Here is a 72,089-nt window from a genome sequence, read left to right as displayed (position 1 = left end):
GTAAACTGACATGGCACTGGTGGATGTGTCTTATGGAGAGGCTCTTTGGCCTCTTCCCTATTTCAGCTAGTACTCAATCTGACCTGGAGTTCGAATCCTTACCTCTGGAGCCAAGTTCCATCTCCTACTTCAAAATATTCTTCCAACTGGGGTAGCAACCCCTTACTAAGTCAATTTAGTGGCTTGTTATTAGAATATTTCTAAAGGAATAGACTAGACAATGCTAGAATAGGAAACAGCAAAGGTATAAAGGCAATATTGTTTCATGAAACTTTATTATAGGTTGTACTGGATTTCGTGGTAAATGTATTTCTTTTTTTTTTTTAATTTATTTATTATTATTATACTTTAAGTTGTAGGGTACATGTGCATAACGTGCAGGTTTGTTACATATGTATACTTGTGCCATGTTGGTGTGCTGCACCCTTCACAGTAAAGTTTAAAATCAACTGGCTGAGCACAATATTTCAACCATTTGCAGGAATCTCCTGTACAAGGAGATATAACTCCTAGTCCCGGCTTCAACACTTCCAACAACTTTCCTTAATCAGGATATTAGAAATAAGCACTCTACAGATTATTACTGAAGTTAGCTATAACTATCATCATCTCTTTGATTGCTGTAATTCTCTTGTCATTGTGTCTAGCAGAGTATTGTGTATGGAGCTCAATACATATTGGTTGAATTAAAGTTAATCTTGGCTGGGCATGGCTCACGCCTGTAATTCCAGCACTTTGGGAGGCCGAGGCAGGTGGATCACAAGGTCAAGAGATTGAGACCATCCTGGTCAATGTGGTGAAACCCCATCTCTACTAAAAATACAAAAATTAGCCGGGCGTGGTGGCTAGTGCCTGTAACCCCAGCTACTTCAGAGGCTGAGGCAGAAGAATCACTTGAACCTGGGAGGCGGGGGTTGTAGTGAGCCGAGATCATGCCACTACGCTCCAGCCTAGCCACAGACCAAGACTCTGTCTCAAATAAAATAAAATAAAATAAAATAAAATAATAGTTAATCTCATCTTTGTACACCATTAATTGAAAGTCCCATTTTGTGGTAAGCCTAAATCTGTCTCTCTAACAATGCTCCTCCATTGATGCTAGTTTTAACCTCTAAGGGGAAAAGTGGAGAAAATGGAATCCTTTCTTCAAGTCTGCCATCCAACATTTTAGCTGCTCCTCCTATATTTTTTTCACCTGCAGGTCTAATATGTTTGCCTTTCATGCTTCTATTTAAGTCAGAATATTTAACATGACAGGTCCAGACACTCAACTAAAGACATTGCCTATGCTGACATTTATTTCTTAGCTAATTAATTCATCCTTACATAGAATGTGACTGTCTAACCAGCTAAGAATCCATCAAACTGAATTCTATAATTATGTCTTTCTTAACCCTTAGCCTGAGCCACCTATGCACCACATACCCAGTTACATAAAGAGCAAACTGGTATTATCCATTAATGTTTTGTTTTCATTTTGCTTTGTTTGTAATCATTCTGAAGTTCATCTTTTGTGCCAACTTCAGATCTCATTCTAACCTGGTGTCAACCTACCACCCACATTTCAGCTTTTTAAACCTGTAACTCCATTTCTTCCTTTGGTTCCTTTTGATCCTTACGCCTTGTTTCTCTAATACCAGCTTCTCCAAATGATTTATCTCAACTGCCTTTTCAGGACCTAGTGTACTGGGTTGTCTTGGATAGGAATTCCCCTTTGTAGCTTAGGCCTGTGAAACCCAGTCACAATCCATCTGGCTTATTTTGCACCCACTCCCTGTCCAGTGATGGGGAAAGATTGGACAAGATAACCTAGAAAGAGAAAGAGTAGGCTAGGCAAGTGGAGGCGATCTGAGAAAACAGAATGAACAATAATTTAGGTGTATTCTGGATCCCAAATTTGCTCCTTCTTGGAAAATTGAGACAAATTCTCTTTCTTTCTTCCATATACCATCTTTCTCCAAGTATTTCTGACAGTTTATCCTTAGTCATATAAGCAAATCCAGTAATAACCTTTATCATTTTTGCAACCATTTAAATAAGCTTATGATATCTCTTATGTGGTCTCCCTCAACTAAGATGTCAACTTCTTGTTAACCACATTATCTCTACCATTTCTAATGGAAAAACCCTTTTCCTCAACAGAAAAAAAGACACAGAGTAAGAGGTAGAAAATACTGCTTTGTCTCTATTATCTGTTAATGTCTTACCATCTGCCCAAGCTCTGGTCTTGTCACTTCATCCTTCTTACTCTAAGCCTGGTTCAAATCGTCCTTTTTCTCCTTTTCTTTTTCTTTCTTTTTTTTTTTTTTTTTGTTTGTTTTGTTTTTTTGAGACGGAATTTTGCTCTTGTCACCCAGGTTGCAGTGCAATGGTGCGAGCTCGGCTCACTGAAACCTCCGCCTCCCGGGTTTAAGCGATTCTCCTCCCTCAGCCTCCTGAGTAGCTGGGATTACAGCTAATTTTTTGTATTTTTAGTAGAGATGGGGTTTCACCATGTTGGCCAGGCTGGTCTTGAGCTCCTGACCTCAGGTGATCCACCTGCCTCGGCCTCCCAAAGTTCTGGGATTACTATTGCCCAGCCCAAATAGTCCTTTTCTGTTGCTCTCTATTTTTTATTTCACAACAACTTTCACACATTCTGTACTTCAGTCCTTCTGCCACTGTTGTCACAGTTTTGTGCTGCCCTATTGTATTCAAAATTTGGCTATATACCCACCTTCCATCTTCTTCCACACCGAAATCTACAGTGTAGTTAAGCAGAGTCTCATTTCTTCCTCATGAGGATCATTCATGCCTGCGCTGTCAGGATTTTATGTTTTAGGACTTCTTTTCTCTCTCAAATCATTATTATTTTCTAGAGTCATTCAGTCAAAGGACTTTATCTACTTTTCCTCAAAAAAAAAAAAAATGCAATCTGTCTCTTGAAGTCTAGAATGCATAAAAGTCTTCTTAGGATCCCATATTTAGACAGCTTAATCTCCAGCACCACAGCCAGATCAGTCTTGGTCTGGTGTAAGTGTCCCTGCCCTCATCACCCACCAAGTCCCAGGCACCCCTGTAATATCCAAGTGACATTTTTTGAGTCCAAGGTAATGCTATCATCAGCGACTGAAGTGAAAAGGACCAAGGGGGCAAAATCAGGCTTCGTCAGTTGCCTGCCACTTCTTTCCAATTGGAGATGTTCTTTCGGATGCTCAAACGTTGTGCTGTGCTTTGTTTTAATAAGGAAATTGTTCATTCCTGTTTCCATGTTCTCTCTTCCAAAGTTGTGATTTCAACTGGAAGAAATGGAGAACACCTGCGTCGGAAACCTATATTCCTAAGTTCTTCCATTTCCATAACAAAGTAAAGGTTAAGCGACTTGAATAAAGAGATCCTCCAGCCCCAAATACAAGATCTTAAACCAGTAGGAAATTTCTTTCTTTCTCATGTCACAGTTCCGAGTAGATGCATATTCCAGGAAAGACCCATGGCTCTGCTAGATGGCATAATCCGTAGTTCCACAACGTTTAATGGACAAGTCAAAGGTGACATCCTAATATCTTCTCTTGCTGTCCTTGGGGCAAGACACAAAGTTATTCTGCTATATTGCTTACTGCAGCTAAGTCCAAACTCATCCTTTTACACAGAACTTTATTAATGAATATATGTATAGTATTATGAATAGCAAACTCTACTGGCTTAATTTTTATTTCTAAGGACAGCTCCTAACTTTGGTCATTATTATTCTAAACAATAATCTATAGGGCACATAACTTGTTTATATTTGTTCTGTCCTGTAGCTTTAACTGAAGCTTTCTCTTTTAGCAAAAAAAAAAAAAAAAAAAAAAAAAATAGAGTGAGCATTCTTGCACTTGAAACACATCTCTAGCCTCCATCGTACCAAAGGGACCATTTTGGCAATATAGTCTCACCTTTGCTGTGGAAATCATGAAGCATAAGTTTCAGTCAGCACTATGCCACTTTGTAGTTTATGGTTTTTTTCTGGGCAAATCATTTTCATGTCCTAAGCCTCAAGTCTCCCTGTCAATAAAATGAGTATGGCAGTTTCAAAATACGACTGCTAATTCTTTGACACCACTCCCATTGAGAAATGAACTCTATGTCCACTCCACTTGAATATGGCCAGGCTTGTGACTGCCTCAACCAATATAAAGTAGTAAAGTTGTCACTATGTGACTTCTGAGGCCAGATCATTAAAAAAAAAAGAAGAAAAAAAAAGATGCAGCTTCTGCCTTGTGCACTAAAACACTCACTCTTGGAACCCTGAACCAGCAGGTAAGAAGTCCAACCACCTCGAGGCTATCATGCTGGACAGCACATCAGTCAACAGACACTGCTGAGTCCAGCCTTCCAGACATCCCTATCTAGACATCACATGTGTGAATGAAGTCTGTTGGATCGCCTAGGCCAGCCCATCCACCCATCCGAATACCACTGAGTGACTTACATTGATGCCATGTGGAAAGAAAGAATCAACTCACTCTGCCTGAATTTCTGACCTACAGAACTGTGTGATTGAGTAAAATGGTTGTCGTAAGCTACTACGTTTTGGGTAGTTTGCTACACAGCAACAAATAACCAGAACAATGAGGAACTAAATAACCTCAATGGTCACCTTTGGCTCTGACATCCTAGGAATTTACGAGAGAGACATGGAAGCCTACCTACCTTATTTTCACCACCACAGAATCTTCTCCATGTCTCTTACACTTCTCTATGCAGATCCTTACCTTTATTACATAATTAGCTAACTCTCAATCAATAAAGTAATTGCTCTCTATCAAAAGGATAACTTCTGGAATTACATGAAAAATAATACATAGTTATTGGTTGTGAAGGAAACGTTTTATACAGTCTCAGAACTTTCTGAAGGCATCTGAGACTACCTTATAACCAGAAGCATCTACAAGCCAGTGGAGAGCTACCAATGTCAGTGCCCATACAATGACCTCCAGGGAACTATTTGGAGGTGGGGGGCAGCCCTTAGCTACCAGACGTTTAGTTACCTTCAAGTGAATTGACAGACACCATTAACACTGGAAATATAAGCAGGAAGAAGGCATCACTCCTATATTCTAAGAATTTGAAATCCTATGGGATGACACATGCAAGGTCATTTCAGTGCATATGGGTAATACTGGACGCATGTACTGGGACCTATGGGAGACAAAGGAGGAGCACAGAGCTCCCTCCGGGATCCAGGTAAGGTTTCATGGATGCACTGACCCTTGAGCTGAGTGTAAGTCCTAGAGGATGCACTTAATATCTCAAAGAAGTGACCAGGAGGATGGCATGAGTAAAATGCAAGGAGGCCAGAAACAGCATGGAGTGTGGGAGGAACCACATGCTGCTCAAATGGTGGCCACGCCTACACCTTTCTTCCATCCGCCCAAGAAAATACGCACCAACTGTGCATGCTGGCCTCTTGCCCCCAGATGAGGTTCTAAGAAGACATGGTGATCGTTTTTTCACTGCTTCCTTTTGCTTTGATCAGTAGGCCCTGAGGCCAGTCCACACTCAGCAATGCAGCAGCCTGTCTGAAGGATATTTGGTAATTCCTGCCAAGACCTGCATCTGACAGACCCTGGAGCTCTTCCAAGTGTTTTCATGTGTGGACCTCTCCTTCTGCTGTTCCTCCTTCCCTCTGCTGGTGACCCTCTCCCTTGGCTTTAGATAAACTTCTGTTTTATCCTAAATATGAGGAATTGAAAGCCTTAGGGTGACAAAGTCCATATCAAAATTGCACTTCTGAAGTCATCCTAGTGAAGAAACAACAGAAAACAAATTATTCTGTTGAATAAAGCCACTCCCTGTTATTCTGTTATTTTTCACCTAAGTAGTTTCTCTTTTTTTTTTTTTGAAATTTTACAGCTGGGCCTCTGGGGGTGCCATCACATATTGGTAGGACCGTGATGGCGACCCCTAAAGAACCTTTGTGGGACTGGGCATGGTGGCTTATGCGTGTAATTCCAGCCCTCTGGGAGATAGAGGTGAGTGGATAGCTTGAGTCTCGGAGTTTGAAACCAGCCAAGGCAACACTGCAAAACTCCGTCTCTCCAAAAAAAAAAAAAAAAAAAAAATTAGCCCGTTGTTGTGGCGCCTGCCTGTAGTCCCAGAGGCTGAAGTGGGAGAATCGCTTGAGCCTGGGAGGGGCAGGTTGCAGTGAACTGAGATCGCATCTCTGAACTACTCCAGCCTGGGTAAAAGAGTGACACATCCCCTCTCTCTCTCAAAAAAAAAAAAAAAGAAAAGAAAAAAGGAAAAAGAAAAGGAAAAAAAAATACCTCCGTGATCAATTGACTGACCTCATGTCTTGTAATAAAAATACCTCTTTTCTGTTTAGAAGCCCTAGAGATTCCGCAAGCCCTGTTTCTTTGCAAATACAGAAACTGCACCTTTGGCCTTCTCCCTGCTGCTCTTCAAAAGTTTCAATAGACCTTCTCTACCACATGGCAGACATCTTCTGTGCATGGGCAAAGATTTCTTATGGATTAAGGAGAAGGTGCTGGAAATGAGAGAAGCCCTCCCGTCTACTGTTTCCTCTTAGCCTCTCAAGTGACATACATAGAATAGAAAAATCTGTCCCCAAATATAATTCAGCTTCTGAGGGCAGGAGCTGCTCCTATAGCTAATTCTGTGTTTCCAGTAGTCCAGAATATTTCTAACAACCTTAAAAGACTATTATCAGATCCTCAAAATACAACTTTAAAAAATCAATTCTTTGTAACCTAAATTTGAAAAAACGTGTCACTCAGTATATTTTGGATTGGGAGGGGACATCCTGAGAGCACTGCCAGTGGTCTCACAACCCCAAAGTTATCAAAAATTATCAGCCACTGCCTCTGGTTCTAAATCTCCAGTGTCCTTTGGATTCTGTTCTCGAAATAAATGAATAAATATTATTCAAAGAAATATCACAAGGTTGTTTATGGAACAAAGCCATAGTGTGGTGCTGGGTTACCAACTTGCCTTTCTGTGCCTGCAAATCTACATTTAACAAACAGGGAAATGTTATCAAACTTCTATCTCACGAGGCTCTTGGGTGACTAATTAGATACTGCCTTTGAATGTCTGCAACTTTAAGTCTGAAACATTCTTTTTTCTTTTTCCTTCGAGATGGAGTCGCACTCTGTCATCCAGGCTGGAGTGCACTGCCGGGATCTTGCCTTACTGCAACCTCCACCTCCCTCCCGCCTCAGCCTCCGAAGTAGCTGAGACTATGGGAATGCACCACCACGCTTGGTTAATTTTTGTAATTTTAGTATATGAGGCTTTACCACGTTGGCCAGGCTGGTCATGAAATCCTGACCTCAAGTGATCTGCCTGCCTTGGCCTCCCAAAGTACTGGGATTACAGGCATGAGACACTACCCAGCCCCGAAACTTTCTCCATGTGAAGGATGTTGCCTCCCAAAAATGGTTGTATTACCTTTATTAACCTCATTTTGTAAGTGAAGAAAGACATACAATGAAGGTTTAATATCACTTCAACAAGGATTGAAAGTGTCACTTTACCCCATGTTTTTTAGTATGGAAGGAATGATAGCCAACTCAGATGCTACCTCTGTGCCTATAAAAGGGACTGCCCTGTAGCTGGTCATCAGGAAAAGTGGCAAGGCACAGAGTGACCTCACCTTGCCCCAGGAGCAGCAGCAGTCTTTTAGTCTCCATTTCTTTGGTGTTTTGACACAATTTTAGGGTTGGCCATAAGGACCAAATTACCTCCGTACTGCGAGGACTACGTTGGGTGTCTAAGTCAAGAATGCCAAAGAGATTCTTGTTAAGTTAGCCTTTCCTCTTCCTCCTCCTTTTCATCCTGGGATATGATATTTTTCTTTGCAGAAATGAGAGTGTTCTAGTGTAACTGATTTTCAGTGGCTACCAGAAAAAGACAAAGAGAGAGAGAGAGCAAGAGTCTCTTTCACTCTTCTTTTTAATATCTAACTATCAGTTGAATTCTGTCTATATGCTTGCCAGAATATGGCATGGGACTTTGTATCAAAAAGAAAATTTCCTGGCCATACTGCCCAAGGTAATTTATAGATTCAATGCCATCCCCATTAAGCTACCAATGATTTTCATCACAGAATTGGAAAAAACTACTTTAAAGTTCATATGGAACCAAAAAAGAGCCCACATTGCCAAGACAATCCTAAGCCAAAAGAACAAAGCTAAAGGCATCACGCTACCTGACTTCAAACTATACTACAAGGCTACAGTAAACAAAACAGCATGGTACTGGTACCAAAACAGAGATATAGACCAATGGAACAGAACAGAACCCTCAAAAATAATACTACACATCTACAACCATCTTTGACAAACCTGACAAAAACAAGAAATGGGGAAAGGATTCCCTATTTAATAAATGGTAGTGGGAAAACTGGCTAGCCATATGTAGAAAGCTGAAACTGGATCCTTTCCTTACACCTTATACGAAAATTAATTCAAGAGGGATTAAAGACTTAAATGTTAGACCTAAAACCGTAAAAACCCTAGAAGAAAACCTAGGCAATACCATTCAGGACAGGAATGGGCAAGGACTTCATGTCTAAAACACCAAAAGCAATGGCAACAAAAGCCAAAATTGACAAATGGGATCTAATTAAACTAAAGAGCTTCTGCACAGCAAAAGAAACTACCATCAGAGTGAACAGGCAACCTACAGAATGGGAGAACATTTTTGCAATCTACTCATCTGACAAAGGGCTAATATCAAGAACCTATAAAGAACTCAAACAAATTTACAAGAAAAAAACAAACAACCCCACCAAAAAGTGGGTGAAGGATATGAACAGACACTTCTCAAAAGAAGACATTTATGCAGCCAACAGATACATGAAAAAATGCTCATCATCACTAGCCATCAGAGAAATGCAAATCAAAACCACAGTGAGCTACCATCTCACACCAGTTAGAATGGCAATCATTAAAAAGTCAGGAAACAACAGGTGCTGGAGAGGATGTGGAGAAATAGGAACACTTTTACACTGTTGGTGGGACTGTAAACTAGTTCAATCATTGTGGAAGACAGTGTGGTGATTCCTCAAGGATCTAGAACTAGAAATACCATTTGACCCAGCCATCACATTACTGGATATATACCCAAAGGATTATAAATCCTGCTGCTATAAAGACACATGCACACCTATGTTTATTGCGGCACTATTCACAATAGCAAAGACTTGGAACCAACCCAAATGTCCATCAATGACAGACTGGATTAAGAAAATGTACAACATATACAACATGGAATACTATGCAGCCATAAAAAGGATGAGTTCATGTCCTTTGTAGGGACATGGATGCAGCTGGAAACCATTATTCTCAGCAAACTATTGCAAGAGATAACCAAACACTGCATGTTCTCACTCATAGGTGGGAATCGAACAATGAGAACACTTGGACACAGAAAGGGGAACATCACACACCGGGGCCTGTCATGGGGTGGGGGGAGGGATACATTAGGACATATATCTGATGTAAATGATGAATTAATAAGTGCAGCACACCAACATGGCAGATGTATACATATGTAACAAACCTGTGCTTTGTGCACATGTACCCTATAACTTAAAGTATAATAAAAAAGAAAATAAATAAAATTTCCCATTTTATTAGTTTCATAAGAAATACTATAAAGAGGTTATCATAGCCTAGCTCAAGACTTGCTCCATCCAAGGACCTGGGCCCATTGCCTACCTCCCCTCTAGAACATACAGTGTCTAGATTTCCTTCTGCATTCCCTGTATCTGCCAGGGTCTTTGCTCTATCTAGATGAGAGCTGAAACACACACGTGAGACTCCAGCCTACATGTATTTAACACAGAGACTCAAGACTGAGCAGAGCCAAGTTCTAAACAAAGCAAAACAAAACTCAAAAACACTTGCATGTATTTTTCCATCTCTTTTCTTCCCTCATCACTCTTCTTGATTACTGTTTATTTTTCAATATTTCTCAGCAACACAAGCAGTTTTGTTTCCGCTCTGTTTCCTATCACTTCTCTCCAGACAGCCAAAGGCAGTGAAGCAGAAGTAAGACTGCCATCTTGTGCTCAAGACGGTTATCATGTTATTATTTTCTCAAATCAAATCAAATCAAAAATGATTTGTGGAGTTCGAGAGAAGAAGGCTTTGGAGCCCAAGTCCGACGTGCCCTGACCTGGGTTTTCCCAGAAGCTTTTGAACTCTCCCACCGTTTGGCATTGCTCTTTCTTGGCCTTCATGCTCCAGGATGCCATGAGTCATCCTTAGTCAAAAGCCAACTTGGTTTTTTTAATGACTTTAAGTGTGACTTAGAATAATTATAGTTCAGATACCATCACTTATGCTTTTATGACTGAGCTCAGCGGCCCAATTCAGAAGAGCGGGCACTCAACTTAAGGACTAAAGCATGACATGTTATTCGAAATCACAGATCTAGTGGGTATTCTCTGCACCCTACCACCACTTCTGTGTTGGAAGCCCACCACTCACAAACGGCATGCTGCATGCTAGGCCTTCAAAATGACTGCAAGTCCTGTAGGATCAGGATGTTACAGGGCCTAGGAACACCCAGTGATAGGCCACTCTCAGGTGACACTTTACTACCAATCAACAATCAATGGGCTTAAATAAATAATCAAAGAAAGACAGAGAGAGAGAGAGGAGAAATGGAAGGAAAGAAAGAACGACGGGCCAAGAAGAGAAACCTAAGGAGGTCACAAATGTGAGGATTTAAAGGGAATAATAAGAGCACCATATAGAAACAAGCATTGGACAACTAAAGCAATAATGCTAGGAAAACAATAATGAGAGGTGACACTGAAAAGGGCTCTCTGTGTTGGGGGGTCAGCAAGGACTGGTGGAGACTGTAGTGAACTGGAGAGAGCATGTCTTATCTAAAGAAGCAAGCAGCTCCATGCAATGACACGGTTGCCAGGCAGGAATGTGGAGCTACTATCACTGAATCTTCTGATTTTTAAAAAGAATTTGTAGCTCTACATTTGCATACTAAATCTTCAAATTTGTTTTAAGTCAGCTCAAGATTTTTTTTTAGAACACTGTGTGGGACAAACATGTCTGTAGGATTATTTGGCCTTTGGCTATTTGTTTAAAGACCTTTCCCTATGCAGACGCAAAATTTTATTGACAGGTAGGCACATAAATAGATACCATAGCTGTAGCTCCATGCCGTCTTCCTGTCTCCCATTCAAGAAAATTTACAAAAACACAAGTAAGGGAGCATCACGAATGGTACAACTGACTGCCGTCATTTCTTTACAAAAAGGATTCACACAATTGTATGTTCATAAGCAAAAATAATAATAATAATCTCAACCTACACTTTACTGCTCATACAAAAATTTACCCCAAATGGAACACGGACTTAAATGTAAAATTATAGAATATTTAGAAAGAAAACCATGGAAGAAAATGTTTGGGACCTAGGGCTAGGTAAAGAGTTCTTAGATTTGACACAAAAAAGTATAATCCACAGGAAAAAATTAATAAACTACACTTCATCAAAATTAAAAATGTCTGTTCTAAGAAAGATCTGTTGAGAAGATTAAAAATCAAATGACAATGTGGAAGAATATTATTTGCAAACCACATAACTAAAAAAGGAACTTGTATCTTGAAGCTGTGTCTCTACAAGGAACTCTCAAATCTCAACATAAAAGACAAACAAACAATTCAATTAAAAAATGGACTTAGACATGAGCAGTTATTTCATTGAAAAGGAAATAAGTAGATAGTAAATAAGCACACAGAGAAGTGTTCAACATCACTAATCATTAGCGAAAATTAAAACAACAATGGCAATATTACAACATACCTCTGAGAATGGCTAAAGTGAAAATTATATTAACATTAAATGTTGGCAGTGATGCGGAGAAACTGGACCACTCATACATTGTTGGTGGACGTGTAAAATGATACAGCCACTTTGAAGAACAGTTTGATAGTTTTCTCTAAAACTAAAAATACACTTGCCATGTAGCCCAGCAATTGAGCTTTTGAACATTCATCCCAGATAAAAATTAAAAGCTACATTCACACAAAAACTTACACATGAATGGTCATAGCAGCATTATTCATTATAGCCCAAAATTGGGAGAATTCCTAATTTTGTCAGCGTAGAATGGTTAGACAAACCACAGTACATCCATACAATGGAATACTATTTAGTAATATTTAAAAAATGAACTATTGATATACAGAACAACTTCGATGTAACTCAAGGGAATTATGCTAGGTGATAAAAGTTGATCTCAAAAGGTCAACTACTACATGATTCCATTTATGTAATATTCTGATAATCAGCTAATTCAGGGACTACCAGACAAAGCTACAAAAACATTAAATAAAATACTTAGGAATAAGTTTAAACAAGGTGGTGAAAGATCTGTGTACTGAAAACTATAAAACATTGACAAAAGAAATTGAAGAAGATGGTCAGGTGCAGTGGCTCATGCCTGTAATTCTAGCACTTTGGGAGGCCAAGGCAGGTGGATCACTTGAGGTCAGGAGTTCAAGACCAGCCTGGCCAATATGGTGAAACCTCATTTCTACTAAAAGTTCAAAAATTAGGTAGGCATGGTGGCTGGTGCCTGTAATCCCAGCTACTTGGGAGGCTGAGGCACGAGAATTGCTTGAACCCAAGAGGCGGAGGTTGCAGTGAGCAAACATCATATGCCACTGCACTCCAACCTGGGTGACAGAGTAAGACTCTGAAAAGAAAGAGAGAAAGAGAGAGAGAAAGAGAGAGAGAGAGAGAGAGAGAAAGCGAGAGAGCAAGAGAGGAAGGAAGGAAGGAAGGAAGGAAGGAAGGAAGGAAGGAAGGAAGGAAGGAAGGAAGGAGGGAAGGAGGGAAGGAGGGAAGGAGGGAAGGAGGGAAGGAGGGAAGGAGGGAAGGAGGGAGGGAGGGGGAGGGAGGGAGGGAGGGAGGGAGGGAGGGAGGGAGGGAAGGGAAGGGAAGGAAGGAAGGAAGGAAGGAAGGAAGGAAGGAAGGAAGGAAGGAAGGAAGGAAGGAAGGAAGGAAGGAAGGAAATTTAACAAGACACAAATAATTAGAAAACTATACTGTGTTCATGGAATAGAAGTACTAATATTGTTCAAATACCCATAGTACCCAACATAATCTACAGATTCAGTGCAACCCCCATCACAGTTCTAATGACATTTTCTCATAGAAATAGAGAAAAAAATTCTAAACTTTTCATGGAAACACAAAAGACCCTGTATAACCAAAGCAACCTTGGGCAAAAAGAACAAAGCTAGAAGCGCCACACTACCTGATTTCAAAATCTACTACAGAGCTGTAGTAATTAAAAGAGCATGGTGCTGACATAAAAACAGACACATAGACCAATTGAGCAAACAGAAAACCCAGAAATTATTTAATTTAATTTAATTATTAAATTACTTCTGGATTTTTAAATAATTTGATTTATTCATTATCAAAAAGAAAAAACATTACAAATGTTGGCAAGGATGCAGAGAAAACGGAACTCTTTTACACTGTTCATGGGAATATAAACTAGTACAGCCATTAGGGAAAAGAGTATAGAAGTTCCTCAAGAAACTGTAAGTAGAACTGCCATATTATCCAGCAATCCCAATGCTTGGAATTTGTCCAAAGGAAAGGAAATCATTATAGTGAAGAGACATCGACACCTCCTTGCTAAGAAAATGGGATATATACATATATATACACACACAATGGAATACCATTCAGCCATAAACAAAGAATGAAATCATGTCATTCACAGCAACGTGCATAGAACTGGAGGACATTATGTTCAGTGAAATAAGCCAGCAACAGGAAGTTAAACACTGCCTGGTCTCACTCATATGTGAAAGCTCAAAAAAGTTGATCTCATAGAAGTAAAAAGTAGAACAAGGATATTAGAGGCTGGGAAGGAAAGGAAAGGGGAGGATAGGAATAGGGAGAAGTTTGTTAAAGAACACAAAATTACAACTAGATTAAAGAACACAAAATTACAACTAGATAGAATGAATGAGTTCCAGTGTTCCATGCCACTGCAGAATGACCATCCTTAGCAATAATAGATGATACAGTTTAAAATAGCTAGAAGGAGGATATTGAACCTTCCCAACACAACAAAATAAATGCTTGAGATTGTGGATATGCTAATTACCTGGATCAGATCACTATACTATATATTATATGTATCAAAACATCACTATGTACCCCAGGAATGTGAATAATTATTTGCCAATTAAAAAAATAAAATTAACCCAAAAATGTGGTATATATACATACAATGAAATACTACTCAGCCTTTAGAAAGAAGAAAATTCTATCATTTTTGCCACAACACGGAGGAATCTGAAGGACATTATGTTAAATAAGCCAGGCACAGAAACGCAGATACCACAGGATCTCACTTGTATGTGGAATTTAAAAGAGACGGAGTCACAGAAGCAGAGAGTAGAATGGTGGTTATAAAAGGCTGGAAGTTGGGGTGGGGCACAGAGATTGGGGAGATGTTGGTCAAAGGTTACAAAATTTCAGTTAGACAAGAGGAATAAATTCAAGAGCGTGGCAACTATAGTTAATAACGATGTATTGTATACTTGAAAATTGGTAAGAGAATAGATTTTAAGTATTCTCACCACAAAAAAATGTTAAGCATGTGGTAATAGATACGTTAATTGGCATGATTTAGCCATTCTGCAATGTACACATTTATCAAAACATCTTGTTGTATACTATAAACATATACAATTTTTATTTCTCATTTAAAATGAATTTTTAAAAATCAGGTATCTCCTACTTCGGTGAAACTTCTAGGGGTCCAGTGATATGGGGCATGTCAAGCTAACCCGTTGACGGTGAAAGACGAGTTGTTGCATCGGGCCTTTCCTACAACCAAGAAAGAGGAATAATGCCTAGTGAACTTCTTCAGACATTGGAGACACATTTCTCATTTGGGTGTGTTACTCTGACCCATTTACTCTGTGGGACCTGAAAAACTGCTAGTTTTGAGTAGGACCCAAAACAAGAGAAAGCTCTGCAAAACGTCCCGGCTTCTGTGTGGGCTACTCTGCTACTTAAGCCATAAGATCCAGCAGATCTAATGGTGCTTTCAGGGTCAGTGACAGATAGAGATGCTATTTGGAGCCTTTGGCAGGCTCCTATAGATGAACTGCTGCACAGTCTTTTAGGATTTTGGAGCAAGGCCCTACCATAATCTGCTGATAACTATTCTCCTTTTGATAAACAGCTCTTAACCTACTACCAGGCCTTAGTGGAGACTGAACAGCTGAGCATGGGCTATCAAATTACCACACTACCTGAGCTGCCCATCATGGACTGGGTATTATCAGACCCACCAAGCCGTGGCATTGGGCATGCACAGCAGCACTCCATTGTCAAATGGAAGCAATATGATTAGGCTGGGCATGCAATGAAGTCACAAGTCAGCTACACGAAGAAGTGGCCCAAATGCCCACAGTCCCCACTCCTGCTACACTGCCTTATCTCTCCCTGCCTGCATCTTTGGCTGCATATGGAGTTCCCTATGATCAGCTGACAAATTAAAAAAGAAAAAAAAAAAAAAAACTTGAGCCTGGCGTGGAGATGGTTCTGCCCAATATGCAGGCATCAACCATAAGCGAAGAGCTATAGTACTGTAACCCCTTTCTAGGGCATCCCTTAAGGACAGTGGCGAAGGGATATCCTCCTGGGGGGCAGAACCTTGAGCAGTGCACCTGGTTGTGTACTCTTCTTGAAAACAGAAATGGTCAGATGTGCAATTATATATCAATTCATGAGCTAAGTCAGTGGTTTGGCTGGATAGTCAGGGACTTGGAAGAAACATGATTGGAAATTGGTGATAAAGAAATCTGGAAAAGAGGTATGTGGATAGAACTCTCAGAATTCTCAGAATGAGCAAAAAAAAGCACAAAGATATTTGTGTTCCATGTGAATGCTCACCCAAAAGTGACCTTAGCAAAGGATAATTTTAATAATCAGATGGATAGAATGACCCACTCTTGGATAAAAGTAAGCCTCCTTCCCCAGCCACCCATGTCATTGCCCCATGGACTGATGAACACAGTAGCCCTGGTGGCAAGGATCATTAGGCCCTGCCTGACAGCACTGACAGACGGCCACCCCAGTCATCGCCCCATGGGCTCGTGAACACAGTGGCCCTGGTGGCAAGGTTATTCATAGGCTAAACAACATGGACTTCCACTCACCAAAGCTGAGTGGCTACGGCCACTGCTGAGGGCTAATATGGCACAAGCAGAGACCAACGATGAGCACCCTGATATGGCACAATTCCCTGAAAAGTTCAACCAGCTACCTAGTCACAGGATGATTACATTGGACCACTTCTATTATGAAAGAGGCCTTGCTTTTGTTCTCACTGGAATAGACACTTACTGTGAATATGGATTTACCTTCCCTGAATGCAATTCTTCTACCAAAACTACCCTCTGTGGACTTATAGAATGACTTATTTACTGTCATGATATTCCATATAGCATTGCTTCTGACCAAGGAATTTACTTCACAGCTGAAGAAGTGTGGCAATGGGCTCATGCTTATGGGATTCACTGCTCCTACCATGTTCCCCACCGTTCTAAAGCATTTGACTGATAGAACCGTGGAAAGGCCTTGTGAAGACTTAGCTACATACAGCATCAACTAGGTGGCAAAACCTTGCCGGGCTGTGACAAGGCCCTCCAGAAGGCAGTATGTGCTCTGAATCAGTATCCAGTATATGACACTGTTTCTTCTATAGCCAGGATTCACTGGTCCAGGAATCAACAGGTAAAAACAAGAGTGGTCTCACTTATGATTACCTCTAGTGATCCACTAGCAAAATGTTTGCTTCCTGTTCCCAAGACTTAATGTTCTGCATGCAGGTCTACAGGTCCAGAGGAAGGAATGCTTTCTTCAGGAGACACAACAGTGAGTGATTCCTTGACTTAGAAGTTACCTGGCCACTGGGTTCCTCATGTGTCTGAGTCAAAAGACCAGGAAGGGAACTATGATGTGGTCTGGAGTGATTTACCTTCACTACCAAGGGAAAATTGGACTACTGCTCCACAGTGGAGGTAAAGAAGAGCATGTCTGGAGTAAAGGCAAGCCCTTAGGGCATCTCTTAGTATTACCATGCCCTGTGATTAAGGTCAATAGAAACTAGAACAACCTAATCCACGCAGGAATGCTAATGGCCCAGACCCTTCAGGAACAAAGGTTTGGGTCACCCCATCGAGTAAAGAACCATGACCACTGAGGTGCTTGCTAAAGGCAAAGAGAATACTGAATGGGTGGTAGAAAAATGTGATTATAAATACCAGCTGTGGCCACATGGCCAATCACAGAAATGAAGACAGTAATTGTCATGAGTATCTTCTCCTTATTTTGTTATGAATATGGTTGTGTGTATGTGTGTAGATGCATTAAGCAAATACCTTTGTTTTCTTTCTTCTCTTATTCCCTTATCAAGTTACATAAAATGTATTGACTTTATATCAGTACCTAAGTACGGTTAACTTTACATTATAGTATTTAAATGATGAGATGTCAGGAGAAGAGTAAACATTACTCAAGGATTTTTACCTCCTCTTCTGATTAGTGCATTTTTAGTTGCATGCAGGATAGTTGAATCCTGTTAGGCAGAATTATGACCTTGTTATTTTCTTTATTTGGTAATTAAGCATAGTTTAAGGAGATGCATATGGGTGCCAAGTTGACAAGGGTGGACTCATGATGGTTAATTTTATGTATCAACTTGACTAGGCTAAGTAATGCCCATATAGCTGGGAAAACATTATTTCTGGGTATGTGAGGATGAGTCCACAACAGATTGGCATTTGAATTGTAGACTGAGTAAAGAATAGCCATTCTCATCAATGTTGGTGGGCATTATCAAATCTATTGAGAGCCTGAATAGAATAAAAAGGTGGAGGAAGAGTGAATTTGCTCTCTGTCTGCTTGAGCTGGGACATCCATCCTCTCCTTGCCCTCAGTCATTGGCAGTCCCAGTTTTTAGGCGTTCAGACTTGGACTGGGGCTTACACCATCCATTCCCTGGTTCTCAGGCCTTCAGACAGACTCAGACTGGGGCCTACACCATTGGCTTCTGTGGTTCTTGGACCATGGGTTTAGACTAGAACTACACCACCAGTTTTCTGGTTTCCCATTTGCAGATCACAGATTGTAGGACTTTTCAGCTTCCATAATCATGTAAGCCGGTCCTTCATGATAAATTTCCTTCCTATATAACCTATTGGTTCTGTTTCTCTGAAGAACCCTGACGAATATAGACCTCAAGGGAATTATGCTGAGTGGCGGAAGTCCATTTCAAAAGGTCAATACTATATGATTCTGTTTACATAATATTTTCAAAATCACAAGATTATAGAGATGGAGAACAAATGAGAGTTAGGAAATGGGAATGCAGGCATGGCTGTGAAGGGCATGGTTATGAAGGCATGGCTGTGAAGTGTTAGCATGAAGCAGTCTTGTGATGATGGCACAGTTCTGCATCTTGATTGTGAATGGTAGTTACATGAGCTACACATGTGATACAATTGCATACAATTACACACACACACATTCAGTGCATGAATAAGTGGTGAAATCTAAGTCAGTTCTATAGATTGTACCAAGGTCAATTTCCTGGTTTCATAGTGTTCTATATTTATACAAGATATCAGTACTGGAGAAGGCCAGGGTAAGAGGTCCATGGAACCTCCTTACATATTTTTTTTGTAATTTCTTCTGAGTCTGTAATTATTTTAAAATAAAAAGTTTTAAAAATTCAGAAACTTCAGCACATTAACCATTATTAATAATTCTTTATGCTATACCTTGCAACAGAACACAACACAGTGTGCACCATTGCACCTGAAGTGAAAACCTAAGCTACCCCATCGCCTTCCCTTCAAAATAGATTGCACTTAAACAATCTCCTACAGTGGCTTTCACAATTACTGACTAATCCAATGGCCCCTGAAGAAGCTAATTCAAACATTGCCAGAACAAAAGGGCCTTTGTGATTCTAACAATCCCATAGTTTTAGGACTTTTCCTCATGTTAAGTGAACTGTGAGTCACCTGCATTAATGATGAACTGATGAATAATGAATGTTCACAAACACAGATGAGTGAGCTGCTCAATGTATTAGTCGGGATAAACTAATTGTTCTAAGAAACAACCCCAAATTCCAAGTGTCCTAACACAATGAAAGTTTATTTCTCACTATGCAAAGTTCAAAGCACATATTTCTGATTGGGTGCGTCTCCTCCCACAGTGACTCAGGGATCAGGGCTCCTTTCATGTAATGTCTACTCCATCTTCAATACAAATTTGCTCTTGTATCACCCACCTACAAAGAGTGGGGAAGAGAGGGAATATATTGAACAGGACACGATGCTTTCTGGGTCAGCCCTAGAGTGGCTACGTCATTTCCTCTGGCATTCTTCACACAGCTCCACCTAGAAGCAGGTGGACTGGGAAAGGCAGTCTAGTTGAGTGGCCAGGAAGAGGAAATGGGTTTGGTGAGCATCAGCAAATCTCTGCCACACTAACATTTCTAGGCACACTTTTCCTGAAAGTGGAAGTGTATTAGTCTGTTTTCACGCTGCTGATAAAGACATATCTAAGACTGAGTAATTTATAAGGAAAAAAAGATTTAATGGACTTATAGTTCCACGTGGCTGGGGAGGCCTCACAATCATGGCAGATGGCGAAAGACACATCTTACATGGCGGCAGACAAGAGAGAATGAAAGCCAAGCGAAAGGGGTTTCCCCTTATAAAACCATCAGATCTCGTGAGACTTATTCACGACCAGGAGAACAGTATGGGGGAAACCGCCCCCATGATTCAGTTGTCTCCAACCGCGTCCCTGCCACAACACATGAGAATTATGGGAACTACAATTCAAGGTGAGATTTGGATGGGGACACAGCCTAATGATATCTGGAAGTTAGCTGCTAAACAATTGAAGAAGAGATTAGGTAAGCAACAAGGGATTAAAGTAACTGGAGGATGGGACACAGAAGGTTCTATGTGGGAGCTTTATTTTCAGAGCCAATCAGAAAACCATAACTTGTTGATATTCAAAACGATCTTGAAATTTATAGAAGGCTGAGAACTGCTCTCACAGCTACTGTGATGTGATCCCATATGTTTTGCCAGTTGTTTTTCTCGTTACTTACTCTAATACTGTCCTGATAATCATTCACTGTGTGTAACCAGTATTCACTGTTAATTACTCAGACCTCAATTCTCCCCTTCCATTTATTGAATGTGAAATAACTCACCAAATAGAGCCGAAAAGGAGGAAAATTCTCCCACTAACTCTCCCCCTCACTCCAATATGAAGCTAGAGCTGAGTGAGAGCATAGAATGTCCACAGCTTCCAGAACACATACTCTTCTAATCATCTTTCCCAGTAGTACAGAAAATGGCCAGAATTTGCAAACAAGAAATTCAGTTGAATTATGGAAAGAATAGACCCAGTAACATACCTTTTCCTTGGCCAAATCTCCAGCTGGGCCAAATTTGGCCTCTCAGTGGCACAGATGGGTTATAAAAAGACTTAGTCATGATGAGAATGATGAAGGAAACAGGAAGGAACCCTTCTAAATATTTGACAGTCCCTTTTCCAACCCAAGATGGGAACATGGTTTGTTCCATCCAATACTGCCCCCAAATGCCCTCAATTTATCTAATGTCTTTCTGAAAAGGAAGAAAGTATCCTTGCTTACGGGTGAGAAACAAGGGTCTTACAAACAGTAGGATGTCCAGGCATTTTGCTTATTTTTTAATATGTGTGTTACATGGCCTTTCCTGTTCACTAACTCTTTAACTGCAGGTAAGAATGCTCTCAATAGGAGTAATATGTCACTTCATGAAATTGGTGGAATTTGTAAAAAATTACACGATGGATGTGCCAAGTCTACACATACATAAGTGATCAGTCACAGCCATATCTTACTCCAAAAATGAAGGGAAGGGATGTAGTTTTTAATAATTTAGCAGAAGCAAATGGAGATTGATACTCTGGTTGAAATTGTTTTGGAAAAACAACACTGTTACTCAAGACAGCCATGAAAAATGAGATTAGCAAGCCCAACATTGTAAGTCAACGACACACAATCTTTTGTCCTCTTTTGGTACTTTGATGACAGTCACCCAATTGACTTTGTTACTTCTAGCATCCTATTGTAAAGAGGCTGTCAGAATCACTGTTAACTTGTCATGTGACCCAGTGAACAAATGAGATAATTTTGGCTTGGAAAATCATACAAAAATCTGTTAAAAAGATAGTCCCAGTTATGTGTAAACATCAAATCTAGGGGATTCTTGTATAAAAACATAATTAGAACTCTAAATTTCTCAACTTGATTTTCCAAAGTTGCAAGAATGGCATGCCTTTTGTTTTATTTTGATTTTGTTTGTGTGTGCATGTGTGTATTCTTGGCACACTGACCTCACCAATATAAAATATAAAAATATAAAAATTCACCAACATTATTTCATAAAATCACTACTCAGTATTAATTTCAATGAGGTTTTACAAGCCTATACAATGGGGTTATAGATCAGAAGTCTGCAAAGTTTCTCTGTAAAGGGCCAAATAGCAAATACTTGGGGCTTTGTGAGTCAAATGATTTCTGTGGCTCTATGTAACTCTGCCATTGTAGCCTGAAATCAGGCATAGACAGTACATATACGAATGAACATGTCTATGTTCCAAGAAATTTTACTTACATGTGGCAAGTAGGATTTAACTCACAGGCTATAGTTTGCTGCCTCCTCTTATAGATTTATCTCCTATAAAAGTTACAGCTCTCTGCAGCTGTTCAGTTTTCCCCTTAGATAAAAATGTTTTTTCATTTTCAAGACACTAATGTTAATAGCAATTACTTTATGACAATTTCCTTATATAAGACACAAAAGATATGACCTCTAATTACCTCTCTAAAGGATCTGTCACATTTCATGAATTACCAGGAGGACTGATATTGTCATTGGCTCATTCAACCTCCATTCAAAACCCTCTAGCATGCCTTTCAGCACTGCAGATGATGGGGCGTGAACTATATTTACTAGACTCTCTTGCAGCTAGAGTTCCAGAGGTAAATATGCTATTTCCTGACTGATAAAGGTGGCAGTTAGCTTGGAAGTCTAGGTATGTGTGGAACTGAGGGAGTTATTCTTGTAGGTTCAAGTAATAACCTGTTTATCAGCCTCCCAATGATACTATAAGCTAGATAGATTCATCAAATATCACTTTTTGCCTAAACTGGGAGACTGAATTCTGTCCTCTGTTGTTAATAACCATGACTAATACTAGGGATGGTTATGTTAGAAAGTTAATAACAAGCATCTCCAAAATTATGTATATATTTGCATTTTATATGTTTGTATATTTATACATTTTATGTATCAATTTTAGTTTATTGTCATTAAAATATCCTGTTACATATGGTAAAATAGAAATATGTATTTAATATTTATATATAAACACTATTTCACCACATGTAACAGGATACATTAATGATAAAAAATTTCCAAGATATAACACTTTGATAATGTAGTCAAATTAAAATCAAAAAGTTATACATTTCTAAGATACTTTTCAAATTGTATATAACTTGACATGTGCTTCCTGGAAAGGAATTTCTTTAAAGCAAGTTTACCTGCAGCAAATTTTCAAAAAATGATGTTTATCACTATGACCTCACCCCTTTTCTTACACGAAGACTCCATTACATATAGCAAGATGACTAAAGAGTCAGATGGTGAGTTTAAAAAAAATATCTGAGCAACTAGATGTAGTGGGTTGTGTGGCTGAATTCTTGGTCTGATTGGTCCAGGGATCCAGTACTGTTGTTAATAAAGAAGTCTCCTATTGGGAACATGTTAACGATTAAAGAAACAGATACAGTATCACGTAAAGTAATCATTTTTTACTTTCAAGGCTAATCAAAATGGTTCCAGAGACATATATAGGGCAATTATATTTGCCCAGTCTGACACAAGATCTACTAAAAAGAGAAAATATCTACCTATTGATGCATAACTTAAATTTATCCTCTTATAAATATAGTTATATGATTTTAATGCTATATCTATACCCAGCCATGATGACTCTGTGTAGAATACACTAGAACATGCCAGAACCTTCTGTTTGCCTCTATCAATTCCCCACTTTGCTCATGGACATGTTCCAGGCAAGGGAACATGATTCTACGACATCAGTAGTCTGTTTTTATTCCTTTAATTAACCCAAAGCTTCACAACCCAAATATCTATTCCCAATGTATCAGCCTCATCATCTTTTTTAACTCGTCCTAACAGCAAGTTTCCTATTTTCAGAAACTTCTTACCAAAATGTCAGGAAAATTATTTCAGTGGACTTTAAAATGTTTATGTTTTAATTTTCTGGTTTATGAAATATTAAACATCTTGAGTATTAAGTCTGAGGAAACATGAGAAACAATCAGATGAGGATCCTCTCCGAACCCAAGATAGATATTATAACCAGCAATCACCCAGCACTTACAAGAAGCCATTTGTTGTCTCATTTAATTCTGATACCAACTTAAATTACAGATATTATTATAATTCCCATTTGACAAATAAAGAAATTGAGGCTCAGAGATGCTCAGTAACATGCTAAAGCCATACAAGTGGAAAATGACAGAGCCAGCACTCAACTCCAGGTCTGTCCACTCCAGTTACTGCCCTTGATTACCATGTCAGGGTCGCCTAAATGCTAGGCAGTGACAATGTTTTCGACAGTCAGCAGTGCCAGCAAAGAAAAATGTATTCAATTTCTTGAAATTGGGAGATTGCATGCTTCTTACTTATTTTGATTTTAAATCACCCTTCTTTTTATTAAATAGTGGTTTACTACATAATTAGTAGTAGCTATTCTCTGACATTACAGTCCATTGTGGGACAGGTAGGTAGTCCTCCTAGGGAGATCACCTCCAAGTAGTGACTCAGGAATCCAGGCAACATCTATTGTGAGGATTCACTACCTTGGAGTTCTTCACTTCAACCAGGGACACAAGGAAAGGGAGAAAGAGTGAAGAAAAAACTCTGGTTCTAATTGCCTTGGCCTGAAATTGAGCCAAGTTATATCTGTTTATATTCCATTGGCCATAACTCAATTGCATGGCCCTATCTAAATAGAAAAAAGACTGGCAAATATAGTCTTCCCGTGTACCCTAGAAGGAGAGGAGAACCTAACACTGGTGAACACTAGCAATGACTACAAGAATTCTGTATCAATAATCAATGTCCTTACATAGCAAAATCAGCTGCTGATGACTCTATTTTGAAATATTATTATTATTGTCTTACCTTACTGGTGCATAAATCCAAAACTCTCTACTGAATCCTAATCAATATGGTACATGGAGGAAAAACATGTTCAGACTAATTAATTTTAAAATAACTAGACTGCGGCAAATTAGGGGGACAAAGAATTGGACTTAAACTGAGCAAAAATAAGTTTTTATATCAATATTGTTAAAAAGACAGACTGTTACTAATTTCTACTAACACTTCTTTCTCATCACGCATTCTGTACAACATAGTCCCCAGTGTATCTCAGATCCTATGTAAAGAATAATATGCAGTATTTAAAAGAGTGATTTGATTATTAATAGGTTATCACGATTAATAAGTAAATATATAAATCTCCTCTGTTTATAATAAAACATATCCAGTAGAACCTTCAATCCAAAACTCAAAAACTTACATTTTTTAGAACTTATATATTCAATTTATGGAATTAAAAGAATTAGTATAATTATTTTCTTAAAAGAGGTAATTCAATGTCCTCTTAAGAATATATTATATACATTGGGTAGTAGCCACACTGATTCAAGGTGGTTCACAAGACAAGGAGCAGGAAGGAAACAACAAAATATTCACAATCTTAAAGGAAAACATTGGCACACACCTATAGTCCCAGCTACTCAGGAGGCTGAGGTGGGAGGATTGCACTGAAGCCCTGGAGGCTGAGGTTGTAGTGAGCCATGATTGCACCACTGCACTCCCACCTGGGTGACAGAGCAAGACACTATTAAAAAAGAAAAAAAGGAAAGGGAAGGGAAGGGAAGGAAAGGGAGAGAGAAAGAAAGAAAGAGAAAAAAAGAAGAAAGAAAGGACAAAGAAAGGAAGAAAAGAAAGAAAGGAAGAAGAGAAAGAAAGAAAGAAAGAAAGAAAGAAAGAAAGAAAGAAAGAAAGAAAGAAAGAAAGAAAGAAAGAAAGAAAGAAAGAAAGAAAGAAAGAAAGAAAGAAAGAAAGAAGAAAAGAAAAGAAAGAGGAAGAGGAGAAGAAGAAGGAAGAGGAGGAGAAAGGGAGGGAGTGAGGAAGGGAGGAAGGGAAAAAGGGAGGAAATCCAAATATCTAAAATTACAATGGTATTTCCAAAGCATTGTCCAAAGTTTCAGCTTTTGGATTGACTGCCAATTTCTCAATTTTAACAGTGAGTTCTGGAGGAAATTTAAAAATATTTTATGTGACTGATGAATAAAAAGTGGGAAAGACATGGTGGCTTCTTGCTGCATGCATATAAACACGAATGTTTGATGCTTCTCATCTCTGATGCTGTGGAATTGCCCTCTGGTCACCCTCCACTTAAGTTCAGAACAAAAGTAGGCCAAGAGGTAAATCACTGAATATTTTAAATAATCTTCCAGAGAGAGTATTTGTTCAACTGGAAAACTCTGAGGGCTGAGAACTTTGACAGTAATCTGCAAATCCACTAAACTCATCTGGTTTTGATTCCCTCATTCATCTGAGTTATCACAAGAGTCTGAGATGATGTCATATGTGCCCAAAGTGATTTTTCAAACAATTATCTTTAAAGCTTGATTTGTTAACATTCAGCAACCTTTACACATTGGCGAAGTAAAATCACTACTGAAAGGTTCAAATAAACTTCTAACTCAAAGAATTTTAAACAGATCTACTTGGGGGCAAAAATCCTCTAATTTCTAGCTTATATCTACAGACTTTTTAAAAAGCTCCACAAATAAAGTCCCCCATCTGAAACTTTTTAATTGCTGAGCTCCTTATTAATCCTACTTGATGTCCCATAAATTACATATAATGGGACCATTTTGATAAGGCGCTAATAAGATCTTCTAAGCTCCACAGTTCAATATGCCAATGAACTATGTGGAACATGGGTCTCTCATCAGCACCTCAAATTCAACACAACCAAAACTGCATTTGTTGTTTCCATAAAACTGACTTTCTGCTCAGTTGTAACTCCATTCACTCAAGCCACTCAAGGTCAGAATCTTTAAGTCATCTTGGACATTTTTTCTCTTCTCTCACCACACCTGAAAAGTTGCCAATTCCATTAGTTATTTCTTTGAAATAGCTCTTGAATTTGCCTCTTTATTTCCAGGCTACTGTCATTACTTCAGTTCAAGTATTTTTTACTTCAAGTCTAGACCACCAAAAGAACTTTCTTACTGGTTTGTCAATCGCTTTTTTCCCATCTATCTATGGACAGATTCTGTTCTTATCTGCCACTCACCTATTTTAAAAATATTTTCTTGGGTTCATATTCCTATTCCCAAACTTAATCTCACCTAAAGACTCTCAAGAGTTTCTGGGGCTAACATCTTTATAGCACTATTTCCACCCTAGTTCTGTGCACACCCTGACATAAAATCCAGAGAAAGTACACTGCTGGTTTCCCAAATACAGCTTGCAAGGTGTCCCTCCCCAGCTTTGCTCCTGTCTCTCCTGCTCACCTGGTGTGTCCTTCTCCCCATCTCCTCTCCTCCATCTGCTACCACTTATCAAACCTGGATCCTTAGAAGTTCAGCTAACCCTGTGATATTTAATGGAAGTTATTTCTCCCTTCTCTTACCTACTATCATTTCTTGTTTGTTGCACTCCATATACATTGATCTTATTTTGCCTCATATTCTTTCAAATATCTTTATTCCTCACTAGGTCTTAAATCCCCAATTCCTATTCATCCTTTTACCTTCCACAGCTCTTCTCGCTGTATTTAAGAACTCCCTTCTTTGCTGAGCAAATGCCTACGTATCTTTCAAGACCTATCTCATCTATCATGTCCTTAGAGAAGCCTTTTGTGACTTTCCAAAGAGTTACTTTATGCAGAGTTTTCATGCCTCATTTCTGGCTCTGATTCCCAACATTGTAATTTTTTGCTTACATATTATTTACTCTTTTGGAAAATAAAATGATCATGTCTTATTCAGTCTTTTTGATCTGTGTGTTATCTCAAGCCCACTACAGGACCTGTGTGATACATAGTATCCAGGAACTGTATAGTAAGCTTGCCTATATTAAGATAAATTTTTACAAAGTGGCCCCATTAACCTGGTTTCACCCTCAATGGTCTAATAGATAGGATCCACCTGGAATTATTAATCATAGTAAAAAATTGGCAACAACTTGAATATTCCAAGTTGAGGATGGTTAAGCGGGCTATACCATCTCCACATGATACACTGTTATGCAGCCATTAAAATTATTATTAAACACTAAACTACACAGAAATTTAGATGCTGTATTGTTCGGTCAACAAATCTTTACTATTAGCATAAAAATTAAAATGTGAAATACAGATATATATATGATGACCATACTTACATAAAATAAATGAACAGAAATAAGAACTATCGCCAAGAGAAAAACTAAAATACCCCCCAACTCTTAATAATGGTGTATAGGTAGTAGAAAAGTCTTTTCCTCTTCTTCTACTCTTCTTTTTTTCCATGTCTTCTACAATTCATATGTATTTGTTATAACCTAAACAACACAATATATTTTTGAAGCCTATATCAACTATCATTCCCAGACCAGTTTTTAGGGTAAATGTTTGTATTTCAGATTTTGATTTTGATTAAATTTTTATATTTCAGCTTTTTGTGTGAATGTTTTTCCTATATTCTCTTTACCTCTACCCCCCCGTTAATAGCAAAGTTGTCTGTACTTTAGGTCTGCAAGCTCAGTTAGCATTACTCAAAATGAATTAACAGCTGCTCTGTCAGAGAAAAGGATATTTGTCAGAGGGCAAGCAATGAGGCCAGCAAACTCTGCTGTGAGCTGCTTTCCACCCCTGTAGGACTAGCCCAAGATTCACCAATAAGGTAGAAAATGCCACTCTTCCCTTAGAGTAACATTCCTTTTAGCATCTTTTGGACCAAAAGGAAAAACATCTCAGTTTCTTTCCCTCTCTCCCTGTTATTCTGCCCCACTTTCTTCTTTCTCCTACTCTCTTTTCCAAAAATAAACTGCAAAGCACTTAGAGTTTTTTAGAGTTAGGCATAAGGTATAAATGGCTACTCTTTGGTTTTCCAGATTAATGTGAAAGTTTTTACTGTTTGCCTTCCAAATTTTTCCTGTGGGTACATTTTCCCATTTGAGATGCCTGTGAGAGCACATCAAACCATTCCAACAAGGCCATTTCTTCACTGAGATTCACAGCAGAGTAATTTAATTTTGCGAATACAGAATTATTTTTCTTAGGACAATGAATATCTGCTTTTTCTTTTCCCTGGTTTTCTTCTTCTCCTTCTTCTTCTTGCCATATATGTTAGTGGCTTGGGGTTGTATCATATGCTGCTATTCAAGCACAAGGGTGATGATACAGACTTTCACTGAAATGATTTTTAATGCAATCAATCTCAGACTTGTGATTATGACAGACCTGCTTCCTTGCCTGTCCTTTCCTATTAAAAATTAGTTCCCAAACGTGCGTCTGCAACGCCCTGATGATTTGACTAACGAACCAACAGATACATGTAAAGTCAATTAAATCCATGACAGTTTATTTTTTGAATGATGGGCTAGGCAGTTAGATGATAAACTGAATTGTGAAAAGGGAAAATATGTTATTGTGTGGAACGTTATCAGACACTGCAATCCACTTGTCTCTGAGCCAAGAAAGCATTGCAGCAAAGATACTCTCTTTAAACCTTTTAGAAAAAGAGAACATTTTCTACTCCAGTAAAGGATGACTTTGGGAAAGAACTGGTTAGCATGATATCAAGATTCAGGAAAATTCCAATCACTGATGGAGAATGAGCAACACATTTTCCCAACGTTTGTTGAAATTATTAAATAAGAAAGTTGCAATTCAAAGTAGGTGTTTACTAGAAAATGGGGAGCAAGGGATCAAAGAGGATGAGGAGATGTTGTCATGGAAACAGCCTTTTCCTAACATTTGCCTTTCAAGGACTTTTGAGGCTTTCATGTACATTGAATTTTTAATAATTTTCTAGATAAGTGACCCTATTTATGAACACTGTTCATAATTGAAGAAAGAGTGCTGTGTAGAATTTGGATTTCAATAACTGTAATTATAACTCTCAGTAATTTTCTTTGAAACAGAATTTTTGCTTCAATACTACTTAGGGATTGAGGAAAAAGGCAAATCTTTGAAGAAGATAGTTTATCAGCCATACCTTCATTTCAGAGAACAATAGCAAAGGGAGATGAGGAGGGCTGTGGAAACAATGTGGAACTGTGAAGATTTTTGTGGCAATTCCAAGAGATTCTCAGGCCCCATGAATGAGCAGGCAGAAAGAAATGTTTCTCACCTGATTTTACAGCAAGAGTCATCCTTTTATGTTCCAAGGGGAATGGTTAGATACGTTCTCACAGGCATCTCAGATAGGAAGATGTACCCACAGGAAAAATTTGGAACACAGTGAAAACTTTCGCATTAGTCAAGAAAACCCAAGAATGGCCATTTGGAGGCAAACTCCATTTGGAGGCAGCTAATTAAAGTTTCTCTGTGTCCAATAGGAGGAGTCCACCATATGGCGGTTAGAGCACTGATCTCCAGGACCAGCCTATGTAGGGCCTGCTCCATCCCCATCTGCAGCTGAGGCCTGCCAGCTCATTGCCTCGGTATCCTTCGGGCCCCCTGTCTTCATGGCCATTCTTACCTAATGTACAGATGCTTCATTTTCTTCTGCACATGCTGTCACCTGCAACTTGTGGTGAACATGCTCAGTTTACAGAAGAGGCAGTTGATTGTGGTATTTACAAATATGCACTCCGAAGTCACACTCCCTGGGTTCAAATCCTGACTCTACCTGTTACTAAATGACTTGGAGAAGTCACTTAACCACTTTGTGCTTTAGTTTCCTCATCTGTAAAACAGGAATAATAGCAACTTCTTCAAAGGGCTGTTGTGAGGAAGAAATGTGAATAAATATAAAGTTGTCTGTATATTTAATTGTTTGCCATTGATATTTTTCCAGCATCTTCTCAGAAATTATTTGGAGTTCACAAAAGTGTTCTGACATGTATTTATGTATTCTGACTAACACAAATAACTTTATCCTTTATAACTTTCACATACAATAAGCCACTTCTTAAACATTGTTTTCATAATACAGCTGAAGTAGAATTGACATGATCAGAAAGTGTCGTGGACAGAAAAAAAGAATCACGTAGGGAAAAGTAGAGATTTCACCCCAAACCATCTTTACCATAAATAAAGCCTAAACTTGTACACAGAGAAATGAAAAAAGGACCGCAGCAGAAGTAGAAAAGCGCAGCTAAGCCCATTCAGGAAAAGACTTGCCCTGCCGCTTGGAGGGGACTGGTGAGCTGACAGCCTTCAAGTGTCACCTCTGTCAGTGCTTGCTTCAGCATTCAGTCTAGGCCATGCTCTTCTCGGGGGACCCTTAGATGACTGAACAAGAAAGTGATACAGGGCTCAGTACAAGGGCCCAGCCCGGGTCTATTGGGCCTCTGGGCTCCAGTGCTTCCCCGGGGCTTGGGAGAGTCAGGTCTGCAGCAGGTGTGATGGCTTCCTCCATGGAGCACTGCTTCCGCCCTTCACGGGTGTGACAGCCCATAAACCTTCTGCACTCCTGACTGTCCCAGTGCCTGCTTCACTGAAAACCCAAATTAGAACCGCATTGTCCAACCTCTTCATTCGACTGCATTATAAGACACCTCAACTAGCCTAGCCCATGTGGAAAAATCCCCTAGAAGGAAATTTCCAGCATTTCATTTTTTAACACCTAAAATTTGCTCTGATTAAGAAAATAATTGTGTTTGTTACAGGAAATTCAAACATAAGGGAAATTAATAAGGTAGAAAGCGAATATCTCCTGTGGTCCCAAATCTCTTAACCACTAGGTGCATAGCCCTCTAGGTTTTCTGCATACCCATATGCTAACATGTCTGGTTGTTATTACTTTGCAAAACAGCATCTACAAATAGTTCTGATTAACGGTTCAACTTCTGAACTTTTTACTTCAACAGTGTGAAAGTGATATGCATTCAGTATGCTCTTTATCTCCTTGACTTCCATCCAGATGCACTTTTGACTTACAATATTTTCAAATTACGATGGGTTTATTGGGACATAACATGAAGGTAAGTCAAGGAGCGTCTGTATAGCCTTTCACAATCTACACTGGTTGGGGACTAGGGGAGGGATAGCATTAGAAGAAATACCTGATGTAGATGACGGGTTGATGGGTGCAGCAAACCACCCTGGCACATGTATATCTATGTAACGAACCAGCACGTTCTGCACAGCTATCCCAGAACTTAAAGTATAATAAAAAATATATATACACTAGGTATTATTATCTATGTCCACACAGGTAGATATACTTCATTTAATTACCATTTCCATAGAGTTTCATTCTATAAAAATTCTATAAATCTTTCCACACAAATGGGCTTTCATATTCCCAGTTTTCCATGATCACAACAGAATTTTTACACTGTTTAGCTTTACATAACTAAAGGTTTGTGAAGGTGCATTATTTGAGTTTCATTTTAAATTATTTGCATTATCTATTGAGTATTTTGGGGAAAGGGTTATAAAATGGGATTCCGGGGACTGAACCTAGAATTTTATACCTTAGGTATTAAGGGTTTGAGTCATTTTCTGCTAAGTAGGGCTTTGCCCAAAGTGGCAAGGAGTACATAAGCTCTATTAATCCTCTTTCCCTTATTTACCTTGTGATCCTATGTGCAAGTCAACTGAAGACGGGGCAGGACAAGGTTCAGTGCAGGGGGTGGGCGGTGATGGCTGCTAACTTGTAGGACCGACCCAGTCACTGGCCATATCAATGGTTCCTCCCTTATAGATCTTGTGGTCTCTGTTTTTACAAAGGTCTCCTATAAACCCAGAGAGAGTATCCAGTAATATTCTAGATTCTATGGAGGATATAAGATGTTCAAATATAGCCTAACCTCTTTTTCTATTATAGAAAAGTAAGCTTTTGTTGTCTTTAAGAACTTCTGTTGTACAGGAACCTCCTTTTATCAAACTTTTTAAAAAGAAAACAATGACAAAAAGGTAAGGACATAAAAGCTATAAGCTTCAGCCAATGTTTGCATTACTGCCAACTGAATTTGTTTGGCCAGTGGATCAAATGCTTTTGCCAAGGTGAATTCACCCTGTCAGACATACCCTGGTCTTAGAGACAGCTTAAGAGCTGCTGTACAATTCCTGTCAAGGCTACTGTAACAAAAATGTTCTTGGCTTGCCAATGTTGTCTGCATTTGTTTGGTTAAAGGGCCCATAGAGCCCCTAGGAGGCAGCAGGAGAGGTCTCTCAGGCAAGGTTGAAGGGCTAAGAAAGCAAACAGTGCACAAATGCCAATAAATGGAGACCAGGAATTGGATAGACTATACCCATCAGTGACTTACAGACAGCCTCATTTTCTTTAAACAGCTCTTTGGAAATAGTGGGAAGCATCAAAAGTATGCTTTTTAAAAAAATAAACCAGCATTTTTTTCTTTTAATTTTTTCTTTCCTAATTGACCCAGAAAATCCAGTTATTTACTTCCTAAATTTTTCAATTTATGTATTTATGAAGTCAAACAGTTGAGATATAGACAAGGTGAAAAGCTACACCTAACAAGGTGGTTCTCAGACCTTACCATATCAAGACCCACCCAAGAAGCTCACCAACGTGGCAGACTCTTTGGTCTCCATGCCAGAATTCTGATTCAGTGCATCTAGGACAGAGCTCAGGAATCTGCATTTTAATAACTCCAAGTGATTCTCATAGGAGGAATAAAGAGAATACACCTTGAAAAAGCTTGCAGGCTTGCATCCTGCAAAACTCCTTTTTCTATTCCTAGTTTGTTAGTGAGTTTCAACACAGCTTTGGGCCAAGTCACATCCACTGTGTCCCAATTTCTGTCTATAAAATGGGGCTGATCATATATGCCACCTATCTCATTAGCATCACATGTAGACCATGAGGTAATTCCTGCCAAGTAGTTTAACTTCCTCAGTAGAGAGGTGCTATATTTCAAGTATTATCCAGTATTTGTTTCAAGTATTGCAGTGACACTGGTTTCCAGAGGTCCATAAAAAGTGGTACCATTGTTGGAAAAGGTGTTTTTCAGCGGCTATAGGTGCGTGTATACTAAACAACTTGCATACTAAAGGAGAATGGGTTTGTGCCTCAACTTTGACTTAAATCTCACTGACAGCATGACCAATGTCATTTTTCAACTACAGGCCACATTTTAACATTCTATGGTCTATCAGTCAGGGTTTTAACAGAGAAACAGAACCAGTAGGAGATATGTTTATCCCTATACATACAAACACATACATATATGTATACACATACGTGTGTGTGTGTATACAGTCATGTGTCGCTTAACAACAGCGGGGATACATTCTGAGAAATGCATCATTAGGCAGTTTTGTCTCTATGCAAACATCACTGAGTGTACTTACACAAACCTAGATGGTATAGCCTACTACACACCTAGGCTATACGGTATACCCTGTTTCTCCCAGCATGTTACTCTACTGTATACAGTAGGCAATTATAACACAATGGTATTTGTGTAACCAAACATATCTAAACACAGAAAGGTATGGTAAAAATACAGTATTCTAATCTTATTGGACCACCGTCATAGATGTCAACTGAAACCTCAGTATGTGCCACATTACTGTATATTTGGAGGAAGGAGGGTGAGTTTGTGCAATTCATGCATCTGCAGGGCAGCTTGGCAGGCTGGAAACTCTTGGGCAGGAACTGACTCTGTGGTCCAAAGGTGGAATTTCTTCTCCCTCAGAGAAACCATGTTTTTATTTTCCCTGAAGCTATTCAACTTATGGATGAGGCCCATCCACACTCAAACACAATCTCTTACTTAAGTTCACTGATTGTAGATGCTAACCACTACATAATGCCTTCACAGGGAGACCTAGATTCCCGTTTGACTGAACAACTTTGTGCTATAGTCTATCTAAATTGACACATAAAACTAACTCTCTCTTGTGATGAAATTAAAAGCAACAAAAAAATTAAAAATAAACAAAAACGAACAATCACTCATGGCTTCCTAATGTTTTTTGATGCTTGCCAAGTTAAGCTATTTATGAGTTGGAAACAAAGATCTATCCGGAGAACTTACTAATTGCACAGGTGAAGCAAAAACTGATATTAATTTCATTATTTATCACTGTGTAGTTTGATAGGGCAAATAGGCTAATAATTAGATTTTTCATGGGCCTGAAACATTCTTATGCCTACATTGTAGGCACAAGGATATCTAGAAACATGTCCTTTCTTTGTAAGATTTAGATATTTTATAAGAAAATGCATGAAAGTTCTGAGCCTGGAGGAAACACCTGTTGTTTTGTGTGCCCTTAATATCCCTTCTTCTGGTAACACTGCCTAAATTTACCCTATATTTGATTAATCTCTCCTTCCAGCAGGGAAGCCTGGCCAATCAGAACAAGTGTGTCCTGCTCCCCACAGGGATTGGGTCAGGATGGACAGATGACTCAGTCTGGGAATTCTTGCAGGAACCAGCAGAAAAGGGATGCTCTCTTTTAGCTGTGGTTGCAAAGATGGTAGAAAAAAACTCCTGGCATCGTTAGTGACTATCTTGCTGCAACAAGAGGAGGACCTGCCTAAGAAAGAAGAACTGATATTGAGAGACAGATTCTGAAGACATGGTTTTAGTGACTGAAAACAGCCATTGTGAAGCCACGTGGATTTTTGGCTCCTTAACCAGTTATTCCCTCTCTATGCTTAAACCAACTTGAGTTGTGTGTCTGTAACTTGGCACTCAAAATTTCTGACTACAGTAGGTACCAGTTCTCCACGTTTGCATATAGGAGAGTATTCACAATGAGTTTGTTCTGCGGGTAATTAAAAAGAGAAGCATTTCTTCTGCCCCCCACCCTCGGGTTCGTTGTTCCTGCCAGTATCATGATGTTCCCAGGAGTGCTGTTCCCAAAGTGGGGCAGCCAAGGTCATCCCAGTTTTTACTGCTGAGAAAAGTGGAGGCCTGTCTCGGAGGTCCCAATCCCTCCACCAGCTGGCGTCTCTCACAGGCAGTCACTTCCACAAGAGACTCAAGGAAAGGAGGCGGGTCCATGTAGAAGGGACAACAATTGCTACAACTTAGATCAATCTCTGTGAACATCTAGACCTGTACCAGCTACCCCTAAGGTGACGTTAGAAGACAGGGAGAGGGGAAGGCAGGAAGAATGGGAAGAAGACGGAGAAAGGGAAATGAGGATGAAAATAAACTTTTAGTAAGTTCCTACTACATGCCAGGCACTGTGACAAATACTTATCACATAGGTTATCTCATTGGATCCTCACCACATTCTACGAAGTTCTATGAAGTATTTCTATGAGGCACTTGTTATCCTCTTCATTTTAACCCATAAGAAAATAGTCCTATAGAGATCTAGTAACTCACCCAAAGTCACATACTTAGAGTGTCACTGGCAGAGCTGGAATTTAGACCGGATTGTCTGATTCTAACACCTCTGTGTGTGTGTGTCCCTTTCTTTGAAAGTATCCTTATGAGAAACCCCAAAATATAGAAGAGATAAAAGAGGCATGGCCACCTGCCTACCCATTCCTTTCTAACTCCTTGGAAGACCCTACCACTTACCCTGGGAAATGTGGAACTTCAAGAGCACACTTAGAAAAACACAGACAGGAATGGTGGAAAAGCTTCTTCACGACTGGGATTCAGCTCAGACATCAGGTTTTATTCTGTGATGGAAGGGGTAAGAAAAATGAGACAAATAATTTTTTTAAAAAAAGGAGCTCCCATCCCTTGTAGTTCCAGTACCCACCTAGAACCAGATATGTTGCAGGTACCTAAATAGATATTTGTTGAGTTAATAAATAAATGAATAACAACGAGTAATTAACTTGACTAGTTATAATAAAGGGGGAAAGTTTGGCTTCCTGATTCTATTTCTCCTTGCAATAATAATTTTCCTCCAAATTCTACATTGGATTATGTTCTCTAAAGCCGGGGCTTTAGTGAGAGTTTGCTGGAAGACTGCCTGATAAGATACGGTTGACACATTATCTACCACTTGATCTCTGGTCTTCATATTAGAAGCAAGGATGGGGAAGGCTTTTAAGATCACTGGGGGAATACAATGTGGGAGTGGAAGGAAACGCTGAATAAAAAGCAAGGTAAGGATGTAATGTACTTTCTTGCAATTCTAATGATGACATCTATCAACCTGTTAAAGTTCCTGGATGCCATTCTAGCTTGCACAATTCAAAGAAAAAATGTTTCAGAGTGGTATTCCATGAGTTTGAATGCCACAACAGGTCTGAAACCAGCATTTACCGAGTTTCTCACATGGGCCAGCCACTGAAGTGGACAGTTTTTGTTTCTGGTATCCACTTACATCTGCCTCCATCAAGGTAGGCATCCAGATTTTGCATCAAGGGAAACACTCTCCCCACTCTTAACTTTCTCCTCTTCAGGCGATATTGCCTCCACTCCTGACTCCAGGACATGACTTATGCCTGCCATACTGAAAGCGTATGACAAGCGTTTTACATCCTCTCTCTTGCTTAATGTCCCTAACAACCCTGTAGGAAAATCATTACTATTGCAATTTTACAAATAAGAAAACCAAGGCTTGGAAATGTTACATTACTTGTCCAAAGTCACACGGATGGTGTCAACTCTAATTTTAGAGAATGAGGATAATTCTTAATAACCTTGACTATTCAAAAGGTATGCACAAGTTGCTGTCAATAACTATTAAAAAGAAAGAGCTGTCCGGTATCTGAGGATGGATAACTTGACACTTTTACGTTTCCTCAATATCGTGTGTGTATATGTGTGTGTGTGTGTGTGCGCGTATTAGTTCATTTTCATGCTGCTGATTGATAAAAACATACCCAAGACTGGGTAATGTATAAAGAAAAGAGGTTTAATGGACTTACAATTCCATGTGGCTGGGGAGGCTTCACAATCATGGCAGAAGGTGAAAGGCATGCCTTACATTGGCAGCAGGCAAGAGACACAATGAGAAACAAGCAGAAGGAGTTTCCCCTTATAAAACCATCAGATTTTGTGAGACTTATTCACTACCATGAGAATAGTATGGAAGAAACCGCCCCCATGACTCAATTATCTCCCACCAAGTCCCTCCCACAACACATGGGAATTATGGGAGCTACAATTCAAGATGAGATTTGGGTGGGGACACAGCCAAACTATATCTGTGTGTGTGTGTGTGTGTGTGTGTGTGTGTGTGTGTGTGTGTGTTCAATCAATGTCAACAGATGGTCTGGTGTACTGGTTAAGAGCTTGCACTCTGGAACCCACTCTCTGGTTCAAATTCCATCTCTATCTTATACTAACTGTATGTAACCTAACCCTGTAACTGTGGACAAGTTAATAACCATGTCTTTGTTTCCTCATCTGAAAATCAGAATGAGGACAGTGATGGCATTTGCCTCGTGGGACTATTGGATCAGCTGTGCTAACAAAGGTAAAGTGCTTAGAACGTATCCAGCGTCTGGTCAGTTCTACCATTGCTATTAATGTATGTAATGTTCCCCATATATCCAAAAGCTAAAGACATGTATTACTTTTATGCCCTGTTTGTTCATACTGCCCCAAAAGGCATAATGAGGCAGATAATTGCCAATCATTTCTTCTCAAGCACAATCCTTCAATAAAGTCCTTGTCCTTGCTCAAGCTGGGAAACCATTTCAAGACTCACAGTGTATTGCCATTATTCAAACGTTAGAAATATTTTTCCAAGTGCAGTATCAGCTTCTAAGCAGGAGTTGTTTGGGAGCCAAGTCACGAGATACCATCACATCCATGTGGAGGAAGTGGCTTCATCCTGGCCCAGCGGGATCATGATAAGATCCTTTACTATCAGCAAGAATAATTGCAAAGCCTTCAGTGTGACTGCCATCTCACTGCATTGTGCAATTCTTAAAATTCCACTCACTCTTAAATGTTCCCTTAGTTTCTATCCAGGGTTCACTTAGCAGAACTGTCTTGTCAACAGGAGAGGCCTGTTTGTTTTCCAAAAGCAAAGTGCACTTCTGTCCCAGAGCATCCATCTTGCCCCCCACTATCCTCATCATCTTCATCCACATAGCCTCTCTCTCTGGAGAAAAAGAAATGGAGCCTGGCTTTTCAGCATCACGGAGACCCTTTTAGCATCCTGTGCTAATGCAAGGAATGGGCCTCACCAAATTCCCACTTTACCTAACATGAGATGGAGCAATCAGCAACCTAGCCTTCTCTAATCAAAACAGCAAAGGCACCTGGCAAAAGGAAGTTGGTGAGAAGTGAAAGCAACACAGAAAAAGTTAGAGGAAGTTCCCCTCTTCCTCTATCACAGCTTGGGAACAATGTTCAAGCAGTGTGAATATCCCCACCATTGTTCAAACAGGATTTCTCTGGTCTGTTTTGTGCTACACACAAAACAATTCAATTGTTAAGTAGGCTTTGATTCTTTCCAACTTATGCCGTGTAGTGTCCATTGGGAGTCACTTAGTATAGGATGGATGAGCTACAATTAGGCTTAGCTGCAAATGGTATAAAATCTAAATTAGCCGGTGTTTAAATTAGCTAAAAGGGACAGCACGATGGTTCATGTCTATAATCCCAGCACTTTTGGAGGCTGAGGCAGTTGGATCACTTGAGGTCAAGTTTGAGACCAGCCTGGCCAACATGGCAAAAACCTGTCTCTACTAAAAATACAAACATTAGCCGGACATGGTGGCATGTGCCTGTAATCCCAGCTACTTGGGAAGCTGAGGCACGAGAATCGCTTGAACCTGGAAGGCAGAGGTTGCAGTGAACTGAGATCGCACCACTGCACTCCAGCCTGGGCCAGACAGAGCAAGTCTCTGTGAGACTCTGTTTCAAAAATAAATAAATAAACTAAAAGTACTTTTCTACTTGTGTAACAAAAGCAGTGCAGGACCTGTATTGCTTTCCACAGGACAAGGATCTTGGCTCTTTCTGTCATTTTGCTTCATCGTGATTCACCTCATGGTCCAAGATGGCTGCTGGATCTCCAACCATCCTTTAAAGCTCAGCCAACTGGAAGGAGCTAAGCCAGAAGAGACAAAGAATGCATGTGAGCTTCCTCCCAAAGAAATTTTCTGGAGGCTCCCCCGTGTCCTCCGCTTAATCTTCTTTATTAACACAGAGTTGCCAGAGACTAATGAATAGATATCTGGTTCAATGGACCCTACACAGAAATACACACACATAATGATATTCTAGATCCTTGTCCCCAGAGCAGAATAGGTAACCATCCTCTCTTATTGAGAGTCCTGCCTTAGCCAAACGTCCTCTCTTATGGTGCTGGACATCACCCACACAGAGGCTGGCAGCCTTTAGAGCCTGTGTTAAGGCTAGCATTTTCTTTCTTCCTTTCTCTATCTCTCTTTTTAAACTGTAAAATACACTTGCTTGCATCTCAAAACAGACTTTGGATTATTAGAGAAACTTAGTTTGGGTATTCTCTTCTTGAGGCTATTGCCTTATCTTTCTAATATTAACAATAATAATTTTAATATTGCTATCATGACATCCTTGGAATATTACCCTCATCATCTGGAAACCAGAAGAGGAGTACAAGATATTTAGACCACAATTCCTTGATACTGGCCCCAGCTGTCAGCCTCAGACTTGCCATAGAAAATCTAATGTCTCTGGTTCCTCATCTTTCTGAGTCTGCCAGTCTGGAAAGGAAAGAGGAGCCCAGCACTCTCTAGCTCTCTATATCACTCTTGAATCAAAAACAAGAATTCCAACTGTGTGGGTGGGCCTGGTGGACCCTCCACAGGGAGTGTTCAGCTGAAGGGTACTGTGTGGAGCATGTACAATGTTTAGGAGGACAGCCTTTATAGCCAGACAGGCTGTGTTCAGACCTCAGCTCTGGAATGCATTATTCTCTGCCTACTCCCTGCCTCCAATAAGATTCAACATATGTGTAATATCCTCCATCGCACAGGTCATGTACAAGGAGAAATGATTCTATAGGTGTGAAATGCTTAGCAACAAGTACTCAGTAGATGATGATGTGGTTAGTAAATGCTAACGGTTATAATTCACTTATACATTAGAGGATGCCTTTGTATGAAAAAATGAGCTAGACTGTATTTTTGTCCTTTTAAGGATAATTAGATAATTAACTCAACGAATGTTTATTATAAATTATTATGATTTTGCTCAGCAAAGCACCTCACCTATAGCTGTAAAAGAAAGAAAAAAGAGAGTAAGAGTGGAAGGATAGGAGGAAGAGAGGGAGGAAAGGAGGCTGAGTGGGTGGAGGGGCAGGCAGAGCTTGTAGCAGATGGTCGCGGAACATGTACCTGGGGACCCGAGGCCATCACTGAGAAAAAGGATACAAACCCTTTCCCGAATTTTTATGTATTTTTGATCCCTCAGGGAGGCTATTCTCTGCAACTAATGGCTGTGTATGCATCCAGGCAGGGAGCAGGTGTTAATCTACACAGACTAGTTAATAGCCATTAACAGCACTTAAAAATCCAATAAACGGAGAAGGACGTTCTAGCCATCCATACCAGGACCAGAATTCTGCGAGGCCCTTCCTGCTGTGGTAGCGCTCATTGCCATCATCATCATCATCGGCAAGGATTTCTATTTAATAACCAATAGCACAAATATCTTCTGTCCAATGCTATGTGCTAGGCCCTGTGCCAGTACTGGAGATAAAAAGATTAATGAGATCTGATCACTGGGCCCAGAAGCCTACGGTGCAGAAGACAAAGCTGTCTGGAACTGACCACAGTATAGTGTGATGAGAACTATGTGAGGAAAATAAACTCAGTTCCGTGGGAGAGCGTGACTAATGGCCTGTTTTCTGCTTGAAATGGAACCTTTTTAACATCAAATATTGTTCAAGAGCAGAGGAAATTCACCAAACAAAACAGCCGTGGCAGCACAAAACAAATGAATATAACTAACTGTAAAGTAACACGCCTCCTAAAAAACCTTATAAAACTTCAGGAGAAATGGCAGACTGGAGTCATGAAGTATAAGCTTTTTCCCGGGCCTGGCTCCAAACACATAGTGGATCAAATAGAGCCAACATTCTAAGCTGAATTCAAAATAAAGACATGAATATTTTCAGGTACCAGGAAGGAAAAGGAGAAATTAAAAGTTACAGAGTTATATCTTAGCGATGATGCTACGGCTTCCAAAGGACAGGTGTTGGGGAGATCAGATCAGATCTAGAAATTCTGATGCCCCTGAGGGAGAAGATATCTGCCCTGAGAAGACTGGAGGGACTATTTTCTTCAAGAAGAAGAGACTGGAAACAAACATTACAGATGTCCTACCAAGCAGCAAGGAAATATATCTGCCCTTGGCCTTGGATGCACAGGACTGAAAAATTGTCTGCATGTGTCACGAATTCTCTGCATGTGTCATGAAGTCAACCTCAGGCAAGTTGTCCTGAGCAAGTGAAATCCACAGAACTCCTGGTAAAACTAAGCAAAAACTACTCTGTAGGGATACTTTCATATTCTAGGGATCTGAGAATCCCATAGGAAACAAAACAAAACAAAAACCACTGAAGATGACTCCACAGCCAAAATGGAAAAGCCATTAATAAGAAACTATCTTCCAGGAGGATGAGCCAGCAAATGCAACAATAGAATACTATAGGATGCCCCCAAAATATTGTACATGTCATCTTTATGTAGCTGAATAGCTACATAAGCAAACATGCTGAGTATGGCCCAATACAGAAAGGCCCTCACTTGAAGACTACTACCACACTGGTGCTTGAATCTCAGCTTTTAGTAAATCACTCCTTCATATGAAACATTTCCTTCTTTCAACTGTCCTTTGAAATATGTAAATGCTCCTGGGAAAATTAATAAAAGTTAGCCTTTCTCAAATTTCAGTGTTTATTAGAATTATCTGTGGTGCTCTTTCAAAACGGGCCCTACCCCAGGAAATTCTGGTGTAAGTGGATTTAGGACAGAGACCAGGAATCTGTATATTTAATTAGTGTTGGTCAGGAGGGTTTATAGTGAAGGTGTTTCGTGCTGCTGAACACGTAGTCTACTCTAGAAACTGTTTAGGGGCTGGGAATTAACTTGGTTGGGAACTTTTAATTAAGAACTCTATATTTTGGGATAGAATAATTTTATTTATATAGAGTTATATACAGTCCATAGATATTCTTCTGTATACACACCTTCTAAGTCATATTGGTTTTTTACCTTTTATTTAAAATTAGATTTTAGCATATTTGTATGGCTATTGGTAGTAGAAGTGAAAAGAAAGAAGGAAGTGTGAAGGGGCCATTGCTAAGTCAAAAATTAAGTAGTGAAAATGAGGAATTATATCTTTTTTATGTCTGCCTCAGATACAGCTTGGGTGTCAGAGACCTTTACTACTTATCAAATGGGCTCTTCCATATTTCCAAACCCCCATGGTAGGGACATGTGACCAGTTCTGGTGAAAAGGAACGAAGCAGAAGTAACATCCATCACTTACAGAACTGCCCTTAAAAGCAGTGTGCAACCCTCTGGTACTGAGTTCCCCTCCTCCCAGCATGCAGTTCAATTCCCGGGAGGATTATCTGTCCCCAGTCAGGCCTGCGAGAGCCAGAAACGAACCCGTGTGATGTAAAGTTAGTAAAATGCAGCTGTGGGTGGGGAATAGGGAAAGGATGTTTGTAAGCACAGCACAGCCTAGTCTAACACTCTCTATGTGAAAGGAAAATCGGAAAAATTCTGTTAAAGAAAGCAGCCTCTCATGTCCAACCTAATGGTTATGGAGAGCAGTTCCTGTCTTGCATCCTCTTCATCCTCTTTAGCTATTTTCTGTCACTGTTTCCAGCATCTTTAAATTGGTAAAAATGAATAGATAGCTAGGTAAACTCCAGGATACCACTTATTTATTTGCTTTTCTACAAAAGCAAACAAAGGATATTGCCTTATCCTTTAGGCAGAGTTCCATGAAGCTATGATATTCGTGTGTGTGTGTGTGTGTGTGTGTGTGTGTGTGTGTGTACACAAAATTTTACTTTTAACAAGCAAAAGATTCTGATATTTTTTATCCATGCCTGGGAAGAATAATACAGGCACTTGCTGGCAATGTGCACATTTTACTGACCTTTTTGAGTTCGTTTCCTTTTGGAGTTAAGAGAATAACAGAGCCAAGCAGATGTCCCAGCCACTCTGCAGCTGCTTGATTTACAATGTGACACCAAATTTATGAAGCCAGTTGGGGGACTCCATGGCATCCTATGTTTCAGGAAGGGAAATTCACAGGTTTGAGTCAATCCAGGTTCCGTGCAGTCAAGTGCTCTGCACTGGGAAGTTACTGTGAGGTCCCCAAGGCATAGCTATGGAAGCCAAGAAAGAGGGCAAAGAATGAACAGAAAGCAGTGTGCTCTCTTCCTTGCCAGGGCAGATGGGAGGGTCAGGAGGAGCATGAGGCATGGAGAGGAGCCCATGAAGGAAGGAAAGAAGCCCTATTTTTTAAACTGATCGTGTCTCCTAGGTTTGCTATCAACTTTCACTCCAACATGGGTAGAATTCAGGAACCATTTTTACCACCATGAAGGAACACCTGCCCTGGGGTTCATGCAAAACATTGAACCATTCCTTCCACATGCTTTCGACCCTTATTGTGCTCACAATAAAAAGGCAGGTCTCTGTGGGCTGAAAAGTGGTCTGGTTTGGAGATTAGTGAGCTAAAGAGAACCAAATAAAGTTTGACAACATCAGGGTGGAGGACCTATCCTCAGGCAACACACTGAGTAATTTGTAATAATGTTTCAGTGCAGGAACTTGCAGTCATCACCTTATCAACCTATTGTTTTCTGTTGCAACATGGAAGAGCATGATAACTGCATTTTAAAAGATATCTTTACACTTCTCTTTTACTTTTTAAAAAAATTACAAGATCATTGACCATGAAGTTTTCCAACTGCCCTCATAAAAAAAAAAAAAAAAAAAAGAACTCAAGTTTCCAATGATCAAGAGGAGAAGGTATTTGGGGGCACTATGGGAAAGGCAGTTTTAAACACCTTGGCTTTGAGATACTAATTGAAATATCCAATGGCAGATTAACAGATTTGGCTACATAGAAATTTAAAATTCTGTATGACAAAGGAAACCACAAATAAAATTGAAAAACAAGCATGCCATTGGAGGAAAATATATACAATGCACTAAATAAAGGATTATCTAAACTATACAGATCTCCTACATATCTATAAGAGGCCCATATCTCAATTGTTAAATGAGCTAAGGCTATGAACAGGCAATTTGCAAATTTGCAGGGGAATTACAAATGTTAACAAATAGATGGCGAAATGTCAATAAAATTATGATGAACCTTACTAGTAATAAAAGAATCACACATGAACAATCAGTTTATCAATTTTTTGCCCATCAGCCTGACAAAAAGTAAAAATATTGATGATTTCAAATGTTGAAGGTGCTATAAAGAAACAAACATTCTCATTCAACATAGAAGAAGTTTACATTTTAAAGCCTTCTGTGTGTAGAGGGGAAGCAATTTTGCAAGAGTTATCATGATTTTAACTGTGCCTATACTCTCAGCAATTTCATTGCTACCAACATATCCTAGAGAAAAACACATGTGCCCAAAGAGCACGAACTAAGATGTTCTTGGCTGCTTTGTGTGTAATAGTGAAAACTGGAAGCAATCCAAACATCCATCAATAGGGCACATCCATATAAAGGAGTTTTAAAGTGCTGTCTCAACAGGATGTAGTAGATTTTTATATGCTCATATGGGAAGATATCCAAATCAAAAAGCAAGCAATTGGTAAAGTATGTGAGCTCGTTAAATTGCATAGAGAAAGTACTGGAAAGACAACCCACCAGACTATCAACGTTGGTTTTTTGGGGGTGGACAATGGTAACGGGAAGGGCAAAGGGGTTATTTTTACACCTTATTTCAACTATTTTCATATATTCTTCACTACGAAGAATTTCAGGTGACAGGAATTTGACGAAGTTAAAGGCAAGAGAATCCATTTGACGCTGTTGCTTAAAGAGGCCGAACAGTGCAATAGTTAATATCATGGACTAGAATTAGACTGCCTGGTTTTAAGCCATGTCTACTTTGCTCTACTAAATATGGTGAGACCTTGGGACAAGGTTCTGAACCCCTCAGATCTCTACATCCTCATCTTTACAGGGGGATTGGTAGTATCCCATAAGAACTGGTGTTACTATTAACACTGCTTTGCATGGCAGCAGTTTTGATTGCATTTCCTTCTCTAAAGGTCCAATCACAATAATCATCTTGGAAAAACAACTATTTGTATTAAGTTACAATATTTCATAAAAACTTACAAGATAGAAGTTTTGAATTATTGTAAATATTTAGAATGAACATATAGACAATACATGGAATAATCATATTTATAGAGCAGAAAACAAATGTTAATTGATGTTGACACTATAAAAGAAACAGTTTTTAAAGTTGTAAAGACAACCAAAAGAGGAATTAAAAAGAATAACTAACTGAAAAATGGAAAGAGAGGAGTTCACTTACATTAGTTAATTTAGGTTGCTTTAGCTAAAACATATCATACTGGAGGGTCCTATCTGAAGTTGATAAGTCCAGAAATAGAGATATAAGCACTTTATTGAATGTATAGAGCTAGGCACAAGAAGCACCAAAAAATAAAAGATCCAAAAAAAGTTTTTTAAAAGGAGAAGGATCAAGAAAGATTTTGTTTTGTAACTGATTCCTGTCCATACAATTTGAATTTTATAATGTCATGCATTATATTCATGATACCCCCCAAATAAGGGACTCTTGTTATAGTAGGAGCTTGGCATGTCTTTATGGTGGATGGTGATTGCATACATATTCATTTGATCGATAATTATACCCAGAAAACTGGTAGCAGTTGTTGTCTCTGGGGAAGGAAATTGGGTGGCTGAAGGACAGTAGTAATGTAAATATTTTCACTGAATTCCTTTTGAATTTTTCAATTTTGTGCAATGTGCCTGTATCACCTATCTCCCAAAATACTAATTTTGTAAAGCTTGTCTTTTCATTACATGGCCCCATCTATTAGGGCAGAACACTGAAACTTCCAAAAAACTTCCAAATGAAAAATGTTACCAGGGCTTACCACTGGATCAAGTTTCTGTGCCCTGACTCACGGGGCCTCCTCTCTCAGTTGCACCTGAATCCTAAACCTGAGCAACTTCTGGGCATTCCAGAAAGAACAGACTGCACCACCTTAGCAAGGGCTATAAATTCTCATTTGTCCTGTTTAGTTTTGCAAAACATTATCAAACAATGAAAATAACTTACCTCGTTTCACGTTTTAGTTAATCGACAACTGGGGATAGAGACTAGTCCAAAGCAATCCATGTGACTGGAGACTCCGTGGACTGGTGGCTGAGCCCATGACTTGCGGCAGAGTTGCCTGGATTACTACCCAGCTATGTTAGACGTGTGTCTGTAGACATGAAGACTGTAGTCACATGTCATTTGGAAGCATAGCTAATCACTATCACAACTTTAAAGTAGTAATGAACATAAACAGAATTTCAGGATACCTGCAACTGTAGTAGTATATGAAAATACTAGCATCACTTCTTGGCCTTTTGGCTAAGATTAAAGTTAAAATATTGTTGACTTCTTTTGCTGGCAAATCCTGGAGTCATAGGTACTGAAAATATTAATGAAAAAATACATAAAATCAATAAATATAATTTATTGCCTACATTTGTAATTGAAGAAAATGCTGTATTTTAACTAGAGATTAGTGAAAATAAATATATAATTGTTCCCATCCAACATCATGGACACCCGGTATTCTATCTGTGGACCCCAGGTGATATTCCCTGATATAGATCCAAATGTATCCCCTAATTATAAATTCTGTTTGAGATAGCCTGATTGGTCTGAAGCCACACTTGAAACTGAAGCACATTTTGGGAGGGAAGTCACATATCAGGCTAGAGAAGGTTCCAGACCAGAGAGTATACCATATTGCCTCAAAGTCTAATGCCTTAAAATTCAAAAGAAGAAATCCAGACTTCTAGAGAGAGTACCTGGGATGGGTAGCGTATTTCACAGTTTAAAGCAATTAGAATTGTCATTATTCATTTTAGCTCCTTAAGGTGTTAAGAGATGATCAAAGAAAGTTAGAGATATTTAGCCTTTTGATGAAAATGTACTCCTTTCGCTAAATGGCCTGTTTTATGTCATGTGCACAAAGATGCCAATTAATGTGACAGTCTGTGTACCTTTTAAAACATGGCTTCAAATTATTTGGCATTATTCCCATAAAGAGGTAGGGTCTAGGTACCCTCTGCTTAAATCAAGGCAGGCTGACAACGGTTTTGACCAATAGCATTCTACCAAAGTGACACCATGTGACTTCCAATGCTAGGTCGTAGAAGGTTACAGGGCTTCTGCCCCATTTGTTTAAAATACTTGCTCTTGGAGTTCTAAGGCACCATGTAAGGAGTTTGACTATCCTGAGGCTGCCATGCTGTAAGGAAGCCCAAACCACATGGGGCAGCCATTTGGAACACTGCAGATGACAATCCCAACACTCCAGTCTTCACAGATATGAGTAAAGGAACCTTGAGAAGATTCCCTTCTCCAGCCATCTGAATTGGTCTGCAGATGTTCAAGCCTTTCTTTTTCCTTTTTTTCTTTTCTTTTCTTCTCTTTTTTTTTTTTTTTTTTTTTTTTTTTTTTTTGAGGTGGAGTCTTGCTCTGTCACCCAGGCTGGAGTGCAATGGCAGATCTCAGCTCACTGCAAGCTCCACCTCCTGGGTTCACGCCATTATCCTGCCTCAGACTCCCAAGTAGCTGGGACTACAGGCACCCACCACCACGCCAGGCTAATTTTTGTATTTTTGTATTTCACCATGTTAGCCAGGATGATCTCCATCTCCTGACCTTGTGATCTGCCTGCCTCGGCCTCACAAAGTGCTGGGATTACAGGAGTGAGCCACCGCGCCCAGCCATTCAAGCCTTTCAGCTGGGTACCCAGTCACCAAGAAGCAGAGTTAAGCCATCCCTGCTGTGCTTGTCCAAATTCCTGACCCATAGAACCCATCATCTTAATAAAATGATTGGGTATTTTTACACCATAAAGTTTTGAAGGAGTCTGTTACACAAACAAAGAAAACAAAATATAAAGTCCAGTATCTAAACAGAAGGAAGATGGTAGAAAGACCAAAATGGTCAGCATACAGACATAGTGACCAGATACCAGTATCAATTTAGCAAAGCATCCCCATCCAGGAAGGACTCTTTATATCCACTAAATTGTTGTTCTAAAGCAATGCATTAACCACACACCTGGAGCTATGAAGCCAATTGCCTACAAGTACTTCTTAAGTAATGCAAATGAGATCAGTCAAGCAAAAGAAAAATCATGAGTAAACCCTAAACCATTAGAAAAACAGTAGAGAAAAGATGATAGTAGCTGAGATGACCAACTGTCTACTCAAAGCCATGCTCCCTTTTCTATAAATGGTTGTTGCTACAAAGTGGCTGCATGGAATACTTTTTATAGCTGCCTTGAAGCTGAGTGGGACCCTTAACTAGTTCTTGCCAATAGAATATGAGCAAAATTGTTGCATGTTATTTCTGAGCCAAGGCAATAAAAAACTAACCCTTCTCCCTCTTCTCTTCCCTATCCACCAGCTGCATACATAAGCCTCCACGGTTCAGACAGCTGAACCATGAGATGGAAAATGCCTTTAGCACCTAAATTATTGTATGGAGGAAAACTATCCACCTACCAGGAACCTTTGTGTTGTGTTGGACTATTACATAGGTAAGTGATATACTTCTATATATTAGATATTGAGCCACTGGAATGTCAGGTTTATTTGTTATAGCAGCTAGCATTTACCCTAAACAGTAACAATAAATAGCAACTCATACTTGGCCTCAATGTCAAAAGAATACTAACTCATGATAGACTATGGAAAACTAAAAATAACAGTCCCAACTCAGCTCCAGCTAATTCTTGTCATGTGAGAGAGGTTACAAATCCAGATTTTTTTAAATATTGAAGTTCAACTCCATTTAAAAAAATCTCAGTGAATCCAGCACAAAACACACATTCAAGTCCATTTAGCTGCACTGCATTTTCCTAGCTTTATACCAAGATTGGTGAGATCTCTTTATAATTTTGGTTATATGGCAGAGTGTATGGTCTGAATGTTTGTGTACTCCCAAAATTATATATCAAAACCTAATAACCAACAAGACAGTATTAAGAGGTGAGGGCTTTAGGATATCATGAGGTCATGAGGACTCCACCCTCAAGAGTGAGATTTGTATACTTATAGAAGAGGCTTGAGGAAGCCTGATTGCCCCTTCCACTATGTGAGGATGCAGCAAGAAGCCATCATGTGTGAAGCAGAGGGCCCTCACCAGCCACAGACTGCTGGTGTCTTGACCATAAAGTTCCCAGCCTCCAGAACTGTGAGGAAGAGACTTCTATTTCTATAAATTCCTTGATGTAAGGTATTTTGTTGTAGCAGCTCATGCAGACAAAGACACAGCGCTAACTACTATTACAAATCAATCATACCATACCAAACTTTTATCCTATCTGCCACATACTCATCAAGTTACATTTCAGGACAGCTCATCCTTCCTCAAAAGCCTTCATTTCAACAAGATGAAGTTTTCCTTTTTAGCTCAGCATTCAAGGCCTTCCAAAGTCTTACCTTAACCCAATCTCCTCAGTGTCTTTTCCAACTGCTTCAGACACTTTGCTCTCCCATGCACTTTCTCAGCTTGGTGCTTTGCTCAGGCTGCTCCCTGGACAGTGCACAGGGATCTCTGCCTCTGTTGCTCAAAAGCAGCCTTGATCAATACATAAACAATTAGGTGTGGCTGTTTTACAATAACATTTTATTGATGGACAATGAAACTTGGATTTTACATGTGTTATGAAATATTTCTTTTCTTTTGATTTTTTCTTATCCTTTAAAACTGTAAAAACCATTCTCAGTTTGTGAGCTGAACAAAAACAGGTGGCTAGCCAGATTTGGCCCATGGGCTATAGTAGGTTGCCGACTCTATTTCATGGCTATGTGACCCAGTCCTGAACTGTGGAGTGGCTTTGTGGAAAACCGTCCTCCCTATTTAAAAGAGACATTGAGAAGAAACACCCCCTTTTGGAGCAGACATTGTCTTGTCTCCACCTGATGCCATCTTGGGTTATGAGAGACAAGCTGATGACTTAGCCAGGATGATGAGAGAGAAATGAAAGATAGAAAAATCCCTGCTCTTGTTTGAAATCCTTAAGCTGCCAAAACAACCCTGAAACCACCTGACTCCAGACTTCTTTTTGTAAGACAGTGAATTTTCCTCATTGCTAATGCTAGCTCTAGCTGAATGTTTTGCAGGGATGTTACCAAGTAGAGGGGATGGTGGAGAAAGCCTGCCTTGAGGGAATGGGGTAAGAGAGTGCATGGTCCATAGAGAATTTTAAAACAATAGTAAAACCAACTTGTCTGCTTTTTATTATCACTATGCACCAACAATTCTAAATCATGCCAGTGATAAAATACTCACCTTCGTCCAGGCCAACCACTTCCATCATGCCCAGCCCCCAGCACCTTATAAACATTTTGCTGAAATGTTGAATAACCCATGACCCACCCACATGCACAAAAGGACACATATGAACTCCTGCCATAATGAATCATGTTATAATTGCTTCTACTGGCTTAAGGAAATGAGGAAAAGTCTTAGGTTTCTGCCACTTGGCATTCCATAAACCCACAGTAGAGTCATGAGCCACCCCACCCCCATAGTAACCTCATGCAGTTTTACAAGCACTTCTCAAGACCTGGCTATGTTTACCAGGATGGTCCTGGAAAGGGGTGCATTCGCTTTAAGTAAAATGAAGAATCAAAATAAATTGTAGACAACCCACTTGAATTTACTCAAGAAATGTACAATGTCCCTGAATATGGTTTAGCTGTGTCCCCAACCAAATCTCATCTTGAACTGTAATTCCCATAATCCCCATGTCTCGTGGGAGGGACATAGTGGGAGGTAATTGAATCATGGGGTCAGTTACCTCCATGCTGTTCTTGTGGTAGTGAGTGAGTTCTCATGAGATCCAATGATTTTATAAAGGGCTTTTCCCCTCCTTCACAACGCACTTCTCTCTTGCCTGCTGCCATGTAAGATGTGCCTTTGTTCTTTCTTTGCTTTCTGCAATGATTGTGAGGCCTCTCCAGCCATATGAAACTGTGAGTTCATTAAATCACTTTTTCTTTATAAATTACCCAGTCTCGGGTATTTCTTCACAGCAGTACAAAAATGGACTAATACGCTCCCAAAATAAGAAAATTATCTCAATCTAGATAAATGTATCCAAAGAACCCAGGATTCAGAAGCATATGAAGTGGGGGTTCATGGGCAGCTAGAAGTGGGCATGGCTTCTACACCACCCGCATCCCTTCTGCTGACTCTGCTCTGGGGCCACACACCATTTAGTCAGGGCTATGATTTAGTATATCCTAAAGCCATTTTCTATAGAAACTGTGTGGACATGGTTTAAACACTGAGCTTTGATTTTTATCAAGGTTTTTTCTCAGCTGTATTTTCTACTGTACTACAAAATCACATGCACAGGCACTCACACATACACACACACAAAGACAGATATACCAACAAATATATACATATGCACAGATATTCAAGTAAGTGTATATGTATGCAAGCACACATGCACAAACATGCATGCATAAGTATATACACATAGGCAAAACACACATGCATACACTAAGACATGCACATGGGCAACATACACGTGAGCACAAAAATGCATGCATACATACATACACAAAACAAATACACACTCATAACACATATCCTTCAGCATGTGGATATTAGGCTTTTGTTTGTTTGTTTAACTTAATATAACAGTGTTGTTAAGAGAGGCTAAAAACTCAGACCAACCTGGCTTAAAACCTAGTCGTACCTCTTTCTATCTACATTATCTTGGACAAGTTATAGGTTGGGTATCCCTAATCCAAAATGTTCCAGAATCTAAAATTTTGTTAACACTGACATGACACCAGTGGAAATTTTCACATCTAACCTCATGTGACCTGCACACAACACAGTTCATTCAGCATCCCCAAGGGAATAACAAAACTACCTTCAGGCTATGTGCATAAGGTTTACAGGAAACATGAATGAAATTTGTGTTTAGAATCTCTTCCCCAAGATATCTCATCATGCATTCCAAAATCCAAAAAAAAAGCTCAAAATCCAAAATATTTCTAGTCCCAAGCACTCTGGATAGGGGATACTCAAACTGTAGTTAATTTTTTTGAACTTTAGTTCTCTGACATAAAATGGGAATAGCAAAATTTCCTTTCTGATGGAATTGTTGTATGGATTAAATGAGTTAATATTTATAAATTCTCAGCACAGAACCTGTCACTTAAGCACTGAATATATATAATCATCAACAGCAGCTTCTTCTTCTTCCTTCTTCCCTCTTCCCTCTTCCTTTTACTCTTCTTCTTCTTCTTCCTCTTCCTCTTCCTCTCCTCCTCCTCCTCCTTCTTCTTCTTCTCCTTCTTCTCCTTCTCCTTTTTTTTCTTCTTCTTTTCTCAGTCACTTCTAGGCAACCACATGTAGTGATCAGGAACCATACTCAGATGGTGCTTGTGGCTTACCTGGCTCATAATGTCAAGAGAACCAAAGGGCTTTGTGTGGCCCCCCTATCAGGAGTAGGTAAGAGCACATTAGCCCATTAGTAGAAGTCTGGTGCTGCCCTCAAACCCCTCCCTTGCAGGCTGCCTTAACTCCTACCTGCTCAGACACCACCTCCCCAGAAGAGTAGCTACTGTGGCTGGGCATGGTGTCTGGTGGGCACTGTTCCCATGCACAGGCCCCCTCTCTCTCCAGATAGATTCTATTAATGTGCATTTCCATGAATCAGAGCATGCAGTTCTCACTTTAAAAGGCCAGCGCTGCTTGACCTGAAAGGATGAATTAATGCTAAGCTCCAAAGTCTTTGGTGCTCCATCAGTGGTGGCAAAGCAGGAAGGAGGAAACCTTTAAGACTTCTCATTCTGAGACCTGAAATTCCAGAGGAAGATGTAGACCCCAGTCAGAAAAGCACATCCCAGTCTTGAGCAGTAGGTCCACACTAGGAAAAGGAGTTAAAGAATCAGAGAAGAGATGTTCTGGAAGGCAAGGCAGGAGGTGATTACAGGCAGGAGGTGATTACGGGAAAAGGAAATTTTCATGGCAATGTCTTAAAACCAAACCAAGATTGCAAGATTGACCCTTTTTGCCCAGAGCTCATCTACAAAGGAGAATATTCTCTCTCTCTCTCTCTCTCTCTCTCTCTCTCTCTCTGTCTCTCTCCTCCCCTAAGAACACATTCAAAAAATTGTCACATTTTCCTATTACTTCATGAACTAAAATTAAAGATAGGTTAAAGAATGATTATTAACTGGGCCAAAACATCTGCACCTTAAGCTGAGATCTACAATAAACAGTCTGATGCTATTTTGCCTTTCAGGAGTTGTATTCTGTCTAAAAGAAACACACACTAAATACATACATACGTGAAAATAAACAAAAGAAAACTTAGTGAGACAAACTCCAGAATAAATTTGCTCCATGTGGCCTCCAAAAGAACAATAAGGATTACTGTCATTTGGAAATTGCCTTGATACTTTCTATCTATCTGAGACTTACTGGTGGTCCTGAAATTTACAACCATTTAAAAATGTTTACTAAATATTAATAAAACATGACTGAAACTCAATTGCAAAGTAGTTTTCAAATGGAGATCATGGATCTTGGTTCTCAAGTCAGCGCCCAGCTCCAGCAGCACCCCCCAGAGAAGACAAAGGGAAGTATGAGCGCAGACAAGCCCATTTTGGTGGTGATAGCACCACATTCCTATAGTTTTGCTGATGGCTGGCTTCAGTGTCCAGACAGCAGTGGATGCCTCCAAACAAAAACAAGTTGGAGGGCATATTTACTGGTGGTTTTACATTCTAAAAAAATCAAATATGGAATTTGGGGACCATCTATTAAAAATATGATTACAGACACATATTTATAATTTTCCCCTAAGATTTTGCCCCATAAGCTCAGTTTCATCTGCCTCATCAACATAAATGGTGTTTCCTCCTGGCATCCATGAAGGCCTTGGTGACAGCTGCACCATTAAGAATTCGAAATGTAAAAGAAAAAGAAGAAAGAAAAAAAGGAGGAAGTAGAGGAGGAAGAGAAGGAGGAGAAGGAAAAATGAAGAGGAAGAAGAAGGAGGAGGAGGAGGAGGAGAAGAAAGAGGGAGGAGGAGGAGGAGAAGGAGTAGGGGGAGGAGGAAATGGAGGAAAAGGAGGAGGAGAAGAGAAAAAAAGGAAGAAGAGGAAGAAGAAGAAGAGGAAGAGGAGGAGGAGCTGGAGAAAAAGGAGGAGGAGGAGAAGGGGAACAGGAGGAAGAAGAGGAAGAAGAGGATGATGAAGAAGAAGAGGAAGAGGAAGAAGAAGGAGGAGGAGGAGGAGAAGGGGAAGAAGAGGAAGAAGAAGAAGAAGGAGGAGAAAGGAGAAAATGAAGGAGGAGAAGAAGGGGAAGAAGAAAGAAGAGGAAGAAGGAGAAGAAGAAGGAGGAGGAGGGAGAGGAGGAGGAGAAAAAAGAGAAAAAGAAAGAAAGAAAGAAAAAAAAGAAAGAAAGAAAGAAAGAAAGAAAGAAAGAAAGAAAGAAAGAAAGAAAGAAAGAAAGAAAGAAAGAAAGAAAGAAAGAAAGAAAGAGAGAGAAAAAGAAAGGAAGAAAAATAAAGGAAGGAAAAGAAATGTCTCCATTTATCTGTTCACAGCCACAAGAAAAAAAATGTTCTATACCGTAACTGGGTGAAACTTACCTGATTAGTACAGCCAAGATTGTCTTATCCAGGCTAGGCAAAACTGAACAAGTAGAACTCCTTCTTTGCAAAATGTTTTGCTATTAAAGACCTTGTTAGTGCCAGGCATGGTAGCTCATGCCTGTAATCCCACCACAGTGGGTGGTCGGGGCAGATGGGTGGCTTGAGCCCAGGAGTTCAAGACCAGCCTGGGCAACATGGCAAAACCCCATCTCTACTAAAAATACAAAAATTCGCTGGGCATGGTGATCAGTGCTCGTAGTCCCAGCTACTAGGGAGGCTGAGGTGGGAAGATCACTTGAGCACGGGAGGTGGAGGTTGCAGTGAGCTGAGATCAGATTGTTCCACTGTACTCCAGCCTTGGTGACAGAGTGAGGCCCTGAAAAAAAAAGAAAGAGAGAGAGAGAGAGAGAGAGAGAGAAAGAAGGGAGGGAGGGAGGGAGGGAGGGAGGGAAAGGAAGGAAGGAAGGAAGGAAGGAAGGAAGGAAGGAAGGAAGGAAGGAAGGAAGGAAGGAAGGAAGGAAGGGAGGGAGGGAGGGAGGGAGGGAGGGAGGGAGGGAGGGAGGGAGGGAGGGAGGGAGGGAGGGAGGGAGGGAGGAAGGAAGAGACTTAGCTATGACCTGGTAAGCCAGCAGGCAAGTTTACTCTCTCCAGTGAGACTCAGGGAAAGCCATCAGCAAAACTATAGGAATGTGGTGCTATCACCACCAAAAGTAAAAAGCTTGTAGTAGTAGTCTTGATATGATGTAATGAGATTGGCACTTTTTACTTCTATGGTCTTCCTCCTACAACCTGTAATCCTAGGCTAACTAAGAGAAGAACATCAGACAAAACCAAATCCAAGAACATTTTCCAAAATACCTAACCAGCACTTCTCAATGTTTTCAAGTGATGGAAAACAAGGAAAGTCTGAGAAACTGACTTAGACCAGAAGAGTCTAAGGAGACACGACAGCTAAGTATACTATGGAGCCCTGGATCCTGAAACAGAAAAAGAGCATTGGGAAAAACTAATGAAATTTTAATGAAGTATGGCGTCTAATTAATAAAGTACCAGTGTTGGTTCCTTAGCTGTGACAAATGTGCCATAGTAATGTAAGATGTTAACAACAGAGGAAACTGGATAGGTGGTACATGGAAACTCTCTGTACCATTTTTGCAGATTTTCTATACATCTAAAACTATTCTGAATGTAAAAGTTCATTTTTAAAAATTCAGTGGTAGGAACTGATAAAAGGTAAAATTTGGTTAAAAACAAAACAAAAATCTTGCTAAAATGTTCTTAAATATTTGGGATTGTTTACATATTGCTCTTAATTGAATTATTTTATGTTAAAGTATGCTATGTACCTGATTTTTTTGTTGTTGTTTATTTGTTTGTTTTTTGTTTTGAGACAGGGTCTTGCTCTGTCAACCAGGCTGGTGGGATCACAGCTCACTACATCCTCGACTTCCCAGGCTCAGGTGATCCTCCTGGCCCAGTCCCGCAAGTAGCTGGAACTACAGGTGCTTGCCACCACACCCAGTTAATTCTTGTATTTTTTGTAGAGATAGGCTTCGCCATGTTGCCCAGGCTGGTCTCGAACTGCCTTGGCCTCCCAAAGTGCTAGGATTGCAGCCATGAACCACAATGCCCAGCCCAGGAGTGTCTTTCTACAGGCAAAGCACAATTGACTAAAAAGCATGGTGTTTAGCAGTTGACCCCAATTCCATGCCTGTGGACAGCCCAGCTGTATGGACCACACAGTCAGAGCCAGGCCATATCATCTGCACTGTTGATAGTAGCTCAGCAAAGTTTGTGCATAGTGTCAAGGACCATATCAAGAACTCAGGCTTGGTGTCATACACAGATTAATTCATTCATTCTTTATTTCATCTACTCCCTAATTCGTTTTCATTATTTTGTTCATAGAACATTTAAAAACATGTATGTGCTCACCATGTGCCTGGCACTCTGCTAGACTCTGGTCCCTGCACTAACAAGACTGGTAATCAATTATAACAGAGTAGTAAAGACCATGTGCTTTAAACTTGGATTCAGATCCTGGCTTTTGCCACCTGGTAACCTTGTGACTTTGGGGAAATTATATAAATCTTTAAGACAGCTTTCTCATGTGTAAAATGAGAAAAATAGCAAAAGGACTTCCTTCATGTTATTTTTGTGAGTGATTGTTTGTAGTATGTTGAGTACACGCATTGTCAGCTGTTATTATTTATTTACCAACATTAAGAGCTATGAGGGCTTGCATAGAATAAAGAACAGAATACAATGGGGCAAATCATTTTTCTGTCACTTAGACGCTGGGTTGTCTTAGGACATGCTTAACCACACTAGGACGCAAGCTTCCTTGTCTGAAAAAAAAAAAAGAGGGGAAAACATTTTCCACGTCAGGTTTGGGAGAAAATTTAAAAAGATGATACAGGTGACAAACTTACCAAGGTGCCTGGCACATGGCAGGCTCTCAGCAACCTGCAGCTTTATTGCCTAAGTATCATGACAAATGGGAAAGTTAGAGCAACATGTTAAGGGCTTGACTTGTGCAAGGAAAGAAGTCTGGCCAAATATAAGAGGATGGCTAGAGTAAGATGCAACTAAGGCAGCAATTTGAGGTTCCTCACAAGATAGAGATGAAAGATTTCATTGAGGATCCCAGACCCAGACAACTCAACATGAATCCACTTTTCCAGTCTGCCTGAACTTTCCCAAATTATTCTCCTGGCATTTCTATTGCTTCAATTCCTTTGCCTAATAGCCAAGATCCATCACTGTCTGCTCTCAACTGACCTCTCCAGCCAATTTTTCCTTCCTGCACCAACACTGCAAACTGGACAGTCACTCCTATTTCTCTCTCTCTCCTACATTTTCTCTGCATACCTTTTGGACCGCTGCCCTAACTTACAATCTGTGTACAAGTCAGTTGTAGATGTGCAAATTCTACCTAGTCTGCTGGGGAAGTTTAATTGCCACATTTTACAGGAAGCTTTCCCTGGTTTTTCCAACCAAAATCCACCTCCCCTTGCTCCACCCTTATATCTTCCTCTCTTTTCTCTGCTCTTCTCTTAAGGCACACACCACTTCCCCCACCCATCTTGGAGATCTTTTTATCCCTGCACTAACTTATAAGCTTCCTGTGGGCATAATTCATTTTCAACCCCAGCTCTTTGCCATGCAAATTTCCACTTGGGCACTTCATAAATATTTGCTGAATGTTCTGGACTAGAAAGATCATCCATGACAGCTGACACACACGTCAACTGTAAAGTCTGATGTGATTACTCTATCAACTCTACATTTCTGCACTATAAGGAAAGGGGCAAAGATGAATTTTGTGGCAACTGTTTGGCTTAGCTACACAGCGCAGCTGCCAGCACAGCCTCACCAGGGAGCAAGGCTGAGCCATGAGGAGTCACACAGCAGCAGAACTCAAACAGAAAGTTTCACTTAGGTCTCTGTACTTAGTCTGGAAGCCTCCTGTTCAAGTGGCCACTGCCAGCACAGCCTCACCAAGGGAGCAAGGCTGAGCCATGAGGAGTCACACAGCAGCAGAACTCAAACAGAAAGTTTCACTTAGGTCTCTGTACTTAGTCTGGAAGCCCCCTGTTCAAGTGGCCACTGCAGGACATGAGTAAATCAAGCCAAACTTCAAGGGCTACTGGGACATATTTTTATTGCTCTGCCTTGAACTTGGCTTGGAGTGAAGAGGACTTTTACAATAAAGGTTAGCCCTCAGTGTCCCCAAATCTACCAACTCTACCCATCTTGAAGACAACTTTTAACATGGAAGGAAGGAAAGGAGGGAGGGAGGGAAAAGGTAAGGAGGGAGGAAGGCAAGGAAAGATGGAGAATTGAGGCCAGGCATGGTGGCTTATGCCTGTAATCCCAGCACTTTGGAGCACCGAGGCGGGTAGATCATGAGGTCAGGAGATCAAGACCATTTTGGCTAACACAGTGTAACCCTGCCTCTACTAAAAATACAAAAATTAGCTGGGCATGGTGGCGGGCGCCTGTAGTCCCAGCTACTCGGGAGGCTGAGGCAGGAGAATTGTGTGACCGAGGAGGCGGAGCTTGAAGTGAGCTGAGATGGTGCCATTGCACTTCAGCCTGGGCGACAGAGCAAGACTCTATCTCAAAAAAAAAAAAAAAAAAAAAAAAAAAGATGGAGAATTGATCTAACAATGTGTTCTTATAACCACTACTTGAATTCTGGTATGTCTTTCCATCATTTGATGGGCTATAGTTAACCACCAAATTTTCTCCTGGACTATACAGATATGCTTAACATAGCCTGCTAAAACTGATGTTTTTAAGATATGGAAACTGATGGCCTCTAGTCATAAACATTCACTTCTTATAAATCTAAAAGAACTCCTTCAAGCCCTGTAGGACGCTGATTCGATGCCTGCCTGGGCCTTAGAAACTACTTCTCTTTTAGACCTAACTCAAGTAAAGGGGCAGAGAAACTGCTCCTAGATTAATGCCACAGCTTGAGCAAATGGACCAGTAGGAGAAAGGGTTCATGAGGGCTTTAGAATTGTCTTTGGGGAAAGGGAATCGTTTTCAGCCTCTCAAAACTTTGTCTATTTGACATAATATTTTCCCCTTCATTTAAACCCTTATTTTTTCAAAGGAAAGCTAACTTAAACAATGTGTTATTGTAATTAAATAAAGGACTCAGTGACACAAACTCCAAAATTCTTGTTTGAAATTAAATCTTTCCTGGCTTCTGGGACTGCCAGGGAATCTTTTAAAGAACTGCAGCAGTTTAGAGCTAAGAGTTTTCACAGAGCCAGAGTGAGAAAATTAACCAGGAATTCATCATCTGAACACAGTGCGTGGAGCCTGTGGTGGATAAAACTCGCATTCCTGATCCTCATAAACTCTAACTACATGTGCATAGTAAGCAATGACATTTCTGAGAAAACTCAGAAGTCTCAGCAGTTCTTCATTCACAGTGAGTCCACGGCACAGCACATTACATTCACTAAAGAATGGCAGCATGCTGTTCTGGAAATCCCAACAAGCAGTAAATGCCACACGAAGAATTTTCTGGGAGCTTCAGCTGCATTCGTTTACCACCAGTGATGCTTTGTCTCAGCCACTGACAACCAAGATGATTGGTTGGGGATTCTTCTCCTGGAAAAATCTGAAGTTTTAAATGGAAACACAGGACAGAATGAGGATACTTGAAGATAATTGAAACAATGAAGAACATCTCAACAGAAAAGGGGTTGGATAACTTCCTGGGAGAAGGCCAGATGAATTATCCTCCAATGTACCAGGAAATGCCTGATTATTTTCTGGATTACAGCAATACTGCATGAATAGGGGATCATTTGTCATATGCTCAAACAAGGGCAAAGAATCCATACTGTGTCTGGTTCCAATTATGTGTAAAAATATAATGGGTCAGATTCCAGACAAGGCCACCACCCAATCTCTGTCAACAATGAGGCAGGAGATTCGGAGAAAAAGAGAAGGGAGCCAAGACATAAAAAGCTACCTCAACAAACAAAGTCCCTTTTCTTTCTTTTGATACCACCTGGATGGCTGGGTACCTTCTAGTTGACGCCATTTCCGACCCCAACACACGGTGCCATCGCCACATGATTCCAGCTCAATGCCAAAGATTTAAGGAATTGATGAAAGTCCACTTGGAGCACCAAGGATGAGGGTCTTCCACAGTCATTCTTCACTAAGCAGGGAAGGTCTCATATCCTGATGATCCCAGAGGGCCAGGGGAGAGTGAAAGTGCAGTGCCTTTAACCTATCATATGAAAAGCTACATCCAAGGGAGACCATTCAAAGACATGGGCAAGAAAGCCAGTTAAACAAAGTTATCAGTGAAGGGCAGGTGTGGAGCTCAAATGAGGGGAAACTGAGGCATCAGTTCTGAGAGACAGAAGATAGATCAACAGGACTGGATAGAGTCTGAATGCTGAGTAACAAAACATGGGTGTAAATGGGTGAAATAGGTTCAGTGGAAAAGACTGTGAATGGACAAAGATGCCAGTATATTCAGCCTACAACAGCAGCAACAACAATTGATAACATTTATGAAGCACTTACTATATTATCTCATTTAATCTTTACAACACAACTTCCTAAAATAAGTACAATTATCATCCTCCCCCTTTTTCAGGTGAAGAAATCAATGTATAGCAAGGCTGAATAATTTGCCCAAGCTGACCTTGTGATTGAGTAGAAGAGCTGAGATGCAAGCCTGGGCAGCTTGGCTCCACAGTCCGTGAGCTTAATTAACGGGCCGGCAGGCTTTTCAGGGTCTACTGCCCAGCAAGAGTCTGCATCTTTGTATCACTCACAAGATATTCAGAGGCTCAGAAAACACCCCCACTGTAGCAGAATGACCTTAGAGGTAGGGTGGCCTTCAGTCTTGAGTGTGAAACTTGCCCTCTCTCTCAACATAGTAGACCCCAGAGCCCAAGCGAGGAGCTATGCCCAGAAGCAGGCTCACAAAAGAAGTCACCTTCCTAGAAGAATAGAAAGCTGCAACTCTTGATGAAAGGAGCTCCAGGTTCCCTCCAGATCCTGCAGACCAAGATGTAAGCTCCTTCTCACACTTACAGTGTTCAGTAAAACCCCATTTTAGAGCCAGTATTAACTAGCAGTGCTTCTGGAGGAAAGTCAGATGGAAGAGTTATTTCAGGCTTTACTGAGAGATAAGTGGAAAAATTGAGCATGAAAGTGAAGACATCTCATAAAATGGTTCGTTAGAAAAGTATTTTAAACATTGTAAACAGTCACACTTTGACCACTCAAAATATTTGCATAACTTTATTCCAAGGGGAGTCTTAACAAGGGGCTTTCAAATTTTCACAGGCTGAAAAAAGACTTGGGTAGCATTGTCCATGTACTGGGTGTTGGGCAGGACTATGGGATTGTTCGGCAAACCCAAAGCGAGCTGTGGTTTCTCTCTGTGAATGTCCCAGGATCTGCCCTCGTTTCATATCTAAACTCTCCAACCCTTCCTGCTTGGCCCATTCAGTACTGCTTTTTATTCAACAGGTATCTACTAAGACTCCAAAGGGCACTGTGCTAGGGGCCAGAATACAGAGGGGGCAACACACAGGCTCTCCCCTCATGGAGTCTGCATACTAGTGGGCAAGGCAGACAATAAACCAGTGGAGAATTGGGGACTGTGGTTAACAGTATGAGAACACTACATGGGAGGATGTGATAGACAATAACAAGATGGAAGCCAGCTTCATGACGGATGGCTGAGGATGGCCTCTCTGAGGGTGGAGCATTTAACAGGAGAGCTAGAGAGGAGAAGCCATCCATGGAAAGCCAGGGGGACAGCAATCCAGGCAAAAGGAGACCACAGTTGCAAAGGTCCTGCGGTAGGAATGAGCTTGGCATATTCAAAGAACAAAAACCCAGCGGCCGACTCTCAGTGAATGAGGAAAAGAATAGAATGAGATTCCATGGGGTGTAAGGAAGAAGCTAGATCATACATAGGCTAGAACCATCATGGTAAGGAGTTTTCATTTCTGTTTTTCCTTCCCTGCAGTGACATAATAACTCTCTGAAGGATGTAGTGTGACATAGTTTATGTTTTAAAAATATTACCCTGGCTGCTTGATGGAGAATGAGTTGTGGGGGGGGGGGGGGGGGGGGGAAACAGAAGTGAAGGAAAAAAAAAACAAAAAACAGGAAGCTTCTGAAAAAAATACAGATGAGAGGAGATGGTGGCTCAGGTAAGGCATCACCAGTAGAGATTGAGTGTAGATAAATGCAAGATGTATTTTGGAAGTGGAACTGACAGAAATCCCTCATGTATTGATTGCAGGGGAGTGATGGGAAAGGAGGAACCAGGGATGACTCAAGTTGGGGCTTGAGCAAACAGTGGAGCCATTTGTTGAGATACTGAAGACCGGGGTGGGGTAGGAGCAAATTTGGGATGAAAGCCAGCGTTACATTTTGAGTGAAGTACGAAATTCCTCTCACACAGACCTGGAGCTATGAAAGATACAAGTGGATATAAGAGACTAAATTTAGGGTGAGGTTAGTGCAGAAGAAAGAGGCATGGGAATTGTGAACATAGAGACAACATTTAATTAAAGTTCTGGAACTGAATAAGGTCACCCAAAGGTGATCTTACAGAGGAGAGAAGTGTTCGAGCTGCCTTGAGGAACTCTCACATAAGCAGATCAAAAAAGAGCAAGAGGCATCTAAAAGGAAACTGAAAGGAGTAACCCAAGAGGCAGGAACAAACCAAGTGAGTGGGGTATCCTAAAAGCCACAGGAAAGGGAAGTGCTTATGTGAGGGGCAAAAGCCTTATTGCCTAGAAGGATGGATGAATGGGAAGTGATCTGAAGTCAAAACAGAAAGTATGGACAACTGTCTCTTAGTCTACTCGAGCTGCTACAGCAACATACCAAAAACTGAGAGGCTTATAAACAACAGAAATATATTTATCACAGTTCTGGAAGCTAGAAAGTCCAAGATCAAGGCACTGGTGTCAGATTAAGTGTCTGGTCAGGGCCCACTTTCTCACAGATGGCACCTTCATGGGCAATAATCCCATTCATGAGGGCTCTGCCCCCATGACCATCACATTAGTGATTAAGTTTCAACATATGCATTTCGGGGATACATGAACATTCAGATCATAGCAACAATCCCTTGGAAAGAAATTTGCTTTTTGGAGAGAGGGGTGTGTGGATGGGTAGGTAGAAGCTAGAAGGGTATGAGGATTCAAAAGATTTCCTTTTTCTTTAATTCCTTTTAAAAAAATATTTGTTTGTTTGCTTGTTTTAGGAAAAGAGCTACCCGAACATGTTCATGTACTACAGAAATGGCCCAGGAATGAAGGAGCCGTTGATAATGCAAGAGAGAGGGAACAACTAATGGAGCGAAGCCCCACAATGGGCAAAGACACCCTTCCAAGTAGAGTTCAAGGTGGCCATTGCTCAGAGCAGGGACACAGTGGAAGCACTGTCATAGAGGGAAGTTTGAGAAGACGGGCAGAGATAAAGAGATGGCACAGTCAGTGGTGGGAAGATGAGCTGGGGCACTCTTTCAGATGCAAGCTTCTAAACAAAATATGAAACCAGGTTATTTACTGCTAGTAAGGTTAGGGGAGAAATGGGATAAATTTCAGGAGAGAAGGGATTATGTGAAGTCATTGTTTTAGAAATTAGTTATTCTAGTGAAATAGAAATTACCAAGATATTAGGAAACACTGTCAAGCAGTGTCACATATTCATTGCTATATGTTGCCATAAATTTGAAAAGAAATTCATCTTGGCCAGTTGGGTGCCTCTCTGTCAACATTTAATTGCTTAAATGTGGAGATGGAAAAGAAGACTGGATAAGCTCAACCACAGTTTGGGGTTTGCCAAGAGAGGAGAGAGGAGGAAGATGGGAAAAGGACCTGAAGAGGTCAGCAAGGAAGGGGCTAAAGTGATAGACCATAGACTGTAAGTGGAGTGAGAAGGGAAATGAACAGAGGAGAAAAATGCTGGTAGTGAAAAGAAGTCAAGTGGATCAAAGGTCTTGATGAAATTGAGGAAGTATCATGAGGGTACCAAAGGAAGTGAATAGTTAGAATAGGAAGTGACGGTCACAGTAGAAGACTTAAAATTGAGGCTTTGGTGATGGTTACAGTTATTACAGGTATTGTCAATGCCTAGGGTATGAATATCTTTACAAGTAAAGATGTGGCACCTCTAAAGGATTGTGTGGACTTGCCCAAGATAACATGGAACTGAAACTTGAAACCAAGTTCTTCTATGTCAAATCCACTCCTTTTTTTCTTGTCCCATGCTGTCTTAGACTTAGGCTAAAATTACTTCTGTTTCTATCAGTTCTAATTGATAATTTCTTACCTCTAGCCTTTCTGTGACCTCCAGGACAGAGGTCAACACTTCCCAGAGCTAAGCATCTGGGAGCATCCATTAGAAACTCAACTGTTAGTCAGAAATGTGTTTGATTTGCAGAGGTAGTGTGACTGTGACCATGGACTTTCTGCTTTATTCACAGGAGAAGGAAACTGCCCAACTCACTAATGTAGATTCAGAGTTCCCAGTCCTCTCAGGGACTTCTCTCAAGTATATACCTTACAGACACACAAACAACATGCATTTCATGGGACACTCTGATCTGATCAGGGTCAGGGAGAAGGACTAGGACTTTTATCTGTTTCAATGTTCCATGGTAGAGAAGGTCGGAGGAGACTCAGAACTAAGCTTTTCCTATTGCATGAGATTTCTAGCCTACTCATGAGAATCCAGGTATAAATCAGCTTTTATGAATTTTTAATAGAAATGCTGCAACCCCATTGCTGCCCCCAAATTTATCACCACTTTTCCTCCAAATGAATCTCCCATTTTGATATAATTAGTTTGATACCCCCTGTCATGCTTAGCCTATTCTTACTTCCTCGTCACCGTCTTCCACATGTTCTCTCCAACAGAATTGCTCTTCTTCCTTTCTTTGCCTGAGTCCAGCTGGTGTTACCCACTGCAGCAAGCCTCCCTGGCTGCAGCAATCCATAACTAAGCAGTAAACACCCACAAACCATCATGCCCAAAGCACTCATTTGATGCTTGCTATTCACTGCTTGACTGTGAGTTAACTTTTTATTATTCCTATCTAGTCTCTTTAAATAAACAATATACAACTTGAGGTCACATGCTTCGTTGTATTTGCCTTTGCTGACAGTGACTGGCTAGGTGTCTCTACTGTCCTTGATAGCCTTTGGCTCACCATACTGCATTTAGCAATTTACTTTTATTTCTCTTAAATCTCTCTCTCTCTCTCTCTCATTAAAATAAGCATCATGTCCTGTTGATTCAGAATGTTCATATTTCATGTCTATATATCTCTTACCACTGTCTCTTCCACTACTGTGACTTTTACCTAGAAAAGTGGAATAACCTCTCGGCTGATATTTCTGCATCCATTATTGCCCCTTCAAACCATTCAACACACAGGGCAGAATGGTCTTTCTAAAGTGCACATCCCCCTAATGAAAATTCCTTCATGACTTCCTGTTGAAGGATTATGATTATGTCATCCCCCTAATGAAAATTTCTTCATGACTTCCTGTTGCCTCTAAGGTGAAGACCAAAATCCACCCATGGTCTCCAAGGCTCTGTCTGGCCAGGCCCCACCCATTTCTTCATCATTTGGGCCACTCTTCCTCTGGCACCAGCAAAAGTCTCTTCGGCTCTAACACTCTATTTCTACCTTCACATCCTCTCTCTGTGTCTCCATCACACTCATTCCCGATCGTCTTTCTGAGCACACCTCACAGGCCACTTCCCCAAAGAACATGTTCCATTACATACTCACAGCATTCTGGTCTTTTACTCTGTGACTTTGATCACAAGCATGATTCTACAAATAATTGTGTGATGTATGGTTTAATCTCAGCCTCCCTATCTAGGCTTATGTTCCGATGAATAGAAATCATTATTTTCCAGTTCGCTTCTTTATCCTGAGCTCCTAGCACTGTGTGTGAAATGTAGTATGCCTCAAAAGTCTTTGGAATAAGCAAATAGATAACAAATCAACAGTTTAAGTGTAAGCTCCTTAAAGGTGTGGAGTATGTTCCGATGAGTAGAAACCATTATTTTCCGGTTCACTTCTTTATCCTGAGCTCCTAGCACCGTGTTTGAAATGTAGTATGCCTCAAAAGTCTTTGGAATAAACAAATAGATATCAAATCGACAGTTTCAGTGTAAGCTCCTTAAAGGTGTGGAGTATGCCTTATTGACCATTTTATCTCCCATATTGAGCACACAGCCTGGTACATCATGGGCCCAATAAATATTTTTGAGTGAATGAGTCTATCTCATAGTGTTAGTTTTGTATTTTATAAAAGTTGAAGGATAATAAGAAATTTCTTATTTTCATGTAGGGAGATTTGATAAAAGAAACACTATATTTTTTAAAACTCAACTTTCAGTGCTGATTTAAGTCCAACCCATGACTTATATTTGCCTCCACTGCCTAGAGAGCTGGGCCTTGGATTTGCATGTGAAGATATAATATTCAGATTACCAATTCTCAAATAAAATATGACTCTGACCTAAAGTTTAGACATCATCTATGAATATAGATAGGAGCAATTTTCTGTGCCAAACATGGCTTAAAGGTCAGCTGTTGTTTGGTTGTTGAATTATGTATCCTTACATTGTAGTGCTATAAAAATAAGCAGGACATTTGTTTTGAGTTATCAAAGAATTTGAATCTTGGCAACATCCACCTCTGCTATATGTAGGGTCTGTCAGACACAAGCTAGTCTCTTGGACGTTTTGTAAAGCTGCATTAATGTGTTCAGTCAGGTTGGATAGTCAGCCAAAAACAAAAGGAGAACTTCAATACAGAAAATTGCATGGTGGTGATATGTCTACAACACTAACTCCAAACCTGCAAATCCAAGAAGGGCAAGCCTTGGGTAGGTGCTGCTGGCATATAATAGTAATCTTACCCTCATGGTGAGATATAACCAATCATGAGGCCTCAGTACAGCCTTCAAGTTTTCATAACTGCAGTTTTAGTTCACATACCTAGAAACGTTGCATGCATCCATAAAGAAACTGGTTTGCTGAGGTTAAGAGCAAGAAAAAGTCTTGTTGCTTTGAAGTACTGAATTCGTAAAACGTATTCCACAGAACACTCATACAAGATGATAAAGAAAGGAGGGATCCTACAGTCCTTCCCAGAGATTCCCCATGCATGCAATCAAATTTTTTAAAAAGCCCTATGGTAAAACCTGTCAAACCTGGCATTTTCCAAAATTAATTGACCATGGAACCTCTTCTTATGTAATATCCTGTTGTCATTTATCATTTTTTGGCTGCCAGGAATCTGAAGTGTCTCCCTACCTTTGGGGAATCCCCCATTGTGTGACTGTTGCCAGGAGCCAAGACCTACTGTCACCACCGAAGGTCAAAGAGCAGAGTGTCATCTGCCTCAGTTCATGGGACTAGGGTATCACACACTCTGGACAGGGTCAGTTGGATGCTCCCTCGTTGGATGTTGACTCTGAAGAATGTGGCAGAGAAGCAGGGACAAGAGAGATCCATCCAGATGGCCATGACAGAGGCACAGGCTCAGTGTGAGAGCCATTGGTGGCACAAAGGAAGTGTTGGGTGTTAGGTGTCTACAAATAGGGGCAGTGGCATCCCCACAAGGCTGTCCCCATGGTGTGATTTTGGCTGTGATTCTGGCCACCTGCCTGTCCTTTCACTCCTGCCCATTTTCTCAACTTGTTCTCCAGATTTTCCAACAAGATTTCTAATTGGCATACCCTCCTTTTCCTGCTTAAGTCATCCAGGGTCAGCTTCTGTTGCCTATAGATGAGAATTTTGCTATTACTCACCCTTTAACATCTGACAGATGTTAGTGTTGGTGTTTAGCAGAATGACTTGGGAATATGCTGCATTCTTATACACTAAGACCAACCTAATAAATTTGATCCTAAGATGACAGTAGAGTAGATAAGTATGCTTTTACTGCCTTGGTGACCAGACGAGTTAACACAGCTTCCAAAATATTTTACAGTTACTAAGTATAGCTTTTCAAAAAAAAAAAAAAAAAAAAAAGGCTTACAAAGATTTTCATCTCCAATCTCACTCCCAGATCATTTAATAGGCCTCTTGTAGGCATTCACCTCACTTCCTCTGATTTCACCATGACCCCTTCTCCCTGCCCCCAACACACCACAATCACCTAGTGTTGACCATGCATTTTATTCTAACACATAATATACTCCTTCTTTCTTAGTGCTTAAGCAATGTGAGTTATATTCTGATTATGTGACTTGCAAAAGTAAAAAAGAAATGACAGTTGTGCAAGACAGATATTTCAGCCAAAGGAAGATTATAAGCTGTTGAACTAAAAATACTGAGATTCAAAAGAAAATATTCTCTTTTCTTGGACAAACTTTTCAAAACCAAGTTCAAGTGGACTACCTGAGTGGCCACAGGGCAGAGGTGACCAAATCTGAGGACCAGACAGCCCAGGGCCATCTCCAGCAACTTGGAATCCACCAATGGCTGAGAGCTACAGGCACACAGGTAAATGTAAACATTAATGCTGGAGATGTAGCTTTTCTCCCTTGCTGATTGATGAGAGTGGTCTCAGATATTTCTACCTAATAATGTTCTATCATGAGAATAAATATGTTTCTTCCTAGTGTGGGTAACTTCTGGACCTCTATTTGATAAGCCCTCATCAAATCTGGTAACTCTGATAACTCTCAATATTATTAATTTTGTCATCTTGGTCTAGCATTTCACTTGTGAAAATGGACTGATCCCAGTTCTACTTGTAACTAAGGAAAAAATCTTAATTTCTGAGCATAGCCACTCTTATCAATACACACTGGGCAACTCTGGCTTATCCTCCTTGTCCTTCCACCCACCTACATCCTAGTGGTTCTTGCAAGAAAATAGAGACTTCTACGTTATATCTTTTTTAAGGTTTTGTCTGAAACATCTCCAGCAAGTTCTTAGTTTTTTAGGTAAATTCAAAATACAGGTGATAGAAGAATTTGGCTTACTTAGAGATGATATTTTGAGATACTAACTAAGATATCCTTTTTCTTTCTTTTTAGTGATCCCTCTCATGGGCTACAAACATTAACCTGTCATTTTTTCAGGGATGTGGGAAAGAGAGTGAGAAGATCAGAAAGAAGACAGAAAACAAAGTCTCCCATTCTGAAGGGTTAAGCTCAAAAGCTAGGGGTTCAAGTATAAAGAAAAGAGAATTAGGAAGAAGATGTATGAGTCAGAACTGGAGTCTTCTTCCTTTAAACCACTCACCAGGCCTCCAATGAGCACAGGGCTGTAGTTCAGCCAGCCACTGGGCAGACGTAGCCCTGTCTGAGGACCAGGCAGCCCAAAGCCCATCGCAAGGGACAGCCGCAGGGAACCTCAGCAGTTAGAGAAGAAGAAGCGACCAAATGACATTTGAGCCCCTTCCTGAAGCTTAGCAGCAATCTGCAAGACAATGAGGAAACACAAATTCCAAATGTGGCTAAAATTTTAACCTGAAGTGATTGAGAAATTATGAAAGTTGATGAGTTTACTTGGAAGTAACGAGATCCCATTTTCTGTATCAGAATAAAATGGAAGCTCAAAGCCAGAAATAACATTTTTATTACCAAACAAATGCTCCATATTATATATCTGACCTTGAGAGTTGTGAAGTTTGGGTCCATTTCACTAATGGATAAAGTGCCTAGGTGTGAGTGCGGTCCAATCAGAACTGGCCTTTCTGATCAACCTGACCTCAAGTCTTGAGAGATTGTTGAACTGTGAGAAGATGAGAGCTGGGAAAGAATGTAGGGAATCCAGGCAGCACCTGGAAAAGTCATGAGAAGTCCAAGTCGGAAATGAGGGAAGGAGGGAAATGGGAAGTACACAAAGAATGTATCATCATCTGTCTTCTCTGAAACCCCATCCGGGACAGGTTCTCTTGCTCATCACTTATGCAGGCTCTGGGGTGGGGCAGGAAGGAAAAGTCAGGAGTTAAAGACAAGTGGAAAGATGACTACAGACGATGTGGGAGAGATGCATTGCATTGGATGCAGGCTTTGTGGGACACATCCAGCTTGTACAGAGTGAGTTTGAGGAATTCAAGAATAAAATATTTTCATGGATCATAGTGAAAGAAATATATGCAGTGAAAATGGATAATGATACTAACCTCAATTCTCCCTTGCATTTGAGCTGACAGAGTGATATAAGTATAGCCTTGGATCACAAGTCGGATAGGTCATTCACTTGCGGTATTCTGGCCGAGATCCAGTACAGGTAATTACATTCTACGTACCAAAATCCCCATAGAACATCTATTAAGTATGTTTCCCATCCCTTCTGGCCCATGGTTATGCCTTATTCTAAATCTCTTATGCCCAAGGGGATAGTGAGCCATGATAAGTTGGTATTTATCATACACCTTGAGAACTCTGAATGAAAAGTGCTATAACGCTACAAATTGATCTCAGAAAGAGCAGATCAGCATTCCTTAGGCGTTAGGCAGTCCAAATCACTTCCCCTTACATAGATCTCCCTTGCTTATTTGCAATACTTCACATTTATCTTAATCCTTTCCCACTTCTCTCACTATTAGCATCTCAAGAACAAAGAGTATACCCGCTCTGTCTTTGGTGGCTTCCAGTGAATAAGAAATGTGCCATAAAGCTTGGTGACAGATTACTTAATCACATGCTCACAAATCCTTAGCAGTGTCCTACCTCTTAAGGCCTGTCATTAACTCATACTCCAGGCCCCTTCTCATCAATTTTTTCTAATTCATTTAAACTAAAATAGCTATTAAACATATGGTTTTTCCTTGTTTGTGTGACATGAACAAAACCAGACAATAAAGAGGAAATTATGAAAAGATGGGTGGACAATGTGAGCAAGACAGGACAGGAAAGCCCAGAAAGGTGTAATACTTGGTGCTTGACAACCATCTTTGAATGTGTGCATACACCCATGAATGAAGAAAGAGATCAGTCAATCAATGGGCTGTCCGTGGTTGCAGCGTCAGATACACAATTAGATCTGGAGTTTAAGAGGAAATGATTGACTCATAGAGAAAGTCACCTGCTCAGGCTGCATTGAAGGTAGGGTGTGTGCAGCTGTGCTTCAGGAGCAAAGAGAACCAAGCACATGCTGACCAACTCTCAGCTCACTTTTTCTCCACCTATCAGCTGCGTTCTTTCTCTTTTTGTTGACTTGCTTAGACGTTGTCTGCAACAGCTTCCAAATGTTAGGCCTACAGTTTATTCATCATCTGTAGAAACTGATCATAAAATGACTGATCCAGGAAGGTCCTCCTTGATGTGACTTAGTCAGGTGTCTCTCCCAGGACCAATCAACCGGAGCTCTGGGGTGGATGGCTGGTGTCATACGGAGACCCC

At 40.2% G+C, this 72,089-nt stretch overlaps 1 long non-coding RNA gene across 1 annotated transcript; it reads right to left on the bottom strand.

Moving 5' to 3' along the window:
• Nucleotides 1-35,877: 35,877 nt before the first annotated feature.
• Nucleotides 35,878-46,802, bottom strand: LOC126937633 (uncharacterized). The gene is made up of 4 exons (XR_007719801.1): nucleotides 46,605-46,802; nucleotides 43,410-43,540; nucleotides 39,232-39,360; nucleotides 35,878-36,019 (listed from the first exon to the last, which is right to left on the bottom strand). It is a non-coding gene; the product is annotated as an uncharacterized LOC126937633 (long non-coding RNA).
• Between the last annotated feature and the right edge of the window lie 25,287 nt (nucleotides 46,803-72,089).

This window comes from Macaca thibetana, chromosome 15 (genome assembly GCF_024542745.1).
Source record: "Macaca thibetana thibetana isolate TM-01 chromosome 15, ASM2454274v1, whole genome shotgun sequence".
NCBI lineage: Eukaryota > Metazoa > Chordata > Mammalia > Primates > Cercopithecidae > Macaca > Macaca thibetana.
This window is presented reverse-complemented; position numbering and strand designations above follow the sequence as displayed.